The sequence below is a fragment of the Nicotiana attenuata genome, unplaced genomic scaffold, assembly GCF_001879085.1.
Source record: "Nicotiana attenuata strain UT unplaced genomic scaffold, NIATTr2, whole genome shotgun sequence".
In the NCBI taxonomy this organism is placed as follows: Eukaryota; Viridiplantae; Streptophyta; class Magnoliopsida; order Solanales; family Solanaceae; genus Nicotiana; species Nicotiana attenuata.
In genome coordinates, this window is record NW_017670568.1 from 157200 (window position 1) to 217964 (window position 60765).

The 60765-nt window shown below is 35.4% G+C and overlaps 4 protein-coding genes across 6 annotated transcripts; 2 read left to right on the forward strand and 2 right to left on the reverse strand.

Moving 5' to 3' along the window:
* The first annotated feature begins 8296 nt into the window (after positions 1 to 8296).
* LOC109241071 (pollen-specific leucine-rich repeat extensin-like protein 1) lies at positions 8297 to 10150 on the forward strand. Its single transcript, XM_019407782.1, has 3 exons — positions 8297 to 8574; positions 8948 to 9029; positions 9233 to 10150. The coding sequence occupies exons 1-3, from the start codon at positions 8551 to 8553 to the stop codon at positions 9943 to 9945; spliced, it is 819 nt and encodes a 272-aa protein (XP_019263327.1). The 5' UTR covers positions 8297 to 8550; the 3' UTR covers positions 9946 to 10150.
* Positions 10151 to 11226: 1076 nt separating this feature from the next.
* On the forward strand, positions 11227 to 13668 carry LOC109241073 (pentatricopeptide repeat-containing protein At4g16390, chloroplastic). The gene has a single exon (XM_019407783.1). It carries the CDS (start codon positions 11296 to 11298, stop codon positions 13360 to 13362), a length of 2067 nt encoding a protein of 688 aa, XP_019263328.1. The 5' UTR covers positions 11227 to 11295; the 3' UTR covers positions 13363 to 13668.
* Positions 13669 to 16400: 2732 nt separating this feature from the next.
* On the reverse strand, positions 16401 to 23055 carry LOC109241074 (microtubule-associated protein 70-5-like). Its single transcript, XM_019407784.1, has 11 exons — positions 22773 to 23055; positions 20935 to 21020; positions 20055 to 20120; positions 19775 to 19945; positions 19270 to 19440; positions 18442 to 18595; positions 18202 to 18350; positions 18038 to 18109; positions 17317 to 17892; positions 16891 to 17031; positions 16401 to 16806 (listed from the first exon to the last, which is right to left on the reverse strand). The coding sequence occupies exons 1-10, from the start codon at positions 22846 to 22848 to the stop codon at positions 16921 to 16923; spliced, it is 1632 nt and encodes a 543-aa protein (XP_019263329.1). The 5' UTR covers positions 22849 to 23055; the 3' UTR covers positions 16401 to 16806; positions 16891 to 16920.
* A 3897-nt stretch (positions 23056 to 26952) lies between these two features.
* On the reverse strand, positions 26953 to 28916 carry LOC109241075 (F-box/kelch-repeat protein At3g23880-like). Of its 3 annotated transcripts, none has more exons than XM_019407785.1 (3): positions 28683 to 28890; positions 28501 to 28547; positions 26953 to 28201 (listed from the first exon to the last, which is right to left on the reverse strand). In XM_019407785.1, the coding sequence occupies exon 3, from the start codon at positions 27872 to 27874 to the stop codon at positions 27074 to 27076; it is 801 nt and encodes a 266-aa protein (XP_019263330.1). In that variant the 5' UTR covers positions 27875 to 28201; positions 28501 to 28547; positions 28683 to 28890; the 3' UTR covers positions 26953 to 27073. The 3 variants fall into 3 exon arrangements, with proteins under 3 accessions (XP_019263330.1, XP_019263331.1, XP_019263332.1); XM_019407787.1 differs by having other exon boundaries at positions 27256 to 28201; positions 28683 to 28916; XM_019407786.1 differs by lacking the exon at positions 28683 to 28890 and having other exon boundaries at positions 28501 to 28604.
* Between the last annotated feature and the right edge of the window lie 31849 nt (positions 28917 to 60765).

Sequence of the window (60765 nt, forward strand, 5' to 3'; positions counted from 1 at the left end):
GGGGGGGGGGAGGGCTTCTTCTTTTTGTTTGCACTATCTGAGACCGGAGAGAGAGATAGAGGACTTAGATCTTGATTTGAGATCTTCGAGTTCAACTTCGAGTTTGGCGTTTCTTTCCTTTTGGTCTAGGGAAGAACTACACAATTTTGCTAGGAAATCCCCACAGACGGCGCCAAATTGTTTGCTCAAAAGTTATCACATATCTTATGAGTATAAAACAATATAAATAAATCACGGGAAAATCATAGCAAACCGTAATAATCCGTTGGACCAAATGAAGGAAACGAAGATAAGTACTCAGGGTTAGGGGGAGAAACATTAGAAGCCTTTATTGATAATATTGGTTTGGTCTGTCTCTCCTTGAAGAGGTTCAGAGCCTTACAATTGTGTTCTCCTCTCTCATAATATGTATATCGTTATATCTTTCTCTCTCTCTTGAATAGTAAAGAAGAAGAAGCCCCCCTTTCTAGGGTTTCCTCTCTTGGTATTTATAATTGTGAGCTTCGTGAGCTGGCAATAAGTGGACGTGACCACGTTGGGATTTCGCCTTCATGGTGGCGGATGGGCCATGGCCTTGCTGATCGAATCAGATGCGGGTTGAATATCGTTAATTCTGAGTGGTCGTGCCACTAATTAATCATGAATTAGCTTAAGACGGGATTAGCTTCGTTAATTATCGTGGGGTCGGATTCTGACCCATACAATATTTTCAAACAAGTCATCGATTATATGTATTATAATTAGTTTATTAAAGATAAAAAAGTTCAATATTAGATATTTCTAAATATTAAAGTGTTACTTATTCTTCTTGAAATATACATTAAAAAAATACCATAAGATAAAATAGAACTTAAGGTAAGTATTAATGATGAGAAAATATAAAAGTTGTGACTAAAGGAAAGAAAATTGTATCACATCAAAATGAAATATAATTACTTTAATAAATTAAGAGTTGCAAAAGTTATACTCTATGAAAGATTGACTATCTATTTTAATTTATTTAAGGTTAAATGGTTATAAAATTTTGAAAAAACTTTCAAATATATATAATTAAACATATCATAATATTTTTCAACTTATAATATAGTTTTAAATGTTACAGAGTATGAATTTAAAAAGTGATTGAAATCATTTGGATATTCGTGGAAGGAGCAGAGTGGCTGGTGTGATGTGGATAAATTTGTAGGCAAAGAGCTAAGGAAAGAAGGAAACAGAAGGGCAGAAGGGGACAGCGGCGTAGGCCCGACGTGTGGACTTTGTGTAGAGTCGTTTCGTCGCTGCCGCTACTGATGGGCCCAACTCTACTCTATATTCATTCTATTCTATTCCTTCTTTTCGTCGGCGGAATTTGTGGAGTAGATTTGGTTTACCTTTCTTTCCATTTTATATCCTTTTTTATTAAATGCTTATCGCGACGCCATCTGGCGGGCAGCAGGAGTATGGTCATTTCTTCTTTTCTTATAAAGCACAACAACAACAACACGCACACATGAAACATTCGCACCTTGTGGAAGGCAACAACACACACTCTTGCCGATTTAGATTTTATTAGTATACATTTTTTTCTTCTAATTTTGGTGACTCAAATTTTAAAATTATTTGTGCTTCGATATACCATATTTTTACTATTTACTGCTTCAAATAATTTCAATGTTACATTTCACCTTGAAAAATTGATCATTTCAGAGTCTTGATTTATACCGAAGAGATTAGATTTTGGGAAGACATCACGTGTAGTTGAAAAGTTTATCATTTTCCTTATTAGCTGTCCAGAATTATTTTATGCTCGACTTAATATTATCTTTAATTTTCGGAGTTTGAACTCTTTATCTCACTAGTTACAAATAAAAAAAGCTAATTTAAATTGATCATACTCCATGTCCATAATACTATCTTCTTTGATTTATGTCCTTGCATTTATTTGAATGGCTCCAGCCTTTTGCGTGCTTCTGTCCCTTAGAAATTTCATATCAATAAAAATGATTTTATTTATTTTAATTGTGTGAATCTATATTTTTATTAATTTGTCTAGAAAATAATTTTTTTTCATAAATGTAAGAATAATGTAATTTATAATTTTTATTTTACTATGAGTGGGATAATTTATAGCCGTATGAATATTTATGACTTATTTTTTATTATAAGTATCAAAAGTTTTTTATATTTTTTTTAATTTTATATTCAATCAAACAAGTTCACGTAAATTGAACCAGAAAGAGTTTTGTAGACATTTGAATAGAAAAGATTTCAAGGTGGAATACAGATCTTTTGATATAAAATGTTGAGTATATCGGATTTTCTAACATTATATAGCATTAAATTATTGTAAAAGCATGACACATAAAGATAAATGTGAATGTGAATGTAAATGTGATTTAGACAAATTTAAGTATTGAATGTGTAATTTTAAATTATAAATACCACATAAAATACTAGAACTAAGAAAGTGAGTAAATGGCGCGTGGAAGAGAGTTTATAGTGTGGGACAAAAGAGTACCGGGGAAAGCACGTGGGGGGTGGTGCGTACGGCGCTAAATAGAAGGCAGAATCTCGTGGGGAACATAATGGCGACGTGTGGTGCAGCCAAAACTAATCAAACGCCGTCTCCTTATCACCGAATGAGATTGGAAAATGGGACAATGGCGCGTTTAATCGCCACGTTGCAATCAAACTTCCTCTGCTCTTTTCTCCACTAAAATTCAAAGTGAGCACCCTGTGCTGTGACAAACATCTGTCTTTTCAGGCTACAATTAGTAAGCTTAGTCTATTCAAAGTTTGGTTAGCCAACATTTATACAGGTCAGAACTAAATCAAGGCCTCGTTTTACATCTTGCAACCATTTGGTTTGAATCATTATTTCCCGTCGTTTTATAATATATTTTATTATATTATATCATATTGTATCATTTTATAAATATATATTTGGATAGATTATATTGTTCGTTATTTTTAAATAATATTTTACTGGTTGGTTTGACTATATCGTAGTGACTGTACTAATAAGTTTACTAAAATACCTTTAATTATTTAAATATTAAATTTATCAAAAATTATGCATAAAAATAATTTTAAAAAATAAAACAGAAGAAGACAAACACCTTAAGAAAGCAGAACAAGGGAGTGAGACAGAACAAGGTAAAACAAAGGAGCACAACTAATTAGAATTGAGTAAAAAGCAAATTAGGAGAAAAAATAAACAGAAGGCGGTAAAACATCTTTAACGTTGGCGACAGAAGTTCTGGAAAAAAACAAAGTAGGTTATATGTTGGAGATTTGGAGTTAAAATAGAAAAAAAGGTAAAGGGTAAAATAGAATTGTGGAGTAATAAGTTAGGGCATAATTGAAAAAAAAATAGGAAATAATCCCACCATACCAAATCGGTTGTTTAAAAAAAGGAGACTTTTCATTGTTCCAGAATAACGGATTTGACAATACAATACTGTATAGGGTCGAATTTGACCAATCACGTCCTACCGTCAGCATGACCAACCACTGAATGTTTACGATACGATACGAAGGAACGACCCAGGGGTAAGAGGAGGAACGACCTCGACCTGTCATCGGCTCCGCCATAGAGTACACTGATTTTGTCGTTCTCATGACTCAGCTTAGATCCCCCATTATATAAAAGGGATCCGGGTCTTGTAATAGGGAGATAACTGGTAATAGAAAAACTGATTCTCTCTCTCTGATCTTTATNCGTACTACCTATACGTACTACTAGTTAGACGTAACGTACTACGTACTACTCGTACGTACGTTACGTCTCTCTCTCTCTCTCTCTCTCTCTCTCTCTCTCTCTCTCTCTCTCTCTCTCTCTCTCTCTTTTATCATTATTACTGTTCCGATTATTGAAACGATCCTAGAGTTTATTGTTTTCGATTATGATTTACCCCTTCTTCTCTTTGATTGATTTGCTTGAAAAGAGTTTAACATCTTTTGAGTCAAACAGATACATTATTTACAGGTATTTGGTGAATTTCTCACATTTTCTTCTTCTTCTTCTTCTTCTTCTTCTTCTCATTCTTCTTATACAACTATATACATAGTGTATCACGAATATTTTTACTACTGTGATTATACATCTTTATACACTTTTATACAGCTATATACATAATGTACCTCTTTGTATAAATGTGTATAACATTGTATAAAAGTGTATAAGCATCTATGATGAACTTTTTGTACGATTTTCACTTGCAATTCTTGTATAAAACTAGTCCAAATCTCCAGCAAATAACTTCAAACTTTGTATACAACCTATTTAGACTATTTCTAATAAGTTCATACAATACCCACCTAAAATCCTAAACCCTAAACCTAAACTCCAAATTTCTCACAAAATCATAATCGAAATTTAAGAAGATTAGCATTGAACGAGATGAGATTTTAGGTTTCTCACGTCTGATTTTGCGTTTTGTAGTTGTGATAGGTATGTATAAACTTGAGGAAAAAAGAGAATAAAAACTCACGGATATTTCACGCCTAAAGATACACAAAATAAGAAAACGAAGAAAAAACAATTCCGAGAAATATTGATTATAAGAGAAGGCATGAATGAGTGTTGACTAAGTGTCTCGATCAATGGTTACACTAAAAATAGGGAACTGATTTTCGTTTTCATCTTTTGTTTGCATATGATACTTTTTTATTAATTAAATTAAATATTTATGGGTGAAAAATGAGGAGAGAGCTACAATACGATAGGTAGGTGATGAAAAAAAAGATGAGATTGTTATAGTTAGAGGGCATAGTAAAAGAAAAGGTCTTATTGATATTTGGCTACACATTTGCAAACTTGTAACTGGGCTAAAATAGTGCGAGGTCTACTTATGAAGTGCATTATTGTATAATTTTGTCTTGTTTATACATTAATACAAAAAAACGAAAGATATACAATACAAAAATACGTATTTGGCTTAAAATTGGAGAGATAGAGAGAGAAATTTAATAGTAATAAATAAACATAGTGAATTAAAATGATACTTATAATTTCAAAATCAATATTGTAAGCATCATTAAGAACAAAATGAGAGCTTATAAAAGAAGACGTGACGGGATATTTGCGATATAACTCATATCAGTATTATTTCTACAGAAAAAAAAAAAACGAAAACTAAACAAAGCACTTTAATAACTAAAGGAGAATGTAATTTCAAATATAGTTCAAAAAGACTTCTGCTAAGCTAATACAAGAAACCAGATGATCTTTCTCAGTATTGGGTCTCTCCACTATTATGGGCTTTTGAGTATGAATACGGTACCGTATCCTGATGTCATGGGCTTTGCTCACAAGTCACATGGCTGCTGCGAGTGGAAAAATTAATCCAAATAGTCGCCTACCCAACCACTTAAATTAAAAATAGCCGATGGAGGTATAATATATGCATAATTTATATATTATATGTGTATAATAATATATAAACTATATATATGACTAGAAAAAAGTAAACAATAAATATGAACAACTATTTGTGTAAAGATCAACGAAAGGAATTGTGTGGAAATTGACAAGAATAGCCCTGTAAGGGGCTAGTCTTAGCCGAATGTCCCAAATATTAACGGTAGTTATTGCTCTTCAAGGTTTTCCTACCGGATTAGTAGAGTTTATGCTGCCAGAGGAAAAGAAGGAAGGGATAATTACCAATTGCAGATTAATTCGACTCATTTTCTCATTCATTTCCTCCTTCTACTTTTTCTCTTTGATTTCATCCCTAAGTGAGGGAGTTTTAAGTACCTTGGGTCTATTAATCAGGGGGATGGGTAGATTGATGAAGATGTCACACATCGTATTGGGGCAGGATAAACGAAATAGAGACTCGCTTCCAGTTTGTGTGATAAGAAGGTGCCACCGAAACTTAAGAATAAGTCTACAGAATGGTGGTCAGACCAACGATGTTATATGTGGCTGAGTGTTGGCCAGTCAAGATCGCTCATGTCCAGAAGATGAAGGTAGTAGAGATAAGGATGTTGAAATGGATGTGCTGACACACCAGGTTAGATAGGATCAGAAATGAGGTTATTCTCGACAAGGTGGGTGTGGCTCCTATTGAGGACAAGATGCGGGAACCACGACTTAGGTGGTTTGGTCATGTGAGACGCCCCGGTGAGGAGGTGTGAGAGGTTGACATTGGAGGTCCTACGGAGAGGTAGATGTAGGCCAAAGAAGAGGTGAGGAGAGGTGATTAAGCAAGACATGGCGCAACTTCAGCTGACCGAGGACATGACCCTTGATAGGAAGGCATGGAGATCGAGGATTATGGTAGTAGAGTAGGTAGTTTAGAGTGTTCATAGTAGTATTAGTGGCACGCACTCTCGCTTTCTGTTGATAGTAGGTTTTTACGACTAACCGTTGTTTTCTTTCATTGTTGATCACCTTACAATCTTGTTGTTTTTATTCTGCTTTTATATGGCTTCTTGATACTGTCTCTTTTTGTTTATATTTTCATTAATGTGGCACTTATACTTTCCTGAGCCGAGGGTCTATTGAAAATAACCTCTCTATCCTCACAAGGTAGGGGTAAGGTAAGGTCTGCGTACACACTACCCTCTCCAGATCCTACGGTGTGGGATATTACTATGTATGTTGTTATTGTTGATTTTCTTCCTTTCCGCAATTTCCAAAATTCCATGTAACTAAAGGGTTATAATTGACTAACATAAGTTAGGCTTAGGTCCATCACTACCAGCACTTCCCTACCCACCGTCGGCACTAAACTTCTACCTAAAAGGATTTGCGCATTATTTAGTTAAAATAAAACTAGTGGTGTTACACCTTTGACTTTCTACATCATCAATATCAATTTGGCCATATTTATTCTCTCTCGTTCTCGTTGGTTCTGTGACTTAATTTCAAATGTATTAGAGATAAGCTAGAGAAATACAGATTATAAATTAAAGCACAAAAATGATACAAAACTTTGCTACATTGTTTTGTGTAAAAGAGATTCTCGTACAAGTTGAAACCACCAGCACTTTTATAAGATATGAAGAACTGTCCTATCATTGATTTACTTTTTATTTGTTGTTTCTTCTTTCCCAACCAAAAAAAATGTTTTTTTTTTTAAGATGGTTGTTTTAATTATAATTAGTATTAGAACCCGCGCGATGCACGAATAATATTTAAAAAATATTAATTATGTCCAACGATGGTCTGACTTTGCTTAGCATATTAGATCATATTATTTTAACAAAATTCTCAACCGTTATTTTGTATTCTAATGCAGTGTACCCAAAAACAAAATAGTAAAATTAAAGAAAACTAATTATATAGCATTTGATTAACTTTGTGTTTCTTATTTTAATTTTTTACATTATCGGCTATTTCGTATTATAACATTGATATAAAAGTATTTATTAATGACTTAGTATCATTGTCTATTACTCCATTTTATATATCATCGATATATATTTTCTTTCTCCTAATTTTTTTTATTTCTAAACTTTTCTAATAGTGTCAACAGTTTTTCGAATTTAAATCTAGGAGAAATTTGCTGATCCACTTTTTTATTGACAAACTATATTTCAACTAGGTAATACTCGTAACACGTTATAAAATTGATCTTTTATTGAAAAATTAATTCTTCTCCTAGTCTCCAACTATATAGCTAGTGAAAAGGCTCAATCAATTGAAAACAATTTGAGCTACTTGTAACATGTAGTGGTGGAAAAATAGATAAAAATAATAATAATTATCTATCCATATTATCCACTAAAATGAGTTGAATAATAGTTTTTTTTAAAAACAGATCAAATATGGATAAGAACCATATTATGATTATCCACTTAGAAAATGGATAGTCAATGAATAGCTAATGAGTTTAACGTTTACTTTATAAAGACTCAAATTGGGGTTTCCTCAAATTTGGAAAACTAGGAATTCTCCCAAAAGTGATCATATTCAAGAAATCATTGGTAATATGGATATCTATATTATTCACCGATTAATCCATTTTTTATGCGTATTAAATATGGATCGGTTCGAATAATTTATCCATTTTTTATTACTATCCACCCATATTTGACCCGACCCGACAATTTGCCACCCTAGTAACATGCATAGCTACTTACCATGTGATATGAACTTTATAAATACTAATGTTTGCATCCTCCATTAATGCATCAGCCCAACTAAATTAATTAAAGCTCTACTATCTCTACTCTCCATATTTTTAGTACATAAACTAACTAGTATTCACATTTAAATAAGTATTTGCTTGGTAACAAAGGGAAGGTGAGATGTGATTATCAAAGCCAGCACATGTAAATGGAGAGTATATAGTCAGCAATCTTAGGCCCCCCACCAAATTCTAATAGCTGCCAATTTTGATGATATCATGACTTTCAACTTCCATTTAGGACGTGTTCCTACTCTATTCCTTCTATTTTATTACTACCATTTTTTCTTCATAAGATATTTTTCTCCATCATCTTCCTTTCATACTATTAATTAAAACTATACTGTTTTCCTCCTCTCTTTTCTCCACTAATTCCTAGCTCAGCACAAAGAATTCAATTTTTTTGTAAGCTTAGATCAATCAAGAATCAATCATGGGTGGTGACAAAACTGAAAAGGTATGATCTTCCGCAGCTCTTTTTCCTTCTATATTTCCGTTGGTCAACAACCAACTAAAGTGCTCTACACCAAAGGCGGAGCTAGCTTATTAGGTTCGGGTTCGGCTGAATCCAGTCACTTTTACGTAAACACTATATTTATATTACAAAATTCATTAAATATGTGTAAATATTTAATTGCGAACTCAATAACTAAGACGAGCTATAAGTTTCGAGGCAAATTCAGAACTCATAAACTTTAAATCTTGACTCCGGCTCTGCTCAAAATACTTCTTCACTACTCGTACAAGAATTTCTTTTCAACAATAAACTAGCTTATTATTGCATAATATCGTTTAGTGAATTAATCTTTCTATAATTAATGGTTTAACAGACCACTGTAATGGTGCTCAAGGTTGATCTTCAGTGCTCCAGCTGCTATAAGAAGGTCAAAAAAATTCTCTGTAAATTCCCTCGTAAGTCTCTTTTACTTGAATTTTCTAAGTAAACTATAGTTATCCACTATTTTTCTTTATGTTTTCTTGAAATTCTATTTCAAAATAGATGGACAAAATCAATCATGGAATATTATGATGGAGAAAATATATATGATCCTATGGATATGAATTAATTTGATTTTCTTTCTATTTTTGTGATCTTAAAATTTTTCGGGCAAGAGAAATTAGAGACCAAGTGTATGATGAGAAGGCCAATACAGTCACAATCACTGTGGTATGTTGTGATCCTGAGAAAATTCGTGACAAATTGTGTAGCAAAGGATGTGGAGTAATTAAGAGCATTGAAATCAAAGACCCTCCAAAGCCGAAAGCTCCTGAAAAGCCCAAGGAGCCTGTGAAACCCAAAGAACCCGAGAAGCCCAAACAACCGGAGAAGCCTAAAGAGCCCGAAAAGCCTAAACAACCTGAGAAGCCTACGGTTGTCATCATTGAAAAGCCCAAAGAGCCAGAGAAGACTAAGGTACCGGAAAAGGCGAAAGAGCCCGAAAAGCCCAAAGAACCAGAAAAGCCGAAAGAAGTTGAAAAGCCAAAGTCGAAAGAGCCCGAAAAGCCCAAAGAAGCTCCTAAACCTAATCCAGTTGCTCCACCATCACAACCACCACCGCCGGCACCAGAGCCAATAATGGTAATGCCAATTCAAGAATACCCTCCGCCACCACCAGGATATTGTTGTGGACAATGTTACGAGGGTCATATCGGGGGCCCATGTTATCAATGGTACGGAAGACCGGTCCCTCCGGCCCCATGTTACGATAACTATGGGTATAACTATGGGCCTGGGCCTGGGCCGTATGGCTACGGAAGGGGCTGTTACGTAAGCAGATGTGACCAATACTTTAGTGAAGAAAATGCCACAGGATGCTCAATTATGTAATGTACCTTTTGATTGGGCTCCTCTTAATGTGGCTGTCTTTTTCCTTATAGATTGTCATAGATGAAAAACAATGTATAGATATATGTTCTTTTTTCCTTTTCTTTTGTAAAATAGAATAAAAGTTGTTTACCAGATTGCTGGTAAAGCTTTGATTAATAAATGTCAATTTTCAACATTACTAATGGCCTAATGTATCTATTATCTATTCCTTTGTTTCCACTTTATTTACATGAATGCATAGATATGGTTTCTAATATCTTCTGCAGTTTTTTTTCATAGCCATTTATATTTTCTCATAGGAAACAAAACATTATTTGACAAACTATGTACCTTTGTTGAGAAAACAAAATTTGTTCATCGTATTTTATTCCATTTTCCCCTTTAAGCCACAAAATTTCATTTTAATTATAGAAAGAATTATGTGGAGTACGTGAATGGTTTTCTAAGAAAAGTAGCACACCTTCTAACTTTTTTCTTCTATAGTTGTATTAGAAACAAAATTTATTTATTGACTATTTTTTCATTAGGCAGATAAAAAATTAAGATAATAAACATAGTTCACCTTAGTGGGGTCACATTTGATATGATGATTTCTCAAAATTCTCTGTAAATTCAATTGTAATCCTCTTAATGATGTATAATCACAAGGAAGCCGCTCAATGGGGATCATGGCTTACCAATTCATACATTGCTATATTAAAATAATTAAGTGTCAAGGTAATGAGTATCATGTTTTTGGAGCAAAAAAGATACTCCTTCTGTTTTAATTAAAATGACACACTTTTTTTATTAGTTAATTCTAAAAATAATGACACATTTCTATATTGAAAACAACGGAACTTACAATTTTTCATTTTACCCGCTTTACCCTTAGAAGCTTTATATCCACACAAATATCATGGCCCTACGAAACTTTTGTCCTTTGCTTTTAGGACCAAAGTTTCAAATTTTTTTTTGTCTTTTTCTTAAATTTTGTTTCAAGTCAAACTATATCATCTAAATTGAAAGAAAGTAATTAAGCCCACTTGTTCTAGAATTTGTGCAAGTCTTCCTTGAAGCATGAAAATGACATTTTATTAAACTTAAAACCTTTATAGTTACCATTTTGTAACTTGAGTCATGAAAGTGACAATTTGAATATCACTAAATTTAAATTCTAACTATAATACTTGTTTGAGCTCATTCGCTCTAACAATACATACTGTAAAAGTTTGAGGGGTAAAATTTATACAAACCTAAACCTTAAGGGAGCAATAAGTAATTCATCATTTTTATCAAATTCATCTCACCAGGAGTTGATAAGACGGCAAAGCTAGGCTTGTTCCTCCTCTTCTACAGCTCAAAGAAAAAATGGCGTCTACTCCAAGCTCTACACTATTATCTCCTCTCTACGAATCCAACACCTTCTGCAACTTCACTTCTCTCCAAAAACTCAGCTTTCCCCTCAACAACAAGCTTCTTCACTCAAAATCTGTTACCCTAACAACAACCCATGTCTCATTACAAGAACAATCCGACATTTCAAATCCCACTAATTCCCGAAAAACCGCATCTTCCTCAAAAAGTAGCTACATCTGGGTCAATCCCAAAAGCCCTAAAGCTTCTCAGTTGAGGCAAAAATCTTACGATTGCAGGTATGTTTCCCTAGTGAAAATGGCTGAGTCTTTGGATTCTTGTAACCCTGTAGAGGAAGATGTGATTAACGTTTTAGCTGATTTGGGTGATAAAGTAGTAGAGCAAGATGCTGTAGTGATTTTGAATAACATGTCTAATGCTGAAACTGCATTGTTAGTTTTGAAATACTTTCAACAAAGGTTGAAATTGAGTAAAGAGGTGATTATTTATAACGTGACATTGAAAGTTTTGAGGAAAAGTAAGGATTTGGACAGAGCAGAGAAGTTGTTTGATGAAATGCTTCAAAGAGGGGTGAAGCCTGATAATGTAACTTTCTCTACCATTATTAGTTGTGCTAGGCAGTGCAATTTGCCAGAAAAAGCTATTGAATGGTTTGAAAAGTTACCTTCTTTTGGGTGTGAACCCGATGATGTGACTTACTCTGTGATGATCGATTCATATGGTAAGGCTGGTAATGTAGATATGGCATTGAATTTGTATGATCGTGCGAGAACTGAGAAGTGGCGTATAGATGCTGTGACGTTTGCTACGCTGATTAGGATTTATGGGGCTGCTGGAAATTTTGATGGGTGCTTGAATGTGTACGAGGAAATGAAAGCGCTTGGTGTGAGGCCTAATATGGCTGTGTATAACAGTTTGTTGGATGCTATGGGAAGAGCTAAGAGGCCATGGCAGGCGAAGAACATCTATGCGGACATGCTAAGCAATGGGTTCCAACCAAGTTGGGGTACCTATGCTTCCCTCATTCGGGCCTATGGTAGGGCTCGTTATAGTGAAGATGCTCTTAAGATCTATAGAGAAATGAAGGAGAAGGGATTGGAGCTGAGTGTGGTGCTATATAATACTCTTCTGGCAATGTGTGCTGATGTGGGGCTTACAGATGAGGCTGTTAACATTTTTGAGGAGATGAAAGCCTCAGGGACTTGCCAACCTGACAGTTGGACGTACTCTTCTCTAATCACCATAAACTCTTGTAGTGGGAAGGTCTCAGAGGCGGAGGCCACATTGAACGATATGATGGAAGCAGGGTTTGATCCAAATATCTTTGTCCTGACCTCACTCATCCAGTGTTATGGAAAAGCAGGTCGGACAGATGATGTTGTAAGAACGTTTGATAGACTGTCAGATTTGGGATTATCTCCAGATGAGCGGTTTACTGGTTGTCTTCTTAATGTGTTGACGCAAACACCAAAGGAAGATCTTCATAAGCTGACTATCTGCCTTGAGAAGGCAAATCCGAAGCTTGGTTATGTGGTGAAACTCCTGGTGGATGAAGAGGCTGTTGAAGAAGGGATATTTAAGAAACATGCTGCTGAACTTTTGGATTGTGTAACTACTGATGTCCGGAAAGCTTACTGCAACTGTTTGATTGACATCTGCGTCAACCTTAATCAGTTGGAGAGAGCTTGTGAGTTGTTAGATATTGGGCTAACTCTCAACATCTATGCTGATATTCAATCTCGAACTGCAACTCAATGGTCTTTACAGTTGAAGAGCCTCTCTCTTGGGGCAGCTTTAACAGCATTACACATCTGGATGAATGACTTGAACAAAGCGCTTGAAAATGGGGAAGAGTTCCCATCACTGCTTGGAATCAACACAGGACATGGAAAACATAAATATTCTGAGAAAGGTCTGGCAGGAGTATTTGAGTCACACCTTAAGGAATTGAATGCTCCATTCCATGAGGCACCAGATAAGGCCGGGTGGTTTTTGACTACAAAAGTTGCAGCTACATCATGGTTGGAGTCTAGACGTGCTCAAGAGGTGGTTGCTGCTTAGCAATGGGTGGAGTCCACGATTATTTTGTCGCTCTTACTTTGATCAAGGATCTTAACCGGGCAGGTTCTTTGTTCTCTGGCCTTGATGATTCTTGTGCTACAGAGGTTTTGTACTCTTACGTCTGCAAGGTACCTTCCGTAGATTATTCATTGTTTAGGATAGCTCTTGTTTCTAGATGGGAGTTTTGAATTTTGAGTCCGTTAGCTTTCCTATAAGGATTCTAGTGTATCTCTTGCCATCAGCAATAGAAAAAGAATTGAGGAAAAATGAACGAGATATCATATTAATATTTGGCTTCTACCATAATATCTAATCATATCTTGTATAGGACAACATTAAACTAAACTGATGGAAAACTTGGAAGATGTTTTCTGTCATAAGTTACTGTTTTATTCATACAGGAGTATTTGGTACCAATTAACTGTTTTCATTTTACTGGAGTAAACATAACTAGCTCTTTGTATAAAAAAGCCGGAGCGGCAGATATCTTTTCTTAATATGACTGAGTTAAATTTGTTGACAAGGATGTCCATTGTCTAATACACAGATATCCATCCATGAGTTGTGATGACAATAACATTTTTCTTTGCTTTCCCAAAGGAACCTTTCTTGCATTTCGGTCAACTGAGAAGAGCCTTTAAAAGTAGAATCCTATTTTGCATCCTGGTTTCCTATAATATGCATTGTTTTTACGCATGCACATATTTCCTGAAGTTAATGTCAATAGTTCAATTACACAAGAAAATTTAGTATCAGAGATAAAAATGAGCATACTCGCTGTACATTGTACAACGGAGGGCACTGCTGATTAAATACTTGCAAACATTGGCACTTACCCAAGTGACTAACTTTGAGATTAGCATCAAGCTGTTCAGTTTTGCTGATAGCTTTATTTTTTTGGGGAAAGAAAGCTTGACCTGCATTTGATCCATCCATGGTTTGAGGCAGCATCAGATCTCCTGGTGAATATGAGAATATCCGTGTATCCTCTTTCCACCTCTATCCGATCTTCATCCTGCCACCCCTGTATTGTTATCCAATCTATCCTCCTCACCCCCGTCTTCCACTTTCTGAGCCTATCGCCTAATCTTTCTCCACAGCATGATCTGCCATTTCCGTTACATTTGTTGTTCATGCCTCCGTTTTTTAAATTTTCTCAAATCCTTCTCATTGTTGGTTAACCAATTCTCAGTTCTGATAAACCATGGCTCAATTGACCTCACTTTGCCTCATCTTGAGAAGATCATTTTGATGTCTTCAACATTGTTGAGGAATGGTTCGATATGCTCCTATCAGCTACCCAAGACGACAAGCACTGGGTCAAGAAAGTCAGAGCTAGTTATCCTCACCAAATGTGCACTTTGTGGAAATATTTGAAGGTCACTATGTGTATCTGGATGTTCAACTTCATTTGGTAATGGTATTTCGTTTTCCGTCTCACTGGCTATTTAGCTATGATGTTCGGGAGACGTCTCCATATATATGTTGTCGAAATGTAGTGAAACAACTATGACGATTTTGGCAGTGTTGAGAGATCACACATGATTAGTGGATTATTCAAGATTTTATTTTTGTATTTTCTTTTGCTTTTCAGTTTTAATCACCTAAAAACTTTCTGACTCTGAGTTGGAAAAGAGCTTGTTGGGGGTTTTCCTTGTGTAGTTTCTCTCCTCGATATAAATCTTTTTTAGTCTGAGGAACTGAAGTTTGATAAACAGAGGTTATAGCTAAGTTCATCGTTCTGTAAGTTTCCTCCTCTTCATCTTAGACTTTCTTCCTCGTCGGGAAGTTAACTTGGGCTTGAGCTCATGAACCTGGTCCAGCTTTTTTCCCCTTGTGTACATCTTTTCAATATAGACATTAGTGATCTGACTAATAATCTTATATAATTTGACTAGCCAAGTTTCTCTGCTAATAAAATAGTAAGTCATTTTTCATTTGATCTACTATGCAATTGATGTAATTTTCGTCAAACCAGCCGATTAAGTGACATCTGGATTCTGGAAAAATGTCATGTTCGTGTTTTTTGGGTGTCAGGATCTCTATTTTTACGGCATTAGGTAGGATGAAAATCGCTTGATTCAACTTGAACTATATGTATATTGTTCAAACGATAAAAGGAAGAATTCAGTCTCCTTCTTGATCTTATTGGCTCAACTCCCCAATCCCCCAGGGTGAGAGATGAACCTTAGAATGCAAGTATCAATAACATAGACACTATTTTCATTTTTCACCATCTTTTTTAGGTACCGACATTAAGGAGTTGACCATTTACAGGCCTATTGGATGCAATGTATAGTGAATGATGAACCCCTCTGACTTTCTGAAAGAATTAACAATTAATTGTTTATGAATTTCAACCTCCAACGGTGCCTTAAAATAGTCTTGTTGATTTAAATAATTGGAGTGTTTTGACTTCCATGTAATAGTTTAATCTTTCTTGTTGCTGCAAACTGTACAATGCTTTAACTTCGCATTTAGACGAAAAAGGCAGCTCTTGAATATGGCCTGCACGTTTCTTTGTCTAGGACGTGGTATTCATATTATAGCAGCTCTCTCTCTATATATATAGAGCTATTCTTTTGTCCTAATTTCCATGCAATTAACAATGGGAAACTGCATTAATATACTAGTATTATCTCCATCTCTCAAGAAAGAAAAAGCTCTGAGTTCTGAAGAAGAATATGAAGCCATTTGCTCTCAACATACTCAAAAGCTGAGATATGCAGATCTTTATTATCTCGTTTCGCAATTCTATTCCAATAATAGTGATAGTTGCAAGAGCCAGAAGGTCAAGATTGTATTGACACAAAAGCAGTTGGAAATCCTTGTGAATAATGTTAAAGATCTCCAATCTGGGAAAACTCGTGTTCGATCTTTCAGGGGAAGAAAAAGAAGTACGAAATGGAGACCATCTTTAGATACAATTCCAGAATTGTAGAATTATTACCATTTTGTATAGGTGTAAAACCAGCACCAATTTTCCCAATTTCTAACATTGTACATGCAAAAGAACATAAAATTTTGGGAGAGAGACCTCAAAAAGGGTGGCCATTTTTACTTGCCACCCCTGAGTTTAATTATCAGGGTTATAACATACAAATATTCATGTTCTCCTATTGTTATTTTACTTCTATTATAGCCCAAAAACATGCACTCCCTCTTTCTTGATTATAGCATTATTCATGAAAGGCTGATGAGAATGAAAGGTATGGAGCAAACCGAATTAACTTCCAGTATAGTTATAGAAAAGAGAAAATAGAAAAAGAATCACTCTCCAAAATGTGACTAAGTTAGTTCCTTACTTTACAAATTAATTGGAACTTTATTCCTGCAGCTACTCACTCAATAAGTATACTAAGAATCACACTGATGAACCAAGAAATCTGCTCTAGCTTTTTCTTTTTTGACGTATATATTCAAGAAGCCTTGACCCCAATGGAGCTGCAGAAAAACAGGAAGTAATATATTGGATCAGTGATTTGATCTCTGCATAGAAAGAGTAAAAAGAAGAGAGGAAATGGAAACCTTGTTAATGAGTTTCTGCTTCTTGTATTGTCATCTGACTTTGTTGATACTGAATCTCTCTTTTATAGCTGCTTCTCTCTTCATTTTCCTACATTCAACTTCTATGGCTTTGTTTAATGTCTCAATCTTCCTCATTAGTATCTGGAAACCCCATAAAGGAAAATTATAATTAGCAAAAAGGGTAGCTCGGTGCACTAAGCTCCCGCTATGCGTGGAGCCCGGGGAATGGCCGGACCACAAGGGTCTATTCTACGCTGTTTCCACGGCTTGAGCCCGTGACCTCCCGATCACATGGCAACAACTTTACCAGTTACGCCAAGGCTCCCAATTAGCAGTAAACAAAAATTGAAAGGAACAAAGATATACTTCTGTTAAGGATTTCATGGTGTAAAGGACAAGAAAATATTGTATATGGTAATACTTCACCTTGATTTCTTCATCTTTAGCATTCAAAGCAGACTCTTTTGTCTCACAATACTTCCTCAAACATAGTACCTCTTTCTGAAGCCTATCGTATAAAAATCCCGATACCATATCGTTATCATTGCTCTCGCTGCTTCCAGTGTTCTTATTATTCTCTATTTCTTCACCAGCCCTATTCTTGATTTTCTGTGTTTCTGTCATTTCCTTGCTATATATATGCCCATTAAAATTTTCTTTGAGTTCTGCATTTTCCTTTTCAGCACTATCAACAACCTTATTTCGAGAAGTCCAAAGGCTCTTCTTCAGGAAGCTCTCTCCAGAGGCTTCTTTGTTGAATTTCTTTGTTTCTATAGAAGCATAATCTCTTCTTTTCTCCAAACTTTGCTTCTCAGAAGTTTTATTGATCGTAGACGCCCTTGGTTGAGATGTTGACCTCTTTTTCAATCCAGCATTGCTTGACAAAATACTAAACAAATAGTTAGTCTTTCGAGTTTTTGGGGATCCATTAGGAATGACAGAGACACTGGCTGTTGGCTTTAGGCCATCTTCTAAAGTCTTGAGCCTCAATTTCAGCTTGTCCTATAGGCAAATATTTAAAAGATGAGAGGAAATACATAAGTATAATATCAAGAATACAAACAACAACGACCCAGTGTAATCCCACTAGTGGGGTCTAAGTATAATATCAAGAATCTGTGTTGTATATGTATGAACAAAAGCTCACCTTGATTTGTGCTTCAGCTTTAGCAGTTCTCTCTGATATGGTGAGTTTGTCTCTTAGTCGTTGCATCTCTGCCTACAATACAAATGTGCAAAATTACTTAAAGAAATCTTAGTAAGTAGTTAATTCTTATTTACTTGCAGTTATTAGTATACTGTTCTAGTGACCTGCAACAACCTTCTCTCTTCTAGCCACTGTTTTACAGGCATGACTTTGTCATTCTCATCTTTCCACTCGTTTGCCACGACACTTGCTACTCTGTTTGCTGAAATCTTGAGTCGTGCTAGTTCCCTTTCCAATGTCCTCTTCTCCTCCTACGAGTTCATGAAAAGCTCCAATCAGTCGATCAAGAGTATTAATTAAGTTCGGAGACTTTGGCTTGTTTCTAGGTGTGGTTTCTTTTTACTTGTATTCAGAGATTTGTCGTTGACAGTCGCGAATCTTGTTAGCAGCTGCGCCTCCAGCAAGAATTGCCTCCTCAAGCTCTTTAATAGTTTGAGTAAGCTTTTCAACTTCTAAAATCTTTTGACGATTCGACTTGTCAAGTATCTTGTGTTCCTCCTGTAAATGAGGAGAGTAATTCAAGTTAGGTTACTATCTACTAATCTTGATGGTACTGATATATTGTCTCTCTTTTCATCTTCTTGAGTCGAGGGACTTTCAGAAACAGCCTCTCTACTCTCCGGGGTAGGGGGAAGGTCTGCGTACACACTACTAGGAGTGGCAAACGGGCGGGTCGGGTCGGATATGGTTCTGGTCGAAAACGGGTAATGAAAAAACGGATCAATTATCCGACCCGATCCATATTTAATACGGATAAAAAACGGGTTAACCGGCGGATAATATGGGTTACCCATATTATCCATGACTTCTTGCATATGATCACTTTTGGGAGAATTCTTAGTCTCCCTAACTTGAGGAACCCCCAATTTGAGGCTTTACAAATGTAAAAGTTAGACCCATTGGTTACTTATTGGTTATCCATTTTCTAAATGGATAATATGGTTCTTATCCGTATTTGATCCGTTTTTAAAAAGTTCATTATCCAACCCATTTTTTAGTGGATAATATGGGTGGTTAACTATTTTCTTTTAACCACTTTGCCACCCCTACACACTACCCTCCCCAAACCCCACTTGTATGAACTCACTGGGTTGTTGTTGTTACTATCTACTAGTCTGCTAGTAAATAATATAGTATAGTAAGTTGTTATATTCTGGTTTTGTAACTCATGCCTGGCAGATTTCAATTTGTCTTCTCAGCTCAAAGTTCTGATTTTGAATCTCTTCAACTGTTAATGCTCTTTCAAGTGCACTTTTTAGTATCCTTTCTGCTTCAAGCAATGCTGCTTCTTTTGATTTAGTATGTCTTTCCAATGCCCTTATATTCTCCTGTAATGCTGCAATCTGAAGAAAAGAAAAACACAATAATAAAGTAATGGCAACACAAAACAGAACAAAAAAGAAACATGTGGAATGAAATTTTAGCGGACAGCCCGGTGCACAAAGCATCCCGCGTTCATGCAAGGTCCGGGGAAGGGTCGCACCCAAGGGAGTGTGATGTAGGCAGCCTACCCTGATGCAGACATCGGTGGCTGATTCCATGGCTCGAATCCATGACCTATATAGAGACAACTTGACCATTGCTCCAAGGTTTTAGCAGACAACTTGACCATTGCTCCAAGGTTTTAGCATTTCAATATATATATATATATATATATATATATATATATATACATACCTCATACTTATACATCTTAATCTCTGCTTCAAGAGGAGCAACAATGGACTCAATAGGAGGCGAGTCGTCGTCTTTCTGGTCTGCATATACTCTTCTAAGAGTTGCTTCAGCAGCATATTGTGCAGCTAGAGCTTCTTTCTTCTCATTACTGTGATTCTTGATATCAAGATTCTGCATTATTTGATGATCAGGACCAAAACAACTTAGGACCTTTTTTTAGTATATAAACTAAATGGTTGATTTCTGAGTCAAACTAAACAAAGAGATTAAAATGACAAACCTTTTGTTCAACAAGGTTTTCATTGATTTTCAGTTTTTCTTCTAGTCTTTGAACTTTACTCCCAAGCTGTAAAAATATTGGAATGGGATTATCAAGTAAATTATGGTAAACTCAAGGATAACAAGTAAATGTGCAGTTTTGTGAAGTTTCATATTTGTACAAGTCTTCATCCTCATATAACTTTATATCTGTAGAACTTCATATTTATAGTTGTCATATGCTAATCTTTAGGCAACTAATTAGATTGTACACCATATAAATCTGTCCCATAAAAAATGACCTAAGAAACAATATTCATCCCCTTGCTATGTCTGTTACTCATTTTTTGGCGTTTTCTGTAAGTAGGATGAGCAAGATTCTGATACTAAATCTAGCTAGATGACTTGAAATTTAAGAAAGTAGCTTCTATAAACTCTTAGGTATACTGACGTTCCGGTGAATTTAAACTTTTTATTTTACCCTTAAAAACGTATTTTTAGAGTAGCATAAATGTCATCGCATATATAAAACCATACGTTTTACAAGTCCTTCTTCTCTTAAACTCTGTGCACAGTCAAATTTCACCTAGTGACAAAGCCGAGAATTTTATTGAGAAATGTCAAAATATAAAGAAGTAAATAAGATTCAATATTTAGTACATATATATAAAAATAAATTTTTGACCTAACTACACAGTGTAATTTTTCGATAAAGTAGTGTCGGTTGACACCCCCTTAGCCTAGGGAGGCTCCACCCCTGATCCCACCATATAATTTGAAAGGGATAATATTTTATTTAATAGAGTAATGCAAAGCCAAGCAAAATTAGCAATTATCATTTGCCCACCAATAGAAAGAAAGTTGATACTAATTTTTTTGTCAAAATTGGTGAAGGTTAGTACCTCTTCAAGTGCCTTGTCTTTGAGGACATCTGTTGCTTTCAATGCCTTTATTTCACTTTGAGCTGCTCCCAGTTCTCTATTCTTCTCTAAAATTTTCACATAAAGATTAATTGAAAGTAATTCAATAAATTGGAATTTTGAATGTTTTTTTTAGTTTCCCACCCGGTGTCCGGTACCACATTGGGACTTGATTAAATTTGGATTCGTGCCGGAAAGTCCGACATTGAGGGGTTGCCTAACAAAGGCGATTCCATACCCAAAACTCAACCCGAAACCTCTGGTTAAAGATGAAGAATACTTACAACTCCAGAACAACTCTTGTGGGTGGAATTTTGTATGTTTCTAAATATAATGCATCACAAATGTTGTCTCTTTAAGCTACAAAAAGAACAGTTGCTAAAAATGAAAATACTTCAGCTGAAAACCAAGCTTTTCAGAGAGCCACTCAAATCAATTACATGAAAATGAAAGGTTACCTAAGACCACTATGTTGTCATGTTAGCCTATTGAAAAATCAAAGGACGTGATGTAGCGGATGAGGTTGCTCTTGCCTTAACCAGAGGTCTCGAGTTCGAGCTCTGAGTACGGTAAAATCTTTGGTAGGGAGCGTTACCCCCTGAATGGGGCCCTACCCGGCGCGAATCTGAATATAGTCAGATTCCAATGTAGGTACCGAACACCGAGTGAAAAAAAAACACAAAGACCCCCCGAATTTATTATCATTCCAATATTAACTGTAATATAAAGTGGAAATTAGAGGTGAAAAAGCTCCTCTTGCAACTAAATAAAAAAACATATATTCTTTGTCCAAGAATGTTTACAACAGACTATATTTTCCGTTACGTTATCTCACCGCACCGATTCCCATAAATATGCTGATTTTGTCCCGACTTGTCCAAGAAATAACCAAAGAGAAACTCATAGCTCTAACTATAGCTTTGCATATAAAATACCTCACCTCTTGAGCTTCTTTAAAGCATTTCCTTCCTCCCAAAATAAATATCACAATTTAGAAAATATTCTTAAATTATACTAAAAGAAATACTAGAAATCACATTTTTAAGAACTAAAAGTATTTCTATAACGTTTATAATAGTTTGCTAAAAATTAAAATAAGTATAGTTATACAATCAAACCTTAGTATAACAACATCGCAATATAACTACCCTTCACTATGAAAGCCAAGTTTCTTTGGAACCAATTTTTATGCTATGTTATAATATATGTTCTCTATAACAGTACTACGCTATAACAACCAGAAAAATTTGGAACAAACGAGGTCGTTATAGACACAGGCGGATGTAGTGTATTACCTACGAGTTCAACTGAACCCATAACTTTCGACGCGAAGTAAAAATTTGTATGTAAACTTCATTAAAATTGCAAAAATAGTAGATATAAACTCATAACTTTAAAAATATAATGGGTTCAATGTTAAAAACCTTAAGATTGAACTCATAGAATTTAAATCCTGAATCCGCTTCTGGTTATAGAGAGGTTTGACTATATTATTGAAACGATAATAGAGTAGTATATCCATACTCAAAAAAAACGAAGGAAAAAGAAACTCGCAGGTTTTCCTTTGTTTCATAAGAAGAGAGAAGAAGAAGGATAAGAGAAGGTCAAGACATGCACGTTGGTTGTAATTAACAAAACAATGAGATAAGTTTGTTCCTAACATTCTTAAGTAGAAACATAACCATTATACGATTAACACTCATCAAATTAAAGCAAGATTCAAGAAACGATTTGAACTTGTTGTAAAGGACACAAACTTTGACAATAATAAAAACAAGTTAAGAACTAAAAATAAGGGTTTTTGTGGTGAGGAAGAGAACCTTTGAGTTGGTTGTGCAAACTATTAAGTTCAAAGATAAGGGGATCAAGAAAATGTTCTTCATCAAATCCTGCCATTTTTTCTTGTTAACTTTTCTGTCTAATATAGCTTCTTGCTATTGCAAAGGAACACAAATTAAAGTAGTAAAGAAGAAGGCCAAAGAGAATATCAACAATTAAGTGGGACTAATACTTTGTATAAAATGTAGGAAAATGAGAAGAGTCCATTACTTATAAGGAAATTTGGCCGCAAAAAGTGGATTTAAGAAGAGGACTTCTTTTGCTATATATGAAGCAAACTCTAGTAAATATAACAAACATATAAGAGCCGGCTTAGCCATTCTCTAAATTCATACAATTTTTTTTTTTTTTTTTTAATTTTAACTCTGAGATATTCCAACGAATTTCTTCTCTTTTAACAACTCCGTCACCTTAAAAAAAATATCAATATGCTGGAAGCTCATATACATGTGCACCGATCTCCATTATATTATGCTGGAATTTTCCGTGTTGTAGCAAAATAGTGGCTATTTTTCTATGACTTTGCAAACTCTGACTATTTTTCAATGACCAGTCCGAAAACTGGCTAGCCCGTGCTATTTTAACATAGCTAGGTGACATTTTGTTAAATACTAGTCAAAGTAAAATGAGAAAGACAAATGGTAGCTAGAAAACAAAAAATAAGTTCTCCTACCCTTATATGGAGAATCTGCCTTGTGAAGCTTTTCTTAATCAGCAGAGAAGTAGTAGGTGACCAATTCTCATATAATAATAATAATAATAACAACAACAACACTAACAATAATGAACTAATGATAACGTGTCACGGGTGTGAGCCTTGATAATGTACACTTGTATGTATATGCGTTTCTTCTTTTAATGAATTTTACAGGATACGAATTGGTTATAAAAAGAAATACTAAGAATAATAAGAGTTGTGGGAGAGTGATCGTTTTTTCTTCTTTTTTATTTAAATTTGGGGTTGGATGGAGGTGGGGGTGGTTAGAAGAGAAAGATGTATAGCTAATTGGATTAGCCATGATAAACATAGGGATAGACTGTGATGTTTTCCTCACAAAAACTCCAAATAATGTTTGATGAAAGCACTTACTTAAGACTAAACCTTTGCTTGAGCGTTAAACACTCCTTAAAACATTGGTTTTTGGTAGCTTAATAACAAATCATTGGTAAAAACCCAAGAAAAAAATGAGATGTTGAAGTGGCTTAAAAGTATAAAGAATTTCAAAGTTTGAAGAATCAAAACTATTTATTGAAAGATTAACACCCTCGTCTTTGCTTTTAAGTATGAATAATCTAATCTAATTGTTGAAGATATAAAAAAGAAGAAAAGATAAGCTAGCTTGTGCTAGTTGGATGACACTTACCATATAATGTTGGCAATTTTCTATCTATACATTATGTTTTGGCAAGACGACAAAGGGAAGACTACTTTCTCCTACTTCCTTTCAATAAATTTTTTTTTTTTCTCATTTCGTGTTCAGTATTCGCTTCAGTAATCCACTAATTTGAATTTAATTACATTGGGAAATTTTACTTGGGGGTAAACCGTTCCCTATAAAAGGCGACTCCTATCAAAGTCGAACTCAAAATCTCTAATTAAGAATGAAAAAATACCTATTACTCTACCATAGCCTTTGGTGGTATAGGAAGAAAGGAAAAAAATAAAGTACAAGACAATTATAGATATATGGTGTCTAAATATTCAAAGCTTTTATTGATTGAAATGTTTAAATTAAAATAGCATTAAAATTAAATATTCAAAGGGGCCGTAATTGATTGACGATTTACATCTATTTGGTTTAATGGAACCCAGAATTATGTAAGAAAGTGACATCAGATGTGGTCACAAGCTAAAATGTGAAGGATTTTATAATAAATAAATCTTTGGATAATTTTGTTGAGTAGGTGAATTATGATAAGATAGTGGTTGTTATCTTTACTCGATACAATTTGTTCCATTTTCCTTTGGTTTTTCTATCAAATAAGGAATATGACTCCTTAATTTAATTTGTTGTTTCAGTTAGAATCTTGCATTTCAATCAAACACCATATATATAAGAAGAATTTAAGTTTATATATATATATATATATATATATATAGATATATAGAAGAAGAATTTAAGTTTTTATGCTTAATTAAATTATAATTTCATTCACATAACATATATATTACACTAAATTTTCAAGCTAAATGATAATTTTTTTTCCTATTCATTCTTTTAATTTCTTTTTGTCCCTCTAACAAAAGTGGAGTAAGAGGGGGTATTTCATGATAATAGTGCGCATTATTGAACCCTAAAATTTCCAATATGTTCAAAATTGTCTTGAAAATTAATGATTTTGTTGTTTGTTTAAATGTTACCGTGTCCTTTATCATTAAGTAATGGTGTTTTTGTTGATAATTAAGCTGGCTGAACATATGTAATAATGTTTAAAACGTCACACTTTCTGCAAGTAAAATTTTTGCCTAATAATTTATATTGAATAAAGTTTAGACTAACACAACAATAATTAAGGGCATCATTTTTGTAGTAGGTGTTGATGTATATGTGTGCGTTTAAATTCAGAAATCCGATCAGCACCAAACCACGAGGAAATTAAAGATTACAGTTTCAGAACTCTATAATAAATTAAATCCTTTTTATTTTTAATTTGATTTTCGCTCCATACCTTACGTAACTCTTTACTCCTTAATTAGTTCTTTCACCTATTAAATATAATATTTCCATGAGGAGGGAATAAACTCTCTAGTCTTTCACTTTTGGAAAAATCCTCAAATTCTTTGCTACTCTGCAATCCCTTCATGGATTACAGTTTAATAGAGCTATTAATTTTGTATTTCCATTCATTAATTATAATAAGGATGGAAATCAAATGCCATTCACGTATAATATTTATTTTGTTTTTCCATTACACATATCCCTTAAGGGAATTTGGTGCAAAAGCTGAAATCCGCCGAGAAATTTAAAAATAGCCAGATTTACAACTGGTCGTTCAAAAATAGCCCAGTTTCAAAAGTAATCGAAATTTAGTCACTTTTCATGTAAAGATAAATCTGAGCGAAAACACTGTTCAAAACCCGGAAAATACACCAGTATATTATACTGGAGTTCCAGCATATTATACTGGAGTTCCAGGATAAGTATGCTGGAACTCCAGCATAATATGATGGAGTTCCAGCATAAGTACACTAGAACTCCAGCATAATATACTGGATCCAGCAAGTATAATTGTCCAGTATAATATACTGGAGTTTGGAGCAACGGTGCTCCAGTCTCCAGTATATTATACTGGAGTCAGCAAAGTATACTGGTCCAGCATAATATGCTGGAGTTCATACACAGGTGCACCGAACTCCAGTATATTATGCTGGACCGGTCTCTGTTGCTGCAAAATAGTGGCTATTTTTCATTGACTTCGTAAACGTTGGCTATTTTTGAATGAGCAGTCCGAAAACTGACTATACCGTGCTATTTTTACCGTATAGTATGGTCAATGCGCAGAAAAGAAAAACCCATGTTCTTTAGCTTGTAAGAAAGCATGTCCAAATCACGAATTGGTATTGTTACTTGTTAGAAGAGATAAGAAGCGATTGCAAAAAACTTAAGAATATAAGTTACATTTGCTGAATGCAATTTATAGGAACAGTTGCACTTAACTACAGCTGAAAAGTAAAAAATGCATTACTCATAGCAGTTAGTTGGACAAGAAACAAATAGGTAAATAATGAGGTTTCAATCACTTCTTCTGTAGCAAAGAAATGGCTCATATCGCTTGTGAATACATGTCGAAAGCGAAAATGGAAAGCAATAGATAAACTTGTCAAAATAAGTTAGTACATGATTTCCAGCGACAACAAAAAAAAAAAAAAAAAACAGTATAATCCCACAAGTAGAATTTGGAGAGGGTATTGTACACGCATACATTACCCCTATCTCGAAGGCAGTGGCGGAGGCAGGATCTCAACGAAGGGGGTTCAAAAAAAGTTTTGTAGCTAGTGGGAATTGAGCCTGTGACCTTATGAAAATTTTGGACCCCCTTGACCACTAAACTACACTTTTGGGTTGTGTTAAGAGGGTTCAAAACTTAATATATACAGATAAAAATCAGATTCTGCCTTATATATACAATGTAATTTTTCGGCGAAGGGGGTTCACCCCCCCCTAAATCCGCCCCTGCTCGAAGGTAGAGAGGTTGTTTCCGATAGACCCTTGGCCCAAGGAAAGATGTTACATGATTTCCGCAAAAAATAAAAAGGTTCTCATTCATACATAAACAAATACTAAGTAAGTAATTTAGGAGAGATCAAGCTTTCTGTATACGCAAATCCTTCTTGATAGGTATCATAACGTTGAGGCGATAATCCAAATGGTCCTGTGGATGTCCTAAATACCGTACCATACTGTAGCGGACGTCCACAAGACAGTAAAACTTCACCATTCACAAACATGTATTTCGGTCGGATTGAAGAAAGACCAGTTTCTTTTATTGTAAGCAATTCAGTCCAAGATTCCTTGACACCATAATCTTTCATGACCCATAACTTAAAAGTACACCCCCCCTGATGAATATGAGTAGAATGAAAGCAAATCATTCCTCCCAATTCTGAAATGCCAAGCTGGTCGGTCCCGGAGTTGGATACATAGCACATTCGCTCTAGCACGGGAATCTCTCCGTACACCTCATTTGAAACAGTAAATGACACCACATAACAACCATAAGATGACCGAGTCATATATTGGTACGCACTAAGCCAATGGAATGCACCGTGTACAAATGCCAATGGATACATAACAGGGTCCCAAAGTGACGACATAACGATTCTCCCATCTGGATGCTTACCAATATTTCTCCAAGAACCACTTTTCAACTCAAGAATTTCATAGGGCATTATGGACTTATCGAGTACATTCCCATCAATCTTAAGGATCTTATAGTCATCACTAGTAACGTCATATCTGATTCCGTAAGTAGAACATCTATTCAAATACTCAGGACGGCGAAGTACTGTTGATTCTCGCGTGGAGGGGTTCCACAGCAAAAAGTGCTCATCAAATCCATCATAAACACCAAGAAAAAGCATCCCATCGTAACAACATTACATTCTGCAACCCGATGGTTTGAAGTTTAAAGGGCAATCAAGTTTTTGTTCATCCTCAACCAGTTGAGCCGACGATAAAGAACAACAAAAGGTATACATATCATGTTTATAAGGCGAATCTTGGCTAAGAAGAAGTTTTTGGGAATTTGGGTCATTCTTGGCATGACTGAGATGCTTCATCTTAAAGTAAGGATCGGATATTAATGTCTTCCAAAATTTTGAAACACATTTTAATTGAACAAGAGACTGCACGGGTAACCTGCTGAGAATGTTCATAAAAATTTCCTCTTCAAAGTGAATTTCCAGGGCCTAGATAGGAAAGGAAAAGTAATCAGATCTTTTTTTCAACTACACATAAATAAGACAATTTCAACCAAGAGTTCAGAAAAGATAAACCTGGAAATTTCTTAATTTCTTCAGTCTAGTATTTACTACTAACAAATAATAAAGAAGAAAATAGCTAGCCATATTATCTTCACTGAAAAACGTTATCTTTAATGTTTTTAAGCATAACCTGGAGAAATGTCTAATCAATCTAAGTCCAACCAATAACAAATTAAACCCAATTGTATGTAAGTAAGTAAAACCAGCTTGAAATCAGAAGTCACCTGATCAACATCCGTCTGCTCTGTATTATTATCCAACACGCTCTTCCCTGCAATTTCATGGTTGGTTAGCCCCAATTATATATAAACACAATACAGAGAGGCCCTCGGTGGACAGAGTTAGGTGCAGGTGCAATAAGAAAAAAAACACACACACACAGACACAGCAGAAGAAGAACAGATACCTTTGCAAATTGGATGGGGAAGCGGTGATTTCTCATTAAACTTTTGTCTTTTGCTAATAATTTGATTGAAAAGATTATCCTTTGATGTATTTGCAACAGATTTCTTCTTCTTATTCTGTTGACCTTCCGCCATTTGTACATTTGGAGCAAAACTATTTGCTAATTTTCCCTCATTGGGATTGGACTTCTTCTTCTTCTTTATTGAAAGATTCTGACTTTTAGTGTCGCTTAGATTTTGAATGCTAGGGTTTCTCTTTACGATCATAGGTTTGTTTATATTTCTGAATAAATTTTTTTTTCTCATTATGTGTTTAATAATCCCTCGTGAACTTATTTTCTTTTTAATAGTGTTAATTTTCGTTTTACATTTCAAGTTCAAAATTCTTTTATCTTTTCTTAGCTTCATGCCCAATTAAATATGTTCAAATAAAATAAAACATAGGAAATATTTGCTTTGAAATTCCACTAATTTGAGTTCCAGAAGCCTCAATTGGGGAGGTAACGCCTCTCTACAAAAGACGATTCTTTCCCGATCCCGAGATTTCTAGTAGAAAATGAAAAAATACGTACTATTCCACCACAATCTTTGATGGCAGAGGAAGAAAGGAAAAATTAAGAACAAGACAATATAGATATGTACTGTCCAAATATTTGAATGAAATATTTAAATTAAAATAGCAATAATATTCTAAATATTCAAAGAGGCCGTAATTGATTGACGAATATAATGTGATTACCTTAGTTAGTAAATCTATTTGGTTTAATGGAACCCAGAATTATGTAACAAAGTGACATCAGATGTGGTCACAAGCTAAATTGTGAAGGTTACTTTTAATTAATAAATCTTAATTATAATACGGATGGAAATCAAATGCCATTTCACGTATAATTTTTATTTTGTTTTTTCATTACACATGTCCTTTAAAGGACACTGGTGCAAAAGATGAAATTTGCCGTATAGTTTTTTATTCTTTTCCTTGACTTATAGGTTTGACCTAATAATGTGTCAACTTGATGGTCAATGCGTTGAAAAAAATAACCATTTACTTAGCATGCCCAAAACACGAATTGGGACAAAGTTTATTAATACTACTTGTTAGAAAAGAAAAGAAGTGGTTGCAAAATATTTAAAATAGTGAATGCAATTTTCTTTTTCTTTTTTTAAAACAAAAAACGAAGTAAGTCTTTTTTTTTTTTTAAGTTGCAAAACTTTCTTTCTTGGTTTTTGGTTAAAAAACAGTTTTTATAAGCTGCCAGACATTTTTGTTATTGGGCCTTTTAAACTTGGAGTTTTTAACCAAAATCCTATTTTAACATGAACATCCTTTAAGTTTTTCAAAATTGACAAAAATCATCCTTCAAGTTTTCCATCCTTTTGTAACGGAGATTTTTCTTTATAGTTTGGTGCATTCCAACAATTCAGTTCCTTTTGTTCTCTGACGATCTTGTGGGAAATTAAAAGAAATAGAAAAATGAATCAAATGCAGTGACAAAGAGAAAGCTCCGTTTGAAAAAGATGGAGAAGATAACTGGGATGATTTTGGTCAATTTTGGAAAATTTAAAGGGGACAAGGTAGATCTAAAATTACATGGAAAATTATCTTGAAAATCCTTAGAATCAATGCAAACGTAACTAAAGATAAGACACAATAAAAGAGAAAAATCTATATAGATGATATCTACTAGTTGGTTGGGGGGGGGGGGGGGATTTAGACTTGGTATAGAATTTATATTGCTAGTATTATTACTAGTTTCTTTTTACTTGCACTTTTATTTTATTTTGGTAATGATGAGAATATGAATTGAGCTAAATGAAAAGCATAAGTAATATTCATATGGCCGACCCCAGCTTGTTTGGAAATGAGGAATAGTTGTTCTTGTTATTGTTGTGAAACTTAAGAAATGCTTCATGTTAAGTAAAATATCAAAAGGATGACCGGCTCTATGGTGAAGCAAGTAAGGCACTTGCTTTAGGCCCCAAATTTGGGAGCCTCCATTTTTTAGCAATAATAAAATTATGATTTCTTTAAAAATAAAAATAAATAAGATATAGTACTTTTAGTAAAAAAGTAAAATTTTCATATAAAAAGAAAGACAATTTTATTAAATTTAAATTTTAATGTGAGAAGGATTATTATAGGATGTATGAATAGTTGTCAATTATTACACTCTCTTTTTTTCTAAGTCACAATCTTTCTTTCCCTTCTCGCATAAGATTGTCTACTTTCTCTTTAATTTCTTTCTTACTTTCTTTCTCCATGGATATAAAAGTTCAACAGTTCAAAAGCTTTACTGGAAAAAATTTGAGATCATTAGATGACGAGAACTTAAAAACATATTGTCTTAATTCGAATATTGATAGTTTAGACTTATTTTTTAAATTAAAAATATTTTAAAAAAATAGTACAAGTAGAAAATAATACTCTAATAGACACATTCACTCAAATAAAAAAACTTAATTCTTTTTCAAATGCATTTATTTCTTATAAAATAATATTAACAACTCATATAATAGTTGCCAAATAGAAATAAGTTCTTTAATATTAAAATTAATAAAAATCTTACCTAAAATCAATAATTCTCGAGAAAGATTAAATGAGTAAGCGATATTGTCATTTGAAAAAAATTATTAGAAGAAATCGAGAATAAGAAAATTATTTACAACATTATATCTCAAAAGGCAAGAAAAAAAATATTTTTTTGAAAAAATATTTTTTACGTTTTAAACTTAAGGCCACCAAATAACCACTAGAACGCTTGAGCCGCCCTCGGATGAAATGGGGCATTAACAAGGTTTATATCCTCCTCCTTCAAACGTATCTCTTCTAAGTGGCAATAAAATTGTGACTTTTTATCTTAAAAAATTTAAAAGAATATAAGGATGAAATGAAATTTTTGGAGAAACAATAGGGATGATATTGTTTAAAAACTCTTTAAAATTACAAGCTTACTCTTTATAAGGCAAAACGGCTAGCAATGTATCACTGCAACTATTAAAATGACGATATAATACCATTGCTCTTAAATACAAAGCACAATCATCGATGAAAGCTCTACCTTACAAAGCTCTAATTAGCGAATTTGGAATTAATATGCTGTTGCTTTTTTCATGTTCAACATGTCACATTCTTGCTAGAGGCTGACATTCATAGCATTAAGGATGGTGTGTTTTACGTTACATGTAAAACATGTAATGGTATGGTTACAGTTCAAGATTCGAAAAGCGTTAGGTGTCCTCTTCATTGGGCAAGATTATGTTACAATTAGGCATGTATAAAACATATTTGTGGTCTCTGATTTTTGTGGTTAGATTGGTTGTATTTTAAGTTCCCATTTTATTGATTGTAGATGCTCTTTGACTTTTAAAGTAGTTGATGCTAGCAAGAAAATAGTATTATTAATTACTTTTGACCAACAAGTTGGGAGAATCTTTAAGTATCCCGCTGAGGATGTTTTCCCTCGTATTCTGAGTCGCTACGCAGAAGCAGGAATCGACTAACTATTTTGTCTGTGTATAATGTGTTAATAGTAGGCTAAAGTTAGTTTACTTTTGTTGTAGCGTGTTGCTTAGTCTATTCTTCCAAGATTGGTTCCAATGTTGGGCAGCTTTGTTTTTCATGTTCAACTAATTCTGATTCCCAATGGAGATGATCTTACCCAATTTATACAGGTTGTTGAAGCCACGCCAAGTGACCAAGGTGGTTCACTTCCAATCCATCATGAAGTTGTAGCCGAATAATCTGAACCGCTAAAGAATTTACTTGCTTAAGCTCCACACAATGATGGTCTAGCTTTGGGTCAAGAAGGTGGAAATTCTTCCAACTCATCTTCGAACATGCCACAATTGAAAGTACAAGGGGGGGGGGGGGGTGAATTGTAAAAATTTAAACTTAATTGCTTATTAGTTGACTTATTTCTAGAGTAGTCGACTAGATGTGATAATTCAGCAGATATAGTAGAGGAAAGTAAATTGCAGAAAGTAATTGCAGGAATTAAAGACACCAGAATTTTATAGTGGTTCGGATTCAATGTGAATCCTAGTCCAGTCCCCTTGGGTTGCAAGGGAGTTCTCCTTAGTAAAAGTGTTTCTCCGAGTACAATTGTCGTGAGTTTTCACACAGTTTCTCTAGCACTCGTTTTTGATACAATGTCTCACCAGTGTTATGCTCTCTTTCTTTCCCTGACTTGTTACATAGCAGATCTAAGTGAACTACAATGCTTGTTTGCAGTAGAATAAAGAGAGTGATTTTGGTTCGATCAAAGTATATCGACTAGGGTTTATGATGGGGTATAAATACTTTGATGGATGGTAGAGGCTTGACAACCCAAGAGATTTGATCCTTGGAAAGAATTGATTCTTTCCAAGAATAAGGTAGTGAGACGTTGCTTCTCTTTGATTGCTTTCCTTCAGCAGAGATAAGAGTGAAGACTGCTCCTTGATTGTTGGTTCTTCCAAACTTAGTCGCGTACCAATCTCCTCATTTCTTTCAATCTCCCCTGATGCTGCCCTTGATTTGTGCCTTAACTTAAGGCTTATTTGATTCTCTTCAACTCAGCTAATCATTGCTCTTTGCTGATTGACTTGTTGATTGGATTCCGTCCAGATTCGCGAGTCCTTTCCTTAGTTGTCCAGATTCGCTGATTGTATGGTAATCTCTGTTAATTGATTTCTTCCCTTATACATCATGAATTACTCCAGCAGTCTTGTGGTCTCTCCTTTACTTCTTGTAATTTATTTCCTGCACATGTATATTATTTACATCATTAAAACAGGATCTAATAACAGTGACCTGATGGATTTATCTCCAAGGCTTGATGGTGTTGAAGTGGTGCCTGCACATAATGTTGGTTTAACTTCGGACCAAGAAGGTGGAACTTCTTCAAACTCATCTGGGAGATTTGTGGTGAACACGCCAACTCCCCTGATTGGTAATTTATCTCCAGGGCTGTATGATGTTGGAGTGGTGGATGGGACACCACCAAGCCAGCAGGGGAAATGGTTGCATCTAATGATATTGCACCTTAATCTTTTTGTTGTGCATGGTACAATCTTTTTGTGGTACTTGCAGTTTCGCGCAATTTGTTTTCCATCTTGAATTTATTATCCTTGCAGTTGTACAATAAAAAGAAAAATAAACATTTATTTTATAGCATAAAAAAAATCTCAAAGGTTGTTGATACGTGTGAGAATTTTTGCTGTGCCCATATTTTCGTAAGGAGTTGTGTTGTACTTCTTAAGATGAAAAAGTAAAATAACAGTAAATACGTTATAGAATACTGAAAATACCCTTGTGTGAGGTAGGCATGTGACCGGAAGCTCCTTAAACAACCGCTTTTATATAAGTAAATAGAATATGAAGCCGTCATCCCAAACCCTAATTTCATTTACTCTAAAGCTACTGAAAAAACCCTAAGTTCCTCTAATGTCTCTCTCAAAACCTACCGACTCCAAACTTATAGGGTCCAAATATTTGTCTTGCAATCAATTTTTCAAGTCTAAAAACTGTAAAGGATGCCCTTTTGGAGATTATTTTGATGAATCAAACTTGGATGACCTCCAACATTTGATTGATTATTTTGGAGGTTTATTGATTATTCAGGCTAATTTTTTACGACTTCAATTTTATGAGGACATGATGCTTTTTTTTTTCAAGAATCATTTGAAGGAGGCATTTGTTTGTGAAGAAAATCCGGATGGTGGATGTGGGGCCTATATAGCTTCTCTTGAAAGGTATATAATTGTGACATGTCTTTTTTATTTTATTGTTTCTGGTTTAAGTATTGTTACCTAAAAATTTTATGGGGCTAAATTGTTTTTGTAGGTAACTGGAAGAACTAAAAATTACAACTTAGAGCACTATTTCTTCTCTGGTTTCTGATCCGTTTTTGGGTCACCATAAGGTAAAAATTTGTGTCATCGATAAGAGTCATAGATGAATGTTTTTAATTTTTTTTTATTATCTTAGCTCTCTTACTTGAGTTTGTTTCTCTTTGTCCTTTTTTTTGAGTTAGTGCAAAAAATAGGTTTGTGTTGTTGAATGTTATTTTTGGGCCTCGAACATTTAATAAGGTTTACCTTGTTGTTTAGTCTTTCGTATTGTGAATGAACGTGTTTTGTTGGTTGATGTGTTTTGCAACAATTGCATATATATCTTTGCTAATATTTTTTTTGGTTTCGTTATGTTTGTATGGTATGTTCTTCAAGCCTTCTTTATTAGATCTCAACATTTATGAATATGTTGCAACTTTTTCCTTTTTCAGCTTTCACATTATTATTAGAGGCTGACATTCATGGCATTAAGGATTGTGTGTTTTACACTATATGTAAAATATATAATGGTATGGTTACCGTTCGAGAGTCGAAAAGCTTTAGGTGTCCTCACTGCATTGGGCAAGATTATACTACAGTTAGGTATGTATAAAGTACATTTGTGGTCTCTGATTTTTGTGGTTAGATTATTTGTATTTTAAGTTCCCATTTTATTGATTGCAGATGCTCTTTGACATTTGAAGTAGTTGATGCTAGCAAGCAAATGATATTATTAACTGCTTTTGGCCAACAAGTTGGGAGAATCTTTATGTATCTCGCTGAGGATATTTTTCCTCATATTTCGAGTCTCTATGTAGAAGTAAGAATTGACTAATTATTTTGTCTGTGTATAATGTGTTAATAGTAGACTAAGGTTAGTTTACTTTTGTTGTAGAGTGTTGTTGAGTCTGTTCTTCCAAGCTAATTGGTTCGAATGTTGGGCAACTTTATTTTTCGTGTTAACCAATTCTGATTCCCAATGGAGATGATGTTACCCAATTTGTACGGGTTGTTGAAGCCCGCCAAATGACCATGGTGGTTCACTTCCTGCCCATCATAAAGCTGAAGCCGAATAATCTGAATCGGTAAAGATTTTACCTGTTCAAGCTCCGCACAATGATGATTTAACTTTGGGCCAAGAAGGTGGAACTTCTTCCAACTTATCTTCGAACATGCCAAAGTGACCAGATAGATTTATCGCCAAGGCTTGATGGTGTTGAAGTGGTGCCTGTACACAATGCTGATTTAGCTTCGGACCAAGAAGGTGGAACTTCTTCCAACTCATCTGGGAGCCTTGTGGATAACACGCCAACTCCCCTGATTGGCAATTTATCTCTAGGGCTTGATGGTGTTAGAGTGGTGGCTGGGACACCTCCAAGCCAGCAGGGGAAAATGGTTGTATCTAATGATATTTCACCCTAATCTTTTTGTAGTTCATGGTGCAATCTTTTGTGGTACTTGCAGCTCCACGCAATTTGTTTTGCATCTTGAATTTATTCTCCTCGCAGTTATACAGCAAAGAGAAAAATAAATATTTATTTTATTAAATAAAAAAATTCTCAAAGTCTGTTGATACGTGTGAGAATTTTAGCTGGGCCCATATTTTCCTATGGTGTTTTGTTGTATTTCTTAAGATGGGAAAAGTAAAATAAGAGTAAATACTCTACAGAATACTGAAAATAAACTTGTGTGAAGTAGGCATGTGATCGGAAGTTCCTTAAAATACCGCTTTTATACAAGTAGATAGAATATGAAACCCTCATCCTAAACCCTAATTTCATTTACTCTAAAACTGCTGAAAAACCCTAAGCTCCTCTAATGTCTTATCTCAAAACCTACCGTCCAAACTTACAGGTGCAAATGTTTGCCTTCCAATAAATTTTTCAAGTCTAAAAACTGTAAAGGATGCCCTTTTGGAGATTATTTTGATGAATCAAACTTGGATGCCCTCAAACGTTTGATTGATTATTTTGGAGGAGCATTGATTATTCAGGCTAATTTTCAACGACTCCAATCTCATGAGGACATGATGCTTTTTATCGAGAATCATTTGAAGGAGGCATCTGTTTGTGAAGAAAAATCGGACGGTGGATGTGGGGCCTATATAGCCTCTCTTGAAAGGTATATAAATGTGACCTGCTTTTTTATTTAATTATTTATGGTTAAGCATTTTTACCTAGAAAGTTTGCGGTGGTGAATTTTTCTTGTATGTAATTTGAAGAACTAAAAATTACAACTAAGAGCACTATTTCCTCTTATATTTCTGAACCATTTTTGGGTCACCATGATGTAAAAATTCGTATCAAGGATAAGTGTAATAGGTTAATGCTTTTAAATTTTTTGTTATAATCTTAGCTTTTTTGCTTGAGTTTGTTGCTTTCTGTCTGATGTCTTTTTTCTTGAGTTAGTGCAAAAAATAAGTTTGTGTTGTTGAATATTTTTTTGGGCCTACATCATTTAATAAGGTTTATTTTGTTGTTTAGTCTTTAGTATTGTGCATGAATGTAATTTGTTGGTTGATGTCTTTTGCAACAATTGCATATGTGTCTTTGCTAATGTTTTTTTGATTTCGTTATGTTTGTATGGTGTGTTCTTCAAGCCTTCTTTCTTAGATCTCAACATTTATGAATATGCTGTTGTTTTTTCCTTGTTCAGCGTATCACATTCTTGCTAGAGGCTGACATATATAGCATTAAAGATTGTGTGTTTTACGTTACATGTAAAACATGTAATGGTACGGTTACCGTTCGAGAGTCAAAGAGCTTTAGGTGTCCTCTCGGTATTGAAAAAGATTATGCTAAAGTTAAGTATGTATAAATACATATTTTTGGTCTCTTTTTTTGTGGTTAGATTGGTGGCATTTTACGTTCCCATTTTATTGATTGTAGATGCTCTTTGACTTTTGAAGTAGTTGATGCTAGCAATGAAATGGTATTATTAACTTTTTTTGACCAACAAATTGGGATAATCTTTAAGTAATCCGTTGAGGATGTTTTCGCTCATATTTTGAGTCTCTATACAGAAGTAAGAATCGAATAATTATTTTGTCTGAGTGTAATGAGTTAATAGTAGACAAAGGTTAGTTACTTTTGTTGTACAATGTTGCTGAGTCTGTTCTTCCAAGCTAATTGGTTCCAATGTCGGGCGGCTTTGTTTTTCGTGTTCAATCAATTTTGATTTCCAATGGAGATGATGTTATCTAATTTATACGGGTTGATGAAGCCATGCCAAATGACCATGGTGATTCACTTCCAGTCCATCATGAAGTTGTAGCCAAATCATCTGAGTCGGTAAAGAATTTACCTGCTCAAGCTCCACACAATGATGGTTTAGTTTTGGGCCAAGAAGGTGGAACTTCTTCCAACTCATGTCCGAACACGCCACAATGACCTGATGAATTTATCTCTAAGGCTTGATGGTGTTGAAGTGGTGCCTGCACACAATGTTGGTTTAGCTTCGGACCAAGAAGAAGGAACTTCTTCCAACTCATGTGGGAGCTTTGTGGCAAACACGCCACCTTCCCTGATTGGTAATTTATCTCCCGGGCTTGATGATGTGGGAGTTGTGGCTGAGACACCTACAAGCCAGCAGGGGAAAAAGGTTGTATTTAATGATATTGCACTCTAATCTTCTTGTAGTGCATGGCAGAATCTTTTTGTGGTACTTGCAGCTCCAAGCAATTTGTTTTCTATCTTGAATTTATTCTTCTTGCAATTGTACAGTAAAGAGAAAAATAAACATTTATTTTATAGCATAAAGAAAGTATTAAAGGCTGTTGTCACATGTGAGAATTCTAGTTGGGCCTATATTTTCCTAAGGAGTTGTGTTGTACTTATTAAGATGGGAAAAGTAAATAACAGTAAATACGATATAGAATAGTAAAAATACCCTTGTGTGAAGTAGGCACGTGATCGGAAGCTCCTTAAACTGCCGCTTCTATATAAGTAGATAGAATATGAAACTCTCATCCCAAACCCTAATTTTATTACTCTAAAGCTGCAGAAAAAACCCGAAGCTCGTCTAAAGCCTCTCTCAAAACCTACCCTGTCCAAACCTATAGGGTCCAAATATTTACCTTGCCATTAATTTTTCAAGTCTAAAACTGTAAAAGATACCCTTTTGGAGATTTTTTTGATGAATAAAACTTGGATGACCTCAAAAGTTTGATTGATTACTTTTGAGGAGTATTGATTATGCAGGCTAATTTTTAACAACTTCAATCTCATGAGGACATGATGCTTTTTTTTAAGAATCGTTTGAAGGAGGCATCTGTTTGTGAAGAAGACCTGGATGGTGGATGTGAGGCCTATATAGATTCTCTTGAAAGGTATATAAATGTGACATGTCTTTTTTATTTAATTATTTCTGATTTAAGTATTTGTACCTAGAAATTTTGTGGTGCTGAATTTTTCTTGTAGGCAACTTTTTTTTTTTCTTGTAGGCAACTTGAAGAACTAAAAATTAAAACTAAGAGCATTATTTCCTTTATGGTTTCTGATCCATTTTTGGGTCACCATGAGGTAAAAATTCGTGTCATGGATAAGAGTAATAGATGAATGCTTTTAAATTTTTTGTTATTATCTTAGTTTTCGTGCTTGAGTTTGTTGCTCTCTATCTGATGTCTTTTTGTTTGAGTTAGTGCAAAAAATAGGTTAGTGTTGTTGAATGTTATTTTTGGGCCTGGAACATTTAATAAGGTTTATCTTGTTGTTTATTCATTTGTATTGTGTGTGAATGTATTTTGTTGGTTGATGTTTTTTGCATAATTGCATATGTGTCTTTGTTAATATTTTTTTTGGTTTCACTATGTTTGTATGGTGTGTTCTTCAAGCCTTCTTTCTTAGATCTCAACATTTATGAAAATGTTGCTGCTTGTTCCCTGTTAAACGTGTCACATTCTTGCTAGAGGCTGACATTTATAGCATTAAGGATTGTATGTTTTACGTTACATGTAAAACATGTAATGGATGGTTACCGTTCGAGGGTCGAAGAGTTTTAGATGTCCTTACTGCATTGGGCAAGATTATGCTACAGTTAGGTATGTATAAAAACATATTAGTGGTCTCTGATTTTTTGTGGTTAGATTGGTGGTATTTTACGTTCCCGTTTTATTGAGTGCAGATGCTCTTTGACTTTTGAAGTAGTTGATGCTAGAAAGGAAGTGGTATTATTAACTCCTTTTGACCAACAAGTTGGAAAAATCTTTTAGCTAGCGTTTGGCTATATATTCCCGAATTTATTTTGAAAAATCTGATTTGGGTGAAGTTTGGGTTGAAGATGAAAATGTATTTGGACATACGTTTTCAAAACATATTTCCCAAATTTATGTAGGAAAAATATGTATATTATTAGTGTTTATAAATATTTTGACCCAAGACCAGCTATTGAGCTAGATTTGGGATTTTGCCAAAATATAGGCAAAATCTATGGCCAAACATGTGTTTGCCAAATAAAACCTAAATTTATTTTGGCAAAATCTATGGCCAAACGGGTCCTAAGTATCCCATTGAGGATGTTTTTCCTTGTATTCTGAGTCTCTATGCGGAAATAAGAATCAACTAATTGTTTTGTCTGTGTATAATGGGTAAATAGTAGGCTAAGGTTAGTTTATTTTTGTTAATGAGTGTTGTTGAGTCTGTTCTTCCAATCTAATTGGTTCCAATATTGGGCAGCTTTGTTTTACATATTCAACCAATTTCGATTCCCAATAGAGATGATGTTGCCCAATTTAAACGGGAGGTTGAAGCCGCGCCAAATGACCATGGTGGTTCACTTCCAGTCCATCATGATGTTGTAGCCGAATCATCTGAATCGGTAAAGAATTTACCCGCTCAAGCTCCACACAATGATGGTTTAGTTTAGGGCTAAGAAGGTGGAACTTCTTCCAACTTATCTCCGAATACGCCACAATGGATTTATCTCCAAAGCCTGATGGTGTTGAAGTGGTGCCTGCACACAATGCTGGTTTAACATTGGACCAAGAAGGTGGAACTTCTTTCAACTCATCTGGGAGCTTTATGGCAAACACGCCGCTTCCCCTGATTGGCAATTTATCTTCACGGCTTGATGATGTTGGAGTGGTGGCTGAGACACTTCCAAGCTAGCTGGGGAAATGCTTGTATCTGTTGATATTGCATCCTAATCTTTTTGTAGTGCATGGTAGAATCTTTTTGTGGTACTTGCACCTCCACGCAATTTATTTTCCGTCTTGAATTTATACTCCTTGCAGTTGTAGAGTAAAGAGAAAAACAAATATTTATTTTATAGCATAAAGAAAATCTCAAAGGTTGTTGATACGTGTGAGAATTTTAGATGGGCCCATATTTCCCTAAGGAGTTGTGTTGTACTTGTTAAGATGGAAAAATTAAAATAACAGTAAATACGTTATAAAATACTGAAAATACCCTTGCGTGAAGTAGACATGTGATCGGAAGCTCCTTAAACTGCCGCTTCTATATAAGAAGATAGACAAATTCCAAAACCCGATTTCATTTACTCTAAAGTTGCTGAAAAAACCCTAAAATCCTCTAATGTCTCTATCAAAACCTACCGGGTCGAAACATACAGGGTCCAAATGTTTACCTTGTAATCAATTTTTCAAGTCTAAAAATTGTAAAGGATGCCCTTTTAGAGATTATTTTGAGGAATAAAACTTGGATGACCTCAAACGCTTGATTAATTACTTTGGAGGAGTATTGATTCTGCAGACTAATTTTAAACGATTTCAATCTCATGAGGACATGATGCTTTTTATTAAGAATCGTTTGAAGGAGGCATATGTTTGTGAAGAAGACCCGGATGGTGGATGCGGGGCCTATATAGCCTCTCTTGAAAGGTATATAAATATGACCTGTCTTTTTATTTAATTATTTCTGGTTTAAGCATTTTTACCAAGAAATTTTGTGGTGCTGAATTTTTCTTGCAGGCAACTTGAAGAACTAAAATTTACAACTAAGAGCACTATTTTCTCTCTGATTTTTTATCCGTTTTTTGGTAACCATGAGGTATAAATTTTATCATGAATAAGAGTAATAGATGAATGCTTTTAAATATTCTATTATTTTCTTAGTTTTCTTGCTTAAGTTTGTTGCTCTCTGTTTGATGTCATTTTTTTGAGTTAGTGCGGAAAAAAGGATTGTGTTGTTGAATGTTATTTTTGGTCTTGGAACGTTCAATAAGGTTTACCTTGTTATTTAGTCTTTCGTATTGTGCATGAATGTGTTTTGTTGTTTGATGTCTTTTGCAATAATTGCAATATATATATATCTATATATATATATATATATATATATATATATATATATATATATATATATATATAATATGTTGCTATTTTTTCCCTGTTCAACCTGTCACATTCTTGCTAGAGGCTAACATTCATGGCATTAAGGATTGTGTGTTTTACGTTACATGTTAAACATGTAATGGTGTGGTTACAGATCGAGAGTGTTCTCACTGCAATGGGCAAGATTATGCTACAGTTAGGTATGCATAAAATATATTTGTTGTTAGATTGGTTGTATTTTAAGTTCTCATTTTATTGATTGTAGATGCTCTTTGACTTTTGAAATAATTGATGTTAGCAAAAAATGGAATTATTAACTGCTTTTCACCAACAAGTTGGGAGAATCTTTAAGTATTCCGTTGAGGATGTTTCCCTCGTATTTTGAATCTCTACGCAGAAGTAAGAATCAACTAATTATTTTGTCAGTGTATAATGTATTACTAGTGGACTAAGGTTAGTTCACTTTGTTGTAGAGTGTTGCTGAATCTGTTCTTCCAAGCTTGGTTCCAATGTTGGGCAGCTTTGTTTTCCGTGTTCAACTAATTCTAATTCCCAATGGAGATGATGTTACCCAATTTATACGGGTTGATGAAGCCACGCCAAATGACCATGGTGGTTCACTTTCAATCCATCATGAAGCTGTAGCCGAATAATTTGAATCGGTAAATAATTTACCTGCTTAAGCTCCAAACAATGATGGTTTAGCTTTCGGCCAAAAAGGTGGAAGTTCTTCCAACTTATCTCCGAATACGCCACAATGGATTTATCTCCAAAACTTGATAGTGTTGAAGTGGTGCCTGCACACAATGCTGGTTTAACATTGGACCAAAAAGGTAGAACTTCTTCCGATTCATCTGGGAGCTTTGCGGCGAACACGCCAACTCCCCTGATTGGTAATTTATCTCCTAGGCTTGATAATGTTGGAGTGGTGGCTGGGACACCTCCAAGCCAGCAGGGGAAATGGTTGCATGTAATGATATTGCACCCTAATTATTTTGTAGTGCATGGTGCAATCTTTTTGTGGTATTTGCAGCTCCACGCAATTTATTTTCTATCTTGAATTTATTCTTCTTGCAGTTGTATAGTGAAGAGAAAAAAAAAACAATAATTTTATAGCATAAAAAAGTCTAATAGGCTGTTGATACATGTGAGAATTTTAGTTGGGCGCATATTTTCCTAAGGATTTGTGTTGTACTTCTTAAGATGGAAAAAGTGAAATAACAGTAAATACGTTATAGAATACAGAAAATACCCTTATGTGAAGTAGGCATGTGACCGGAAGCTCCTTAAACTGTCGTTTTTATATAAGTAGATAGAATATGAAACCCTCATTCCAACCCTAATTTCGTTTACTCTAAAGCTACTGAAAAAAATCCTAAGCTCCTCTAATGTCTCTCTCGAAACCTACCGGGTCCAAACTTACAGGGTTCAAATGTTTACCTTGCAACCAATTTTTCAAGTCTAAAAATTATAAAGGATACGCTTTTGGAGATTATTTTGATGAATCAAACTTGGATGACCTCAAACGTTTGATTGATTACTTTGGAGGAGCATTGATTCTTCAAGCTAATTTCTACGACTTCAATCTCATGAGGATAGGATGCTTTTTTTTCAAAAATCGATTGAAGGAGTCATCTATTTGTGAAGAAAATCTGGATGGTGGATGCGGGTCCTATATAGCCTCTCTTGAAAGGTGTATAAATGTGACATGTCTTTTTTATTTAATTATTTCTGGTTTAAGCAGTTTTACCTAGAAATTTTGTGGTGCTGAATTTTTCTTGTAGGTAACTTGAAGAACTAAAAATTACAACTAAGAGCACTATTTCCTCTCTGGTTTTTGATCCATTTTTGGGGCACCATGAGGTAAAAATTCATGTCATGGATATGAGTAATAGATGAATGCTTTTAAATATGTTGTTATTATTGTAGCTTTCTTGCTTGAATTTGTTGCTCTTTGTCTGATGTCTTTTTTCTTGAGTGTGTGCAGACAATAGGTTTGTATTGTTGAATGTTATTTTTGAGCCTTAAACGTTTAATAAGGTTTACCTTGTTGTTTAGTCTTTGGTATTGTGCATGAATGTGTTGTGTTGGTTGATGCCTTTTGCAACAATTGCATATCTGTCTTTGCTAATTTCTTTTTTGTTTCGTTATGTTTGTATGGTATGTTCTTCAAGCCTTCTTTGTTAGATCTCAACATTTATTAAAATGTTGCTACTTTTTCCCAGTTCAATGATCACTACCAACTCCACACTACTATAAAGTAGGAAGAGAGGGTCGCAATAGCCTTTACCCGATATGAGGGTCGGGATCGAATTCCTCAGGGAGCTAGAAAGGGAGTTGATGTATCTATCTAGTCTAGAATCGTGTAATTGTTCCAAATGTCACTTCCAATATTTTTGGGTTTTCTTTTATAAACTACTATTGTAAAACTACTAATTAGAATTGAAACTAGATTACGTTAAGAGATAATTACTAAGAGTTGTATCTAATGGATTAAGGGGCACTAGGGTAGTGACTTTCACCTAGGTGGCTAATTGACGGGTAATTGCTTCTAAGGCTTGATTGACATGATTGGGGAAATATGTATAACCATTGCACAATTTTACCCACTCCCACGCCTCTCGGTAGAGAGAGTGATTTTTGCCCAATTGACTTTCTCGAGATCAAATGGGTAGGCAAATTAGCTCAAGCAACTAGGATTCAAGTCGGGTAATTACTCTCTCGAGATTTAACCCTTTAATTGGGACTATCAATTCTCTTGAGTCCATCCCAATTTCTTGTTGGGTCAATTTTGGAGACTTAGGCTCTCTCTCTCAAGAAAAGCCAAGTCCACTTAGCACAAACCAGTGTTTGCAACTACCAATTCATAAATTAAACCATAAAATTAACCCAAATAACAAACACCCATAATCAATCTGGCCTTAAATCACAAAACCCATCAATTACCCACACTAGGGTTGAGCCACAACCCTAGCTAATGGGCTTAGCTACTCATGCTTGAACAAGAAAATAGAGAAATAGATGAAGAAGAAGACATTTAATTAAACACTAAAGTTAAACACAAGAATTTATTGTTAAAACTAAGCTAAGATGCCAAAAATGGCTACAGATGATGTTCTCACGAGCGCAGCTGCTAAAATGAAATAACTCATGCCCTAAAAATGGAAAAAGGTTCTATTTATACTAAGCTGGAAAAACTGGACAAAAATGCCCCTGCGGGGTCAGTGCGGGCCGCACAAAATGGACTACGGCCGCACTAGGCTCTTGGACTTGCAATCTTGGCTCTCTGAACTCAGGCTCCGCGGACCGCGCAGGATGGACTGCGGCCACGGAGGTCTCTAATGCGGTCCGCCCAAATAAAACAGCGGACTGCGCAGCTTGAACCATTGCAATTTTCACCTCTCTGAACTTCTTTTCCGCGGACCGCACAAAATGGTAGTGCGGCCGTGAAGCATTCACCGCGGACCGCATATAATGGAGTGCGGCCGCGTTGCTTGAAGCCTTAATTTCTGACACTCTGAATCTCTCTAGTACGGACCGCACAGAGAGAAGTGCGGCTGCACTAGGCCTGTTCTCCTGAGTTTTGCCTTGTCTTAGGTACTTGAGCAGGTTTCACTCCTTTTGAGTCGATGTTTGACATTTTGTCACTTTGTCGATCAAACCTGCAATCAAGCACAACTTATGAGCCTTTTGGGACTATTTTGTAAGAATTTATAATCAAACCATAAGCAAGAAGGAGCATGAAACGCGTCAAAATCCCTAGTTATCAGGATGTACCACCCAAGTCGCTCCCTTTAGCTAGGAGATGGGTTCTCCGACGAGGATATATGCGTGAGTACGAGGCTCGGCATAATCTCTCCTTGTTGAGGGATATATTGGATTTGCTGGATGGTGCACAGGTAAATGTATATCTAAGTTTACTTGTAATACACTTTAAACACAAGTTGTGTATACTGGCATTTTCTGTTCTTGCTTAATAGTTCATCTGGATGTCATATAGAGACGAGTTGATAGCTGGCTTGCCCTGTTATTACTCGGCCGGCTGACTTATGTGGGCCTCTTCAGTCCCGTTGTTCTGCCTTGATATTGTGGTAGATGGTCCATTTCCCATATGAACACAACCTGTTGGCTTCATTTACAGTGTGTATATTATTCCCCCGGTGTTGATGGATAGCGGTGCGAACATCAAAAACACTCCGGTCGTGGTCATACTATAAATATGAATGCCAATGTGCTCACCTCCTGTATTTCTCAAATATTTTCATCGGTAGTGGCATAAATTCAACACCCCTCTCCGTCAATTCTGATGCACCTCTATGCCTTTTGACATTCCTCTCTACCATGTGTTTGAATGCCATCCGAACCATGGCAGTGACAGGCAATCCACGTACAGACTTTAATAATCTGTTGAAAGACTTCGACACATTTGTAGTCGGGGTTTCCCATCGTCTGCCACCATCAGCATGCAATGTCCACTTGTGAAGCTCATGCCGCATCAACCATAGGCTCTTTCGTCTAATTGCAGGATTGATTCCATGCGCCTCCTGAATTTGCACTGTTGGTGATCAGTTGCAGCCATCCACATTAAATCATGCAAGTCCTTGTTGGGATATTTCTTTTGGAAATTGGCCTTCAGGTGCCTCACACAGTAATGGTAGTATGCATAGGGTTCCTGCCATTCAGGCAAATGCTCTATAGAACTTAATATACCATCGTGCCGATCAGATATTAGACAAATACTTGAACGTTGTTTGACAACATGCTGGTTTAAGTGGTTCAAAAATAGCGTCCACGTCTCTTGGCTTTCATTGGCACAGATGGCAAAAGCTAGAGGAAATATTTGTCCATTGGCATCTACTGCAACGGCGATCAACAGCTTAATATCATACTTTCCATATACATGAGTACTGTCTATGGAAATTACCGCACGGCAATGCACAAAACCATCAATTGCTGGTTTAAATGCCCAGAACATGTATCTGAATATATATTTCGGTATTCCTTCACTCTGCTCATGCTTCCATTCAACAACAGTCCCGGGGTTAAAGTGTTTCGATGTGGCCATGTACTTGGGTAGAGATGAAAATGACTTATCCCAGTCACCATAAACAACTTCAAATGCACGTTTGCGCCCGAGATATGCCTTTCTTTTGTTAATAGTACACCCATATTCCTGGTGGATAGATGTAATACACTCTTTGATCTTGTACCTAATGGACACTTCCAAGTGTGGAATCAAGACAAGAGAAATCAAGTCAACATCCATGTTGAAGTGATTCCCATTGAATGTGTCCATTTAACAAACATGGGTGCCAATATATTTACCCACTTTCCACAATCCTATTTCCTTCTTGGTCGCACGCAGCATCCGGTGACAACCCATAAACCATCTACGGCAAACAACCTTGTATACCTCCGGACTTGGCTCTCATACCATCATCTCACTGCACTCTCTTACGCTGTATATTTTCAAGCCCTGGATATGAGAGCTTTATCGGGAAAATACATGGCCTTTGCCAGCATCGTTGGTCTAGACTCATCCCACATTGCTGACCGAATTTCATCAAGATCCCTTGTGAGGGCATCCACATCCGGCATACTTGGAAAATTATCAAGGTAGGGAATATGCCTTGAATGAAACGGCACGTGAGACTCGTACACTCTTTTTAACGGGAGGTGGAGCATGCTCCCTCATCAGCTCAGGTTCGACATTCACTTCCTCCTCATCATCACCCTCGTCAGGGGAGGGTGTGTCATCTCCAGACTCATCGACATTATTGTCATAATCACTATTATCTTCCTGACTCTGCGCATCTGCCAAATTCTGAGTAAATACGTCGTCTACGGGCAACTGAGTGAGGTCAGGACCATCAAGTTGCTCGTTTTCAATGCACAAACAATAAAATGATAAGCTACTCAAATTGATAAATACTTTACATATAGCTATATCACTTCACATATAAGTCGTAATGTGTTGACATTCCATGATGGACATTATCCTGTTGGTGATGACTCCCGGATGGACCACTGTGATCCAGCACACCAAAACTACGCATATTCCAACTGGTCGTGGGGTCATAACTTGTAAAATTCATATCTGGACGGTACCCCTGTGGAATATATGAGTGTTAATACAAATTCAATACAACAAAAATAAACATCGTAACACAAAGGAAGATTGAAGTTTACCAGTCGTCTTGTGGATTATCTAAAGTAGGAGAGAAATTATTTCCTCGCTCCTCGTTCGCCCGTGAAGATAAGTTTAGATCCGGCCAAACTCTTTCAGCCAGAACCTGTTGGGCTAAAACTGCTCCAGAATAACCACCCGATGATTGAGGGTTATCCCTGCTTTGCGCAACATCATTGCGAACGCCTTCAACCTTCACGTGCATTTCCAATATTTTTATCAAAATAAGTTCCCGGTATTCATCCGGAGTCCCCAAAAAATCTCTCAGAGTTTCATTATCCTCGATGTTAAACTCGACGTGACATGCAACCCCTTGCGGAGTCACATAATACGGATATCTTCCGGTTATTTTAAGATTCACCGAACGTTTGCTCAACCTCATTTTATTGCATAACAATGATATCAGTCTATCATACTCCATTGTAAGTGGCAACTTAACATGACTCTGTGGAGATAAACTATAGCTCATTGAGTTATTCGCCACCACAACCTAACCCCCCCCCCCCAATATAATGAAACCCTTACTTTTCGCTCTTCAAACATTATTAAAAAAGCTTGAGAATTTAACAACAAGAAAAATTTATCACGAAGTTGGAGTATTTCTGAATGTTTTTTCTGAAAACCCTTGACGCCTATATATAATGCAATGCCCAATCCGGGGGGGTCAAATTTTTGGAAGTAAAACACAGTTTAAAAGGGCATTTTAATTATTTGAATTATTATTATATCAGTTAAGTGCAGAAGAGTTATTAGTGCGCCCACAAAACATGTATAGCGTGGTTTCTTACTACGTTTTATATAGAACGCAGTAATTAACCGCGCTTTACATAACTGTCTTATCAGCTTCTAGATAAAGCGCGGTATTAAAATGCGTTTTATATAAAACGCAGTAATAAATCGCGATTTACCTTAACATCCCAAACGGCCGTTCACTACTAGAAACACATCATTTTCCCAAGGAAATTTCCCACGGAGTGGCAATTCCCATGGAAATACAGTGGGAAAATTAGATTTCTTTTTGCCCGCGAGTATTCGTGGGAAAATTTTGGCACAAAAATACACGGTAACTTAGTTCCCTCTAATTCCGTAGGGAAAGTTATTAAAAAAGTAATTATATAAAATTAAAAAAAAATCACAGTGAAGACAGTGGGAACTTAAACAATAAATAAAAAACTTTTTTATATATTCCTATTTCCCACAGAGATTTCCCATGGTAATAGTGGGAAAGTATTATTAATCACATAACTTAATTACGTTTTCCCTTATTTTATTAATTTATTCATATAGTATTTCCCCTGTATCTTCCGTTCCTCAATTCAGACGCCGCGGCTCCCTTCACCTTTGTATTTTCCAGGTAATTCGACGCCTCCCTCCCCCCTCTCTCTCTATCTCTCTCTTTCTCACTTACCATCTCCTTTTTCATTGTTGATTTCGCCAAAGTACTTTGAAACTTAGGGATTTTATACTATTTCATACCCTAGGTTTAAAAAAATCAATGTGAAGCGAATCAAGTTGCCCTCTTTCTCGATTTCTGGTGTGATGTATAATTATGTAGATGCATTTTTAGTACTATAAAATTTGGTAATCTGTGACCATGAAAGACACAAAATTTTATGTATATTTTGTTGCAGTTGAATAATCTTGAGTTTGCTGTCAATCTTGCCGAAAACGGAAACCTTCCTGGTGCTGAGAATTTGGTAAGTTAAAATCCTATTTCTCAAGTGCTGCGAATAGTACTTACGGAATTTTTGTTGGCACTTTGGTTTGCTGGACTCTTTTGTTTAGAAATTTTTGTACAGGCAGCTGTTGAAGTCATTATATTTACAAATATACAATTCCTATTTTCCAGTCACTTAGATGATTACATTATAAAAAGTTTTATTCTTTTTAAATAAAGGAGATTGGATTTGTTTGGAGTAAGTTTTTCTTTTCAGTTAACTAAAATGGTGAATAATTGTCATTTTAAGTTTTTCAGGAAATTGAAATCGAGAAAAAGAACAAGGGAATGTTTTACAAATAAATTATAGTAGTCATGAGTGTATAGTCTGTACTACTGATTAAGGAAGTAAAGTTGTTGTTTTGGTATAGACCAATTTGTAGAATATCTTATTCATGATTGCATTATCAATATTACTGATTAAGAAAGAAAATTAGTGGTTTTAGTATAAAACAATCTGTCATATTTTTCCCCTTTAGGTATTAAGTTGAGATATATAGAGTAATGATTCAACTTTAAAAGAGTAATGGAGTATTAAAGTATTTATCTTACCTTTAAACCCTTCCCCTTTACGTATTAAGTTGTTCTTGTCCTCTTTTTGTTTTCTGTTGTTGATAGGTGGTGCAGTCTTATTTCTACTGCATGAATTGAAATTGGAATAGTAACTCAAGAATAATCTATCAAAGGAAATAATAAATGGGAATGAGGTAACATAGTGATAGGAAAGCATATAGGGATGTTGCCTCCCATCTGAGTGCAAATGATTACTAAGTGTTCTGCCTTCTTGGTCATTATTTTTCCCTCACAAAATCGGAATCATTGTGAGCATCATTGTTGATGCTTATCTGTAGGCTGTGACGATAAAGCTTGCTGAATTGATCGGGTTTTGGTCAACTGGACCCGTATCTTGACAGGGCAAACCAAGATGTCTTGTAAGCAAAGTAATGAGTATCGGAATAAAATAGATTGTGATTGAGATTGTTGTTGTTGTTGTTGTTGTTGTATGCTACTCTGGTTTGCAGCCATGGTGGTGTCCTTTTCCTTTGCCCGATTTTGTCACAAATCTGAGCCTACTTATGTACTCAACCAAGAATAATTGGTCAGAGAGAAAAGTAAGTAAAACACTAAGAAATAAGAATGAGGCAGCATAGTGATGCCAGTTTGTTTCGATGGTTGTGCCCCATTTCTATGCCAATGATTTCTTAGCAATCTGCTTCTGTCAAAGCTAGAACCTTTATTTATTGACACTGTCATTCTTATTGATGCTCGGTTGTGTTCTTGTACTTTCTGCCACTGTTTTCTTAGTCATTATCTTTTTCCCTTTCAAAAAAAAAACTTATTCTACCTCAGCAAGACCTAATACTTTAGGCAAATTATGTTGATTAGCTGTCTTGTTCAGCTATATATTATATTTTTTTTATGTGCTAAAATTGTAGGATGGGTGTAGTGTGGAAAAATGACTTTTTGTTTTGCTTTTTTCTTAAACCTTCAGCTATATATAGTTGTGTTAGTCATGCATATTAGTCAAATGGTATTTTTCTAATTATATTTGCCTACCCTTAGTTCCTTTCCTCTTTGTTTTGAGCTGTGTTTGGATTTGATAGAAATAGAAAGAGAAAATGGGGGTCTGCTAAATTGGTATAATCTGGTCTGGTTGGTATATGACTCTATGTTTAATGGTTATAGAGAAAAAGCATTTTGGTTAAGAGGTGGTGTCCCTTTGAAAAGCATTTTCTCATTCTGTAAATTAAAATAATACAATATTTTCTTTTGCCTTTTTGCACTTTTGCCCAGACAACCTTCTCATGCATGTGAAAATGATATAAAGCAGTATTGCTCCTCACTCTTCTTTTTTAGTGTAAAAATATCTTCTTAAATTATTTATTTATTTATCTAATTATTTTTTCTTGTATTGTGTAATAGATGGAACAAGATCGTAGATGGATGTATGATAGAAATCATCCTAATCGTGGGGGGTTGAAGGAAGAATTTGTAGAAGGTGTTAAAGGATTTATTGCTTATGCAAAAACACTTCCTGAATTCCGTAATGAAGGAACAATTAGATGTCCTTGTGCTAAGTGCAAATGTATAAAGTTATTGATACCGGAGGATGTTAAAGTTCATCTTTACAGTAAGAGGTTTAGAAAAAATTATTATGTGTGGACCGTTCATGGAGAAACTATAGTAATTTAACTGACGTTGACTTTCAGAATCTTACTGGTTATGAGAGTAGTACATTCTTTGAGAAAAATTATGATAATTCCCAAATGCATGAAATGGTGTCGAATGCTTTTGGGATACACCCAGGAGTTCAATCCCAACAAAATGTTGACGAGTCTCCCAATGATGAGGCAAAGCACTTTTATGAATTATTAGAGGCGGCTAGTCGTCCACTCTATAAAGACTCAATACACTCGGAGTTGTCAGTTGCAGTTAGATTACTAACTATCAAATCAGATTGGAATATTTCTCAAGCGGCCATGAATGCTATAATTGGGCTTATGCGTGAAGTTAGTCCGAACATTAACTTACCCGATGATTACTATAAGGCTAAGAAGTTAGTTTCCAAGTTAGGACTTTCCTCAACAAAAATTGATTGTTGTGAAAAAAGGTTGTATGTTATATTATAAAGATGATGCGGCTCTATAAGCGTGCAAATTTTGTGGATTGTCTCGTTTTAAGAAAGTCACAAATGCCAAAGCAAAGAAAGTTCCAATTAAGAGGATGCATTATTTACCTATTATACCTAGGTTAAAGAGATTGTATGCATCAATGAGTTCCGCTCCTCATATGAGATGGCACCATGAAAATAAAAGGGCACCTGGTATTTTGTGTCATCCTTCAGATGGAGAAGCGTGGAAGCATTTTGATAGGATGTATCCTGACTTCGCTAATGAACCAAGAAATGTTAGGTTGGGTTTGTGTGCAGATGGATTCACTCCTTTTTCTGTCTCTGCTGCACCATATTCTTGTTGGCCTATTTTTATTACACCGTATAATCTTCCTCCAGAGATGTGTATGACAAGTCCATATTTGTTCCTAACTGGCATAGTTCCGGGTCCAAGTAATCCAAAAATTTTGATTGATGTATATTTGCAGCCTTTGATTGATGAGCTAAAGTTATTGTGGCATGAAGGTTTTGAAACATACGACATATCAACTAAACAAAATTTCAAATTGCGTGCTGCTTTGATGTGGACTATTAATGACTTTCCTGCGTATGGAATGTTATCTGGATGGTCGACTGCCGGAAAGTTAGCTTGTCCTTGCTGTATGGAAGACACNCTATAAGTAATTTAACAGATTAATAGAGATGGCTATGACAGAAAGTGTATATGCTAAAAAGACTAAAGTGAGTCACCAATCTCAATAACTATAATGTATTAAGATATTTCAGCTTTTATGAAGCGATCTAGAATCTAGTAGGGAAGAGTGATGATTAAGCAGATTAAGCAGATTCGCTTCTCCCTAACTTTGATCAATTACACCACATCCAGTATTTTTAGTAGCAAGATTATGTCAATCGATAGAATATAAGGGTTCATTATATATATCTTTTTTAAATACAAGGAAAACACAAAATGTTCTGGAGATTTTTTTTTAAAAAAATTTGATTAGAAGGTTGGACTAATAATAGAGAGAGTTGGCAACAGGCACCATGTGTTGAAATTTAAAGCAAACAAGGATATAGTCTATTGGAAAATAGTTTTATATATGTGTCTCTATAATCTATCTGGTTCTACTTAAGAACTGGAAATGTGTCTTATCTTGAAAACAACTTGATGTAGCTGCAGCCTGCAAATAGGTGTTTTTTCTGCTTTAGACTTTTTTTTTCTCAGCTAGTAGTCATGGGAAGCAGTTATTTCTTGATCATCCTTCTGTTGAACTTTCTGCAGCTTCTTTATCCTTTTGTTTCACTTCCCTTGTGTACTGATTCGAGTAAGTTTTTGGTGTTGTCATAAATTCCCATTTGCAGTTATCCATTCTTGTTCTAATTTCAGTTCTCTTGATGCTTTATAGGGGCTCCTCTTCCTCGAAAGACTCCTTTGACTTTCTGCTCTTACAATGGAACTTCATCCCTGCAGCTCCAGTGATGATAAACAAAAAGGACATAATAATTGTAATTTTTTTACAGGATAATTTCAAACGAATCTTGGAGGAGTTCATTCAAAGTCAGCCGATTGATGATCAAGGTAGGCCAATCCAACCAACCCAAGAGGAGATCATGGACATGTGGATTAAGGCAGCTGGTGGCGTGCATAAGGGGAGAGTTTACGGACTTGGATCTGAGTTTAGTCTCGGCCGTCGCACTTCTGGATTGTCTGGTTCTTATTCTTCGTCATATATCGGTTGATCTGGATGAGTTTGAGCAATTGAATAGGAAGGTAGCGGAAATGACGGAGTTGTATCTTCAAGAAAGGGCTGTAAGGGAAGAAGAGGCAAAGCGAAGGGAGGAAGAAGATAGGCTAAGAGAGGAATAAATGAGGCGAAAGGACGATGCCTTAAGACTTGTCACTAGTGATGTTAAAAGTCTTAAGTCTCAGATAAACTCCCTCTTAGAATCTGGTGCATTTTCTGTGCCCCGTTCTCCAGCATCTGATGATAACTAAGGAGTAGTTTCTTTTATTAGCTTGTCTTGGATGGTATTTGGATGTTGGATTTTTGAGTTTTTGTTCTACTTTTGGATTAGTTGGATTAATTATGAAATGGATTGATTAGTTGTTGTTTATGAAATGAATTGGATTGCATGTTGAATTTGGAATTTGAATGCTTAACTGTTTTAGTCTTGTATCGTTGGTTGTACTTTCTGTTTGGCAGGTGGTGTAGTTCTAAAAATAGATTTGGCCACGAAAATATTTTCTATATTTCCCACGGATTTCCCACCGACTACGGGCATTTTTTTCCTGATCAATATTTCCCACTGATTTTCGTGGGAATATTCATATGTTATAATATTTCCCACTGATTTTCGTGGGAATATTCATATGTTTATTTCCAAATAACGCATATTTCCCACTGCTTCCATGGGTAAAATAAAAAAATATTTAAATTATTTTTAATACTTCCCACGGATTCGGTGGGACACTTAAGAAAATTAAATTATTTTTTTTATTACTTTTCCCACGACATTCGTGGGAAATTACACTAGGTGAAACCACCAAACCCCCAGTGGGAAACTCACTGGGAATTACCCACGAATGTCGTGGGAAACTATTTTCCCACCAGCCAATTTTCCACCGAGCTTCTCCCCTGGGAAATTCGTGGGAATATTGAAATTTTCCACGGATTTCCCACCGATTCTTCCGTGGGAAATCGCTGGATTTCTAGTAGTGGTTAAGGTAAAACTCGGTTCATAACCGCGTTTTATATAGAATGGTAACGTTTTTTTTTTCACCTAAAAAAAGTATTTTGAGTGCAAAAGAACCACATTTTAATTCTGGACTCGTCTCTTTATGATTCTTCTGAATAGAAGAAGTGAATCAGTTGTCTCATGATTAGCTTTGATATGCCTACTCCTTGTCAGAATTCTACTCCAAAGAGCACGACTCTGACCTATGCTACTACACTGTTCCCTGTGCCATGCATGTTCTATGTAATTCGATCAATTCTTCAAGTTTTCTAAAATTTTAAGGAAAGTTGTTCTTTTTTTGGGATTTTAGTGTGACACCATAATACGGGGAGTGTTACGGGGACAAGTGTTAAATTCAAAGGATCANAAGGCTCCCTCATCCACCCCCTTCTTTAATCCTACATCTTCCCAGCACATACCTGGACTTAGGCCTGGTGTACCCTCATTATCAACTTACCCAGTCATGTCATCATCATCTTCCCCGGTCATTCCTTCATTTTCTTCCTCTGGCATTCAATCATCATTTTCCCCAATCATTCATTCATCATCTTCCTCTAGCATGCCCTCATTATTTAGTCAGCCTGCTAGGTACTCTTCCATGCCTTCGTCTAAATCCACTCCACTTTCGCATGGCATACCCTCATCATCTTACTCTTTCCTGCCATCATCATCTTCTCCGGTCATTCATTCATCATCTTCTACTGGAATGCCCTCATCATTTAGTCATCCTGCTAGGTACTCTTCCATGCCTTCATCTGAATCCACTCCACTTTCGCATGGCATACCCTCATCATCTTCCTCTGGCATGTTTTCATCATTTAGTCAGCCTGCTAGCCACTCTTTCATGCCTTTATCTGGATCCACTTCGTCTTCATCTCCCAGCATTTCTAGGCCACATATTGGAGTCAATAGTAATTCGACATTCCAATACACCGATAGTGATACAGCTACACAGCCTCCTCCACAGACTTCTACACGAAGTCAGGATCCTCCAAATATTGGAAAATATGATGATCTTCGGAGGTTGATTATTGTGTCCGACGGAGCAGGGTAAATATTCATCTTCTTAATTCCTAATTAATTTGTAAATATAGTTTCTAACTTATTTAAATTCAATGCAGCTTTTATCCTCCTCGGGCTACGAAAGCCGTGGTTGAATCGATGTGTTCGTTTTATCACGCACCATATAGGTTCTGGTGAGAAGTTCCAACTAACATTAGGGACAGAATGTTTGCTGAATTTAGGGTAAAATTAATATTTTACTTTAGATTTCAACTCTTTTTATTCATTCTAACATGTTTTATTTGCAGTTGAAGTGTGCATGGTCACGCGATTCTGAGGCTGAGGTACGAGCTATTTTCTTTAAGAAATGTTCTGATAGGTTGCCTGATCTGCTTCGGACTACTCGAGAAAGTAATACGAGGCCAAGTTGGATTCTTGAGGATTTATGGATTAAACTTCTTGAGTATTGGAATTCTCCGGAATTTAAGAAGAAGAGCAAACAAGGAAAGGCAGCCCGTTTGTCCAACAAGGTGGCTCGGTGCACACGGGCGGCTCAATTAGTGTTGCGGCTCATCAAAGAAGATTGGTAATGTTTTTATTATATTTTTCTTGATTTATAACTATTTTAGTTACCATTTTTAACATATTATTTATTTTTTCAGGAAAATGCTAAAGGAAGACCAGTTACTCATGATGAGGTATTTGAGGAAACCCACACGAAGAAGTTGAAGGATGGAACAAAAACGACTTGGATCGAGCCGCGTGCTGAGACAACTAATGTAAGATCAATGAGCTTTATTTTATGTGCTAATGCATATTAGGAACAATATATACCTGTTGTGTATGGCATTTGGTCCAGTGGGTACTCTTCTTTTGTTCACATAATTGATATTTGGATTCCTTTGAAGAATGTTGCCTTTCAGCTTCTATTATCTTCCAAACATCTAAAGGTTTGATTGCCCTATCGTCAACTATTTTGGTGGCAGCCCTAGCTGCCTTCCCTGCTTTATATGTATCATGTGTCATGTTAAATGGTTTAAGGGATTAATATCATGCTATATATGTATTTTTGACAAGTTCAGATAAAGGAGAAATACAGTGTAGGAGACAGCAGTTGGCAGACTAAGTCAATTTAGCTAGTTATATTCAACCTGAAGTTTGAGAGATCATTAAACACTTTTATAATCATTACTGTTTCCCCACAAAAGTTGGAAAATGTAATTGGAATACTCTCAACTAGGATAGACTCATTAGAGCCGTAAAGGCTTGTAAATTGTGAAACACTATGTAAGTAACAGCTGCCAGATTCTCCAGTAGCTAGATCAATGAGATAGCTAAGACAGAAATTATATATGCTAATAAGAATTATGTCACTAGAGAAGTATATATGATCGCCCCTGTGAGCTTGCTCACATTTCTGGTCCCAAACTAGCCAATTTATGATGAATTCTCATAATACAAAATAGTGAAAAATAGGCTTTACTTCAAATTCTGTTTCGGTATAAGGTAGCGATGGCCTAAAAGAAAAATTCTGGCTCTCTCTTTCAGAAAGCTGTAAAACCACAGTTGAGAGACCCAAGATTGTAGATTGTGAAACACTCCATAAGTAATTAACAAATTAATGAGATGGATATGACAGAAAGTGTATATGCTAAAAAGACTAAAGTGAGTCACCAATCTCAATAACTATAATGTATTAAGATATTTCAGCTTTTATGAAGCGATCTAGAATCTAGTAGGGAAGAGTGATGATTAAGCAGATTAAGCAGATTCGCTTCTCCCTAACTTTGATCAATTACACCACATCCAGTATTTTTAGTAGCAAGATTATGTCAATCGATAGTATATAAGGGTTCATTATATATATCTTTTTTAAATACAAGGAAAACACAAAATGTTCTGGAGATTTTTAAAAAAAATTTGATTAGAAGGTTGGACTAATAATAGAGAGAGTTGGCAATAGGCACCATGTGTTGAAATTTAAAGCAAACAAGGATATAGTCTATTAGAAAATAGTTTTATATATGTTTCTCTATAATCTATTTGGTTCTACTTAAGAACTGGAAATGTGTCTTATCTTGAAAACAACCTGATGTAGCTGCAGCCTGCAATAGGTGTTTTTTCTGCTTTAGACTTTTATTTTCTCAGCTAGTAGTCATGGGAAGCAGTTATTTCTTGATCATCCTTCTATTGAACTTTCTGCAGCTTCTTTATCCTTCTGTTTCACTTCCCTTGTGTACTGATATGAGTAAGTTTTGGTGTTGTCATGAATTCCCATTTGCAGTTATCTATTCTTGTTCTAATTTCAGTTCTCTTGATGCTTTATAGGGGCTCCTCTTCCTCGAAAGACTCCTTTGACTTGCTGCTCTTACAATGGAACTTCATCCATGCAGCTCCAGTGATGATAAACAAAAAGGACATAATAATTGTAATTTTTTTACAGGATAATTTCAAACGAATCTTGGAGGAGTTCATTCAAAGCCAGCCGATTGATGATCAAGGTAGGCCAATCCAACCAACCCAAGAGGAGATCATGGACATGTGGATTAAGGCAGCTGGTGGCGTGCATAAGGGGAGAGTTTACGGCCTTGGATCTGAGTTTAGTCTCGGCCGTCGCACTTTTGGATTGTCTGGTTCTTATTCTTCGTCATATTACTTGGTTGATCTGGATGAGTTTGAGCAATTGAATAGGAAGGTAGCGGAAATGACGGAGTTGTATCTTCAAGAAAGGGCTGTAAGGGAAGAAGAGGCAAAGCGAAGGGAGGAAGAAGATAGGCTAAGAAAGGAAGAAATGAGGCGAAAGGACGATGCCTTAAGACTTGTCACTAGTGATGTTAAAAGTCTCAAGTCTCAGATAAACTCCCTCTTAGAATTTGGTGCATTTCCTGTACCCCGTTCTCCAGCATCTGATGATAACTAAGGAGTAGTTTCTTTTATTAGCTTGTCTTGGATGGTATTTGGATGTTGAATATTGAATGTTGGATTTTTGAGTTTTTGTTCTACTTTTGGATTAATTGAATTAATTATAAAATGGATTGATTAGTTGTTGTTTATGAAATGAATTGGATTGCATGTTGAATTTGGTATTTGAATGCTTAATTGTTTTAGTCTTGTATTGTTGGTTGTACTTTCTGTTTGGCAGGTGGTGTAGTTCTAAAAATAGATTTGGCCACGAAAATATTTTCCATATTTCCCATGGATTTCCCACCGACTACGGGCATTTTTTTCCAGGGTCTGATCAATATTTCCCACTAATTTTCGTGGGAATATTCATATGTTATAATATTTTCCCACTGATTTTCGTGGGAATATTCATATGTTTATTTCCAAATAACACATATTTCCCACTGCTTCCATGGGTAAAATAAAAAAAATATTTAAATTATTTTTAATACTTCCCACGGATTCGGTGGGAAACTTAAGAAAATTAAATTAATTTTTTATTNTATATAAGTAGATAGAATATGAAACCCTCATTCCAACCCTAATTTCGTTTACTCTAAAGCTACTGAAAAAAATCCTAAGCTCCTCTAATGTCTCTCTCGAAACCTACCGGGTCCAAACTTACAGGGTTCAAATGTTTACCTTGCAACCAATTTTTCAAGTCTAAAAATTATAAAGGATACGCTTTTGGAGATTATTTTGATGAATCAAACTTGGATGACCTCAAACGTTTGATTGATTACTTTGGAGGAGCATTGATTCTTCAAGCTAATTTCTACGACTTCAATCTCATGAGGATAGGATGCTTTTTTTTCAAAAATCGATTGAAGGAGTCATCTATTTGTGAAGAAAATCTGGATGGTGGATGCGGGTCCTATATAGCCTCTCTTGAAAGGTGTATAAATGTGACATGTCTTTTTTATTTAATTATTTCTGGTTTAAGCAGTTTTACCTAGAAATTTTGTGGTGCTGAATTTTTCTTGTAGGTAACTTGAAGAACTAAAAATTACAACTAAGAGCACTATTTCCTCTCTGGTTTTTGATCCATTTTTGGGGCACCATGAGGTAAAAATTCATGTCATGGATATGAGTAATAGATGAATGCTTTTAAATATGTTGTTATTATTGTAGCTTTCTTGCTTGAATTTGTTGCTCTTTGTCTGATGTCTTTTTTCTTGAGTGTGTGCAGACAATAGGTTTGTATTGTTGAATGTTATTTTTGAGTCCTTAAACGTTTATAGGTTTACCTTGTTGTTTAGTCTTTGGTATTGTGCATGAATGTGTTGTGTTGGTTGATGCCTTTTGCAACAATTGCATATCTGTCTTTGCTAATTTCTTTTTTGTTTCGTTATGTTTGTATGGTATGTTCTTCAAGCCTTCTTTGTTAGATCTCAACATTTATTAAAATGTTGCTACTTTTTCCCAGTTCAATGATCACTACCAACTCCACACTACTATAAAGTAGGAAGAGAGGGTCGCAATAGCCTTTACCCGATATGAGGGTCGGGATCGAATTCCTCAGGGAGCTAGAAAGGGAGTTGATGTATCTATCTAGTCTAGAATCGTGTAATTGTTCCAAATGTCACTTCCAATATTTTTGGGTTTTCTTTTATAAACTACTATTGTAAAACTACTAATTAGAATTGAAACTAGATTACGTTAAGAGATAATTACTAAGAGTTGTATCTAATGGATTAAGGGGCACTAGGGTAGTGACTTTCACCTAGGTGGCTAATTGACGGGTAATTGCTTCTAAGGCTTGATTGACATGATTGGGGAAATATGTATAA

Bases quoted from the DNA above. Each gene is read 5' to 3' on its own strand.
- LOC109241071 (XM_019407782.1), top strand. From the start codon at position 8,551: ATGGGTGGTGACAAAACTGAAAAG. The intron at 8,575-8,947 runs GTATGATCTTCC...ATGGTTTAACAG, and splicing joins GTGGTGACAAAACTGAAAAG to ACCACTGTAATGGTGCTCAA. The intron at 9,030-9,232 runs GTAAGTCTCTTT...TTCGGGCAAGAG, and splicing joins AATTCTCTGTAAATTCCCTC to AAATTAGAGACCAAGTGTAT.
- LOC109241073 (XM_019407783.1), top strand. From the start codon at position 11,296: ATGGCGTCTACTCCAAGCTCTACACTATTATCTCCTCTCTACGAATCC.
- LOC109241074 (XM_019407784.1), bottom strand. From the start codon at position 22,848: ATGGCAGGATTTGATGAAGAACATTTTCTTGATCCCCTTATCTTTGAA. The intron at 19,441-19,774 runs GTATGTATATAT...TCTTTTCTTCAG, and splicing joins TTAAGATGTATAAGTATGAG to ATTGCAGCATTACAGGAGAA. The intron at 17,893-18,037 runs GTGAGCTTTTGT...ATTTGCCTATAG, and splicing joins AAGCTGAAGCACAAATCAAG to GACAAGCTGAAATTGAGGCT.
- LOC109241075 (XM_019407785.1), bottom strand. From the start codon at position 27,874: ATGCTTTTTCTTGGTGTTTATGATGGATTTGATGAGCACTTTTTGCTG.